Raw genomic sequence first — 72,089 nt, 5'->3', positions numbered from 1 at the left:
AGAACCGAAAGGACAGTCCCTGAAAAGGCCTTCTAGGGGGAGGGGCTGCAGATGGTAAGAAAGAAGATTTCCCCTCTGTGGCTTTTGAAATAATATTATCCAGTTCTGGACCAAACAACAACTCCCCCTGAAAAGGCAGTGACTCCACTTCCCTCTTGGATTCCCCATCCGCTTGCCACTGGCGTAACCAGAGAGCTCTGCAGGCCGAAATGGACAGGGAGGAGATGCAGGAAGCCAGTATACAAACATCGGAAGAAGCCTCTATAAAATAAGCAGCGGCTTCTTTAATGTGGTCCGCCAAAACGACTAACTCAGCTGCAGCTGGGTCTTTATCAAGATCTTCGGAAATCTAGGTTGCCCAGGCCTCCATCGCTTTGTTCACCCAGCATCCCACCTGTGCAGGTCGGTGTAACAATCCTGCAGCCATGAACAGTAGATGGTCTTTAGGGTGGCTTCCAGTTTCCTGTCAGATGTCTCCTTCATAGAGGAGGTTCCTGGAATAGGAAGAACTGTCTTCTTAAGGTCCATACACACTGGGCGACTATGTCCAGTGTGTATGGACAGCGATGATGACAATCACCGCTGCGGGGAAAGCCGCTCAGTGCATACACATTGAGTGGCATTCTCTCTGCCCGGCACCGATGAAGGGGGGGAGGACGGCGTTGCATGGCGCAGAGCTATGCAAAGCCGTCCTCAAAGCTGCTCATCTACTGGTCTTACTAGCAGATGAACAGCTTTCCCGGCGATGATGCGAGAGCGCACAGCAGTGCTCTCCGCTCATTGCTGGGGCATACACACTGGGCGGCTTTGAGCTGAAACCCGCTCAAACAGGCTGTTTTGAAAGACGAGAGACCAATTGGTCCACTGAAGATGGAGTCTCGCATAGTATGCAGTTAAAAATTTGCTAGGGGCTTGAAAACAGTGGTGTCACTAGAGCCCCGCAGCCCCCGTGGTGGCGGGGAGGTGCTTGGTAAGTGAGGGCGCCGGGGGGGGGCTGCAGGGCTATTGTTACCCGCTGCCTCAACTTAATGCCGCCGGTACCATGCCGCATCAGTCTGCGGTCCCGGCTCTCCCTGCTCTCCCGGCTCCTGCTAATGAAAAAAAACTGACAGGGGGAGCTTAAATAATAGTTACGCCACTGCTTGAAAACGTCTATCTGGATAAAGGCACGCATCCTTCAAATGTTGGTCTAATTCCCCTGACACTGGGAAGGCAGCCGTCTGCCTGCATCGCTTGCCAAACATTTTTAGATGAGCTGGGAGAGAAGCCTCATCATCCACCTTTAAGGTAGACTTAACCATAGTAATAAGGCCCTCTAACCCCTGAGAAACTGGCTCAGGAGCTGGTTGTACCTGTAACACATCAATAGGGTCAGCACACTCTCCCTCCTCTAAAGGTGGCATGTCGTCATCCGACCCGTATGTGTCCAATCTGTCAGGAAACAGATGGCTCGCATTAGACAAAATGGGCTGGGCTATAGGTTCCAGGTCCCCCAGGATAAGGGCCCTAGTTAAAGATTCCACAGCCGACTTTAATTCGGCTTGTTGAGACCTTGTCTTCTCTCTGTCCTTTTGTGAGGCAGATAGTTCAGCTGATAAATGCGAAATCATCTATGTTAATTGCGAAGCCCATACAGGGACATCTTGTTGGGGTGTTAACACAGGGGTGTCTGTACAGTCTGGACACAGCACAGCACCCTCCACCTGAGGTGTACATTTTGACTGACATTTTCTACATGTTTAGAAGAACCCCCAGCCATAATGAAAGTCTGCCACAACCCACTCTATGCAAACAGAAAAGGAGCAGTAAGAGTTAAAAGAATATAAGACCTAGGAGAGGTTTAGTAAAGAAAAAGGAGAGCCCAAAGTCAGTACTACGCTCTGGTCTATGACACTGCAGCGCTCTGACTATAATTTGAGCACAGCCTGTACTTCTAGAAAGACTTCTATCACCCCACTGTGGAACTCACAGACCCCTTGGGTGATGTTGAAGTCAGCTGTGTTTAGCAGAGACCTCTCTGTGGCAGGACGTGGCAGAGGAAGGACTCAGAGCTCTGGAGCACGCTACATGTAAAATGGTGCCGGCTATGAGGGGAAACGCAGGGAGACTGGGAGTCCCTCAGTAGCACTAAGCTCCGCCCACCGCTATGGTGCGCTTTTAAAAAAAGCAGTGAACCGCTAACTACTGCCTATTACCTGGACTCCCATGCTAGCGGGGAGCCGTGGCATACATACCCTGCCTTGCCGGCCAGCAGCGTTAAGGCTGGGGGTACTGTGACACAGGCTGAATGCAGTGGTCCAGTCACTCTGGGATGGCGGTCCCAGGAGCCGGGGAACCCCACGCAGACCGCAAGCAGTGGCGCTGGGGTCACCCCGGGAGCTCCCACGGTGCAGACAGTGCAGACAGGCAGTCGGCAAAAGCTGCCTGTCTGTCCTCATGAATAAGTTGAACAAATAAAACATAATCTAAAAATAAAATTTCTATATGCCCTTAGAGGGCAAAACATTGCACCCAGCACATTCTAAGACTGCCGGTTGAGGGGAAGTTAAGGGGAGGAAGTAGCCATACAGCTATAATTCTTAGGGCCAGATGTACTAAGCTTCAAAAGTGATAAAATAGAGAGTGATAAACAACCAACCAATCAGCTCCTGCCTGACATTTTTCAAACACAGTCTGTGACATGGCAGGTAGGAGCTGATTGGCTGGCTGTTTATCACTCTCCATTTTATCACTTTTGAAGCTTAGTACATCTGGCCCTTAAAGTGCCCAAGCTCCTAGTGGTCGCCCCCTCTACTCCCCACTGTAGATCTCCAGTGCCACCTAGTGGATGAAGGAGAAATTAGTTTGTTAAATAAAGGGTATTGGAACTTAAAAGGAAAGACATCTGAATTTAATCACATGCATGTGGAGGGAGGGGACATCATAGCATGGGCTTTCTATGGGATCAGTTTTGTCACTCCCTTTCTCAAAGAGGGCTTGTGCCTAAGGGCCTTATTCTTATTCTTTCTGACAAAATCCTTCTTAGATGGACAAAACCATGTGCACTGCAGGTGGGCATACCTCCCAACTGTCACGATTTTAGAGGGACAGTCCCGATTTTCGGGTCCTGTCCCGCTGTCCCACCCGTGGCAGGCATTGTCCCGCTGCGGGAGGTGGCAGTTGGGAGACCCCCCAATCTAGTAGAATAGACGCTGTGCGCATGCGCACAGCGTCTATTCTCGTATGAAAATGAGGTTGCGGCTAATTAGCATAAGCCGTGCCCTCATTTGCATACGCCCCGCCCCCTTTTCGGGCGCTCGCGCAGCTTCGCCGCGCGAGTGTCCCTATTTCTTCAGTCCATAAGTTGGGAGGTATGGGTGGGGCAGATGTTACTTGTGCAGAGAGAATCTAATTACAGCTGTGGTATTTATAAACAAACTATACTTACAAACACTGGTGACTTTGGGGTTTATGTACTAAGAGAGAGATAAAGTGGAAAGAGTATTAGGAGCCATTACAGATCATGCACTTCAGCTGGTCCCCGACTGTTAGGCAACCAGGCTGCTGCATTATGTTGCCACATTCTGGTTATGGGTGTGCTATGGGAGTGTCACAGATGTGTTGCTAAAGTAGTTTTTGGGTCAGATTTATAGATGGACGGTAATTGATGGCCTCTGAGTCCTAGTATGCAGCAGCTGTGTGATAATGTGCAAATACAACAGAAGGCGCCTTGGGTAATGATACACCGCTTATCTGCTGCTTGGGCCAAAGGAGCAGCATTGGATTATTTCTGTGGACATTGGTTACCTGTACTAGATACCGTGGTTCCAGTGATAGGCTCAGGAGTCGTGTCAGACAGAGTGGAGTCTGTTGAATACACAGGAGTCATGTCAGACGGAGTGGAGTCTGTGGTGTACACAGGAGTCGTGTCAGACGGAGTGGAATCTGTGGTATACACAGGAGTCGTATCAGACAGAGTGGAGTCTGTGGTGTACACAGGAGTCGTGTCAGATGGAGTGGTGTCTGTGGTATACACAGGAGTCGTGTCAGATGGAGTGGTGTCTGTGGTATACACAGGAGTTGTGTCAGACGGAGTGGAGTCTGTGGTATACACAGGAGTCGTATCAGACAGAGTGGAGTCTGTGGTGTACACAGGAGTCGTGTCAGATGGAGTGGTGTCTGTGGTATACACAGGAGTGGTGTCAGACGGAGTGGAATCTGTGGTATACACAGGAGTTGTGTCAGATGGAGTGGAGTCTGTGGTATACACAGGAGTCGTGTCAGACGGAGTGGAATCTGTGGTATACACAGGAGTCGTATCAGATGGAGTGGAATCTGTGGTATACACAGGAGTCGTATCAGATGGAGTGGAATCTGTGGTATACACAGGAGTCATTTCAGACGGAGTGGAATCTGTGGTATACACAGGAGTCGTATCAGATGGAGTGGAATCTGGGGTATCTGTAGGTGCTGTGTGTGTAGTATTTGTGTGAAATATGGTCTCTGTTGTTTCAGGCATAGTTGTAGTGCTGGATGCTGCGGCTGAGGAAGATGTATTGCTTGTAGATCTTGTAGGAGTTGGGTCTGTTGAAGAAAATTAGGTTTGAATTAATTAACACTAGACAATATGGCTGCACTTTGCAAATTCTGACAAATTGTGACTTACATCTTTGTATGTTATTACCCAGGTTTTTTTTCTTATTACTACTAATTTAAGCACTGTATGTTCCGAAGCTATCTATATTGGTATTTGTGTGCAAAAGAGGAAACTAGACAACATGCTGTACTAATTGTGATTCTGCTACTGCTGTTACAGATGTAGCTGCTCTCTTTAGAGTGGATCCCATCGAAAGGATCGCCGGCTACCAGTTGGCACCATGCGACAGAATGGGGTACACGCCTAGGAGCCATGCACGTGCCCCATTCTCGAGTGACCCTCTCACTTGTCCCCATCCACCTGCCCGCCCACCACCAGCACGTGCAAGCTAAGGGGATCTGGCGAGCACTTGGCAATACTGAGGGCGGCTTCATCTGTAATAGAAGACTGCCCCCTAGTGCTACAGGCAGTACCTAACATGCTAATGTATTTTCTGTTATATAGTACTATGGCTCTTTGAGGTTTTTGTGGATTCGGATTTGGATCTTAACAAAAACAGATCTAGTTAACCAAGTCGAAAACATGCCAGCTTTTATAGTTAATGCTCATGGACTATAGAAGAACTCTGACTAGTAACGGGCAGTTGAAGGAGACTCAGAGCAAGGCCACAGACCCTAACACCACTGGCGTAACTATGGCACCGCAGCCCCCGCCACCGCGGGGGGGGGCGCTGTGCATATGGGGGCGCCGGGGGCTGCGGTGCTATAGTTACACCTCCCCCCAATCCCCCGCAGGCTTACCTATTTCGCTGGTCCCGGCGGCTCCGTTCTTCTGCTGAGGACCACCACAAAATGGCCGCCCCCATATAGCACACAGTTATCTGAAACTGTCTGCTGTATGGGGGCGGCCATTTTGGGGTGGTCCTCAGCAGAAGAACGGAGCTGCCGGGACCAGCGCGAAAGGTAAGGCTGCGGGGGATTGGGGGGGTTTGAATGGGCGGCGGGGGGCGCCCCCCCTAATGGCGGGGGGGCGCCCAAAACGTAGCTACGCCGCTGCCTAACACACTGGCAGTTTTCAGCAGGGTTCGGCGCCCCCCCCCCCCACACACACACACCCCACACCCCACACCCCACACCTAGCCAGGTAAATACCTGGACGCTGTGATCTCCCTCACAGCAGTAGCCGAGCACAAGCGCAGTGAGGGGACCCCTGGGAAGAGGACTACATGCCCCATGAGCCTCCGGGAGCGGGGTAGAGGGGGAACGGAGAGCGCGAAAAAGGGAGGAGTGGAGGATCTGACCTGCCGCATCTGCGTCACTGTCCCGTCACTCGCTCCCGGCGCCGGCTCCTGCTGATAATGAAAAGTGACTCTTAGAAAATGGCTGCCAAAACTGTCTGCAATACGGGGGCAGCCATTTTCTAAGTGTCACTTTTCATTATCAGCAGGAGTCGGCGACGGGAGCGAGTGACGGGCAGTGACCGCAGATGCGGCCGGGCAGCAACGCAGCGGGTATCTATAGCACCGCAGCCCCCCAGGCGCCCATAGTTACTCTGCGCCTCCCCGCCATGGCGGGGGCTGCGGTAGCTTAGTTACGCCAGTGCTTCACAGGTATCCGCATGCCCTCGCGGGGCTCGCTGCGCTCGCCACACTATTCTATTCTCAACTCCACGTCAACGTGGATAGTGGGGGTATGAAAAGGTCGGAGGACGCGTACCGCCGCCCCTCGCAGGCTCGCTGCGCTCGCCACGCTTCGGGTTCGCGTTGATCGTGGGGTGGCGTAAACTACTTTTGGGGGGACATTTCACTGTTCAGGGGTGTTTTTGGGGGTTTCTGGCCCATTTACCATTGTTCCCTATGATGATTTGGGTAAATTGAGCCATTTAACATTGTTTCCTATGGGAAATCGGGGGCATCGCGGGTAAATTGAGGCATTTAACATTGTTCCCTATGGGAAATCGCGGGCATCGCGTCGGTACCATCACACCCGATTTTTTAGTGCATGCGATGGCCCCCGAATTTTACTCACGATGCCCACGATCATGATCGTTGTGGCCGTGCTAGGAAACAAGTACAGTACATTGCTTCGGCCACGGCTACTTTTATGATCACTGTCCTATCTGTGTGGAGTTTGTGTGTTCCCTCTACTTGCAAAGGATTGCTCCAGTTCTCCAGTATCTCCCACATTCATTCATACATTATTAATAATAATAATAATAATAATGTTAGTGATTTATACGCACCTGTCCTGTTGTTCGGTATTTCACACCGAGATCCTGTGAAGTCCGCTGTGCACATACACTTTATCCCATCATAAGTGCCGCCATTCAGACAGTAATCTATACACAGATACATTAAAGATCTTGATCAGCAACTAATAAATATGTCATTGCTTCATTTGCATGAGTAATTAAATGTATGATTGGGTTATAAATGGGCATCAAGTTGATCATTTGCTACTTGGCAAAAATGCAATATAAATTACAAAAAGCAATGTATTCATCTAATGTTCTGCCAAAACTGATCTGTTTCCCAGACTCTTACAAGATTTGGATTCTGAAATACGCACAGATGGAGTGCCTGTGGTTCTTGCAGGGGCTGGTGATCACCAACTGCTAGCCCCCGCCAGCCCCCTCCCAGAAGGGGACACGTGTGCGTCTCCTTACTACAGAGCTCCCTGCCGGTCTCCGCCGCTTCATCACCGGTCCCCGCCACCCGATCCCACCTTCCCACTCCCTCCCTAACCCTGCCCATTTCCCTGAAGCAGAGACGGGCAGGGTTCCCCCCCCGCCCCGAAACTGGGGCACGCATGCGTGTCAGAGAGTGCCATCTCACCAGTGGGGACAATCTGACGAGCCCCATCACTGGCTGAGAGGCGCTCCATCTGTATGCCCATTATCTTCTAACTACCCCTGTCTCCTTATCCTTCACTAATACCTATACAACATTCACGGACTTAGCCTGACAGCTCTTTGTTATTCATTCACAGTGTCCTTTATTAGATGATGACATACTTGGGCCTTTTGCTGGTTCATTCACTCCCCCAAGCATTTGCACGGGGAGTGATGTTTTACTGCTGCGCATGCACATTTCTGTGCATGTGTATACGCTTGGTGATTCGCACCTACCAGTGTGGAGCCCATGGACACGCCCAGTGTTTCATGGGTGTTAACATAAAAACGCTGTGCGGTCCAATGGAAGTTCGGCAGCTGACATCACCGAATGTCAGCTGCCCACCTTGTACTGGGAGCTTGCAAAGCTAAGACACCAGAGAGTGTCTTAGATTTGCTTGCTCCTTGCGAATCATTCGATGGTCGCCAACCATCTAATAATTTGTCCCCGTACCCAAGGCTGCAAAATGCAAAACATCCATTCACCGCCATGAAGGGAACTCACCAAGTGAAGGGGGCGGGCGGCTTAGTGAGCGGCGGCCAGCCTTAAATCCATGCGCAGCGCTGTGAAATTCAGTGTTGTGTGTGGACTAGAATAAGGTCCCCAACCTCATCGCCTGTGGCATTGCAGTCAGACAGGCTATTCATCACCTATCTGCCCTTGCACAGAAAGCTAGAGAATTCTAACTATTTGACGGTCACCTAGTTCTTCGTGAAAAAATTATCAGCATTGCAGTTGAGCAGATCTATGTAGTGCAGCATGTCTAGCTCCTTCCCTCTACTTCCCCTCACCCGGCAGTCTAAAGAATTGTGCCCGGAGGGGGCTGGGAGAAGCAACATACTTCCGAAAGGAGGTTAAAAATCGTCCAAATCATGCAAACATGAAAAAGCAGGCCAGATGAAAATAGAAATTGCCAAACAGTATCATCCACACAAATGTAACTGGCCAGAGGGTTCCAACCAACAACCGGAATCCCCATTATAAAACTGTAATGTATAAATAGTAACCTGAACTGAAGGAAGAGCAGCGCCGGGAGGGCGTCCAGTGCCACCTGTGGAATCGGAGAAAAGGATTTAATGGTAAGTACACAAATCCCATTTTCTCCTTCATCCACTAGGTGGCACTGGAGATCTACAGCGGGGACGTCCCAGAGCTCCCATTATGGGCGGGACGGCGCTGAGATCCTTCCTACACTGCACGGCCAAACTGTGAAGTCTGGGCCGCAAGTGTCAAATCGGTAAAACTTGATAAAGGTTCTTTGTCCGGACCAAGTGGCTGCCCTACACAATTGTTGAACCAAGACCCCTCGGGCGGCCACCTAAGAGGACCTACCGAACGCTGGAATGTACCGTAATATGCCAAGGAGGCACCTGCGTTGCCGCCACATATGCCTGTCTGATGGTGAGACAAAGCCATCTGGCTAATGTCTGTTTGGAGGCAGGCCAACCGAGTTTTGATATGTCATAAAGAACAAACAGAGAATCGGTCTTCCTCACAGAAGCTGTTCTGGAAACGTAGATTCTGAGAGCATGCACTACATCCAGATACTTAGAGTCACTGGAGTCCTCAGTAAACGCAGGTACCACAATTGGTTGGTTGATGTGGAATGAGGACACCACTTTAGGCAAGAAAGAAGCCTTTGTCCGCAATTCTGGTCTGTCCTCGTGAAAGACAAGGAATGGTGGGCGACATGACAAGGCACTTAGATCCAAAACCCAACTGGCTGAGGCTAAGGCAAAAAGTAGGACCGTCTTCCAAGTACTGTAAGATATTTTATGTCAACCAACTCTAAAGGCTCGAACAACGGAGACTGCAGAAAAGAAAGGAGTAGATTGAGATCCCACGAAGACGTGGGTGTCTGGAAGGGGGGTTGAAATCTCAACACCCCCTAAGAAAAGGTTTGTACCTGAGGCATCAAGGCTAATTTCCTCTGGAAAAAAACGGAAAGTGCACATACTTGTACTTTTAGGTATCCAAGGCGTAGGCCTACCGATAGACCCGCTTGGAGGAAGAGGAGATGAGCCAATTTGAAAAATTTTGGTAACACTTGACGACCTTCGCACCAGGAAATGTATGCCCTCCATATTCGATGGTAATGAACTGAGGTTGCTTCCTTCCTAGCACGTAACATAGTAGAAATCACTGCCGAAGGAATTCCCGCTCTCCTTAGGATTGTCCTCTCAGTAGCCAGGCCGTCAAATGAAGCCACTTTAAGTCTGGATGGACGAAGGGACCTTGTGACATCCCCACTGATGTACGAGTCTCTGGAAGACTTGTTGATGAAGCTTCCATTCTCCTTGGTGAATGTCCTGCCGACTAAGATAGTCAGCCTCCCAGTTTTCCACTCCTGGGATGAATACTGCTGAGATTTCTTCGAGGTGATCCTGAGCCCAGAGCAAGATCCGACTGACCTCCTTCATGGCGGCACGGCTATGTGTTCCTCCTTGTTTGTTTATGCATGCTACTGCTGTAGCATTGTCGGATTGTACCTGGACTGCTTTGCCCAGAAGAAAATCTGTGGCTTCTAGCAGAGCATTGTATATCGCTGGGAGTTCCAGAATGTTTATCGGAAGTAAGGGCTCCTGTGGAGACCACAGACCCTGGAATTGATGTTCAAGCTTGATTGCTCCCCAATCCCATAGGCTGGCATTCGTGGAATGGAATTGTCCATTCCCAGATTCCAAATCGCATTCCCTGAAGGAGGTTTCGGGAGATGAGCCACCAAGTCAGTAAGAGACGTGCCCGTGGAGATAGAGTGACTCTCTGATGGAGGGTGAGATGAGAACCTGACCACTGTTGGAGTAGACAGAGCTGGAACGGTCTTGAGCGAAACCGACCATACTGGACTGCTTTGAAAGCTGCTACCATTTTTCCTAACAAAAGGATACACAGGAATTCTGTGACTTGTCTGTGCTGCAGAACCAACCGAACCTAGAGTTGAAGAGAAGCAATTTTGTCCTCTTGCAAGAAAACCCTGCGTTGTACAGTGTCCATATGCATTCCTAGGAACAGTAATCTGAGAGGGCAGGAGTTGAGATCTCTGATAGTTGAGAATCCAGCCGTGCTGCATCAGTATCTCCTGAGTTCGACAGATGTTGGAGAGAAGGATGTCTGGAGATGGAGCCTTCAGAAGAAGGTTATCGAGGTATGGCGCTACCGTGATCCCTTGAGATCTGAGCAGTTGCACCATAACAGCCATAATCTTTGTGAAGATCCTTGGAGCCGATGAAAGACCAAACGGTAGTGCCTGGAATTGCAAATGGTCGTCTCTGATGGCGAATTTTAGAAACGCCTGATGAGGCAGCCAAATTGGTATTTGCAGGTAAGTGTCCTTAATGTCGAGTGACACCAAGAACTCCTCTGGCTCTAATCCTGCTATGACCGACTCTAAAGATTCCATCTTGAACTTTACCACTCTCAGGTAGTGGTTGAATTGTTTGAGGTTGAGAATGGGTAGTGTGGAGCCGTCCGGCTTTGGTGCGAGTTATATGGTAGAATAAAGCCTTGCATTCTTTGTTCCTGAGGTACAGGAATAACCACCCCCATCTGAAGACGTTTTTGAACTGCTTGCAAAAGAGCAGTACCTTTGTCAAGAGAAGCTGCCAAACCGGTTGTGAAGAACTGGTTTGGATGCTTCGGTACTTATATGTTAGATGGGCGCCCACTAAGCTATTTGCTTAGTTTTCCATGTCTGATCGCCACGCTTCGGGCTCGGTGGCTCGCTGTGCTCACCACACTATATAAAATCAACTCCATGCCGACATGGATAGTGGGGGTATGAGCGTACTAACTATAGTGGGCGCCAAACTAACATATAAGTACCGATGCTTCCTTTGAAAATCTATCCTGTAGCCATAGGTTACAGATTCTCTGACCCAAGCATCCTGGCTGGAGAAACACCAGACTTGATGATAGAGGCGCAGCTGGGCCCCCACCCTGGAATCCCCCAAGTGGGATTGAGGCATGTCATGAAGAGGGTTTAGCAGCAGGCTTGGCTTCCTGGTGTGCCGTAGAAGCGACACCCCTTCCCCGACCTCTGTATTTATGTCCACTGGAAAGACAGACTCTTGAGTGACCACGGTATCTTGCCGTTGGGCGAAAGAACCGAAAGGACAGTCCCTGAAAAGGCCTTCTAGGGGGAGGGGCTGCAGATCGTAAGAAAGAAGATTTCCCCTCTGTGGCCTTTGAAATAATATTATCCAGTTCTGGACCAAACAACAACTCCCCCTGAAAAGGCAGTGACTCCACTTCCCTCTTGGATTCCGCATCCGCTTGCCACTGGCGTAACTAGAGAGCTCTGCAGGCCGAAATGGACAGAGAGGAGATGCAGGAAGCCAGTATACAAACATCGGAAGAAGCCTCTATAAAATAAGCAGCGGCTTCTTTAATGTGGTCCGCCAAAACGACTAACTCAGCTGCAGCTAGGTCTTTACTAAGACCTTCGGAAATCTAGGTTGCCCAAGCCTCCATCGCTTTGTTCACCCAGCATCCCACCTGTGCAGGTCGGTGTAACAATCCTGCAGCCATGTAGATGGTCTTTAGGGTGGCTTCCAGTTTCCTGTCAGATGTCTCCTTCATAGAGGAGGTTCCTGGAATTTGGAAGAACTGTCTTCTTAAGGTGATCCTGCTGGGACAAATTTTCTGATGTAAAGGCCGGTACCACGATTTCCTGATTCAGGTGGAACCTGGAAACAACCTTAGGGAGGTGTGACGGTTTGGTTCTCAGGACCGCCCTATCCGCATGGAAGATAAGGAAGGGAGGTTTCCAGGACAGGGCAGAGAGATCAGAGACCCTCCTAGCAGATGAAATTGCCAGGAGGAAGACCGTTTTTACAGTAAGCCACTTAAGATCTACTGATTGTAAGGGTTCAAAAGGTGGCTTGGTCAATGCCTGTAATACTAGCGTAAGGTCCCAAGGCATGGTAGGAGGAGTATACGGTGGCTGTACATGTAGTACTCCTTGAAAGAAAGTGCGGACACATGGTAGAAGCGCAATTTTTCTTTGGAACCAGACCGACAGGGCTGAAACTTGGACTTTTAATGATGCCAGCCTCAGTCCCATATCTAGGCCTTTCTGCAGAAAGGCCAAAATCCTGGCTATTTTAAAGACTTTGGGATTGTTCTTTCTGGAAATACACCAAGAAAAGAACGTGTGCCAAATCCGGTAGTTGATTCTGGACGATGACGGTTTACGTGCCTGAATCATAGTCCTAGCCACTCTGGAGGAAAAACCTTTCTGCTTCAGCAAGGTAGTTTTAAGCGCCACGCCGTCAAAGACAGACGCTGAGGATCCGGGTGTAGGCAGGGACCCTGGGACAGTAGATCCTTCCGAGATGGCAACGGAATGTGTGGTAGGTGCGACATTTGCAGCAAGTCCACAAACCAAGGCCTGCGTGGCCAAAACGGGGCTATCAATATCAGATTCCCGCGTTCCACCTTGAATTTCCTGATAATTCTTGGGATCATACTGACTGGGGGAAATACGTACGGGAGATGAAATCTCCATGGAACTGTCAGAACGTCTGTGAAGTCGGCTAGAGGATCCCTTGTCCTGGATCCGAACCTTTCCACTTTGCGGTTGTGTATGGACGCCATGAAATCCACGTCCGGCACGCCCCAGCTGTCTGTCAGAGTGGCAAAGACTTCCGGGTGGAGAGACCACTCCCCCGGATGAATGTCCTGAGGGCTCAGGAAGTCTGCTTCCCAGTTCAGGACACCCGGGATGAAGACAGCTGAGAGTGCCAGAAGATTTTGTTCCGCCCACAAAAGAATTCTGGAAACTTCCTGTAGGGCTGCCGCGCTGCGGGTGCCCCCTTGGCGATTTATGTATGCCACCGTCGTGGCGTTGTCGGACCGGATTTGTACTGGTTTGCTGTGGAGCAGTTCCACTGCTCCGAGCAGAGCATTGTACGCTGCCCTCAATTCCAGGATGTTGATGGACAGCCTGGACTCCTGCACTGTCCATACGCCTTGCAAGGACTGGGATCTTACTACCGCTCCCCAGCCTCGCAAGCTGGCGTCGGTTGTGAGGACAAGCCATTCGGCGAACCAGAATGGTCGGCCTGTTGAGAGGTGCCGTGATTGTAGCCACCACTGGAGGGATTCCCGGACCTCCCGTGTCAGTTGGAAGGAGGTAGTCCTGATATGATGGGTCAGGCCATCCCACTTCTTCAATATGAGACTCTGAAGAGGGCGAGAGTCGAACTGGGCCCACTTGACCATGTCGAAAGTGGATACCATCCGACCTAGGATTTTCATCACCCAATGAACTGTAACCTTCGGACTGGAAAGGAATTTGCGAATGTGCTGGTGTAAGGCGGCACTTTTGTCCACTGGAAGAAAGAGCCGGAGGGCCCTGGTGTCTAGGAGAGCTCCCAGATGCAGCATGCGTTGCGATGGAAGCATGGTGGACTTTTCCCAGTTTAGGAGCCACCCGTGGCCCTGTAAAGTTGCAATCGTTGTCTGCAGGTGCAACATAAGGATTTCTGGTGATTTGGCCACCAGCAAGAGGTCGTCTAAGTAAGGGAATACCCGAATGCCCTGCTGGTGTAAGAGGGAGGCCATAACCGCCATGATCTTCGTAAAGATCCTTGGGGCAGTAGCCAGTCCAAAAGGCAGAGCCCTAAATTGAAAGTGCCTGTTTAGGATCGCGAATCTCAGGTACTGTTGGTGTGCCTGGAGGATGGGGACATGTAGGTATGCATCCCGGATGTCCAGGGATACCATGTAATCCCCAGCCTCCAGTGCCAGGATTATTGACCTCAACGTTTCCATTCTGAACTTGGACACTCTGACTGACTTGTTTAGCGCCTTTAAGTTCAGAATGGGTCTGAATGTCCCGTTTTGTTTTGGGACCAGAAAGAGTGTTGAGTAAAAACCCTGTCCCTTCTGGTGGGCAGGTACGGGGACAATAACCTGAGACCGTAATAGGGACTGCAAAATCCTTTGCAGGTGGTCTGCTTTTACAGGGTCGCGTGGAAGGCCTGTGCAAAATAACTTTTTGGGTGGTGTCCTTTTGAAGGATATGGAGTAGCCCCGAGACACCACTTACCTCACCCAGGCGTCCTTTGTTCTTTGTTGTGAACAGCCACCGTTGGGAGAATAGGAGAAGTCTGCCTCCCACCTGGGGCTCTCCCTGCGGGAGGCCCGTCCCGTCATGCGGAAGGCTTGTCAGGCTTGTTTGGGGCCTGTCTAGCAGCCCAAGCCTGCTTTGGTTTTGCCTTACCAGGTTTACGTAAGGGGGAAGGCTTTGTAAAAGGTTGACCTCTGGCCTTGCCCTGTGGGCGAAAGGACCGAAAGGCAGGTCTAGACTTTTGGGGAAGGACTGTTGGGAGACATGCAGTTTTAGCTGCAGCCAGAGAGGCTACTATTTTATTAAGTTCCTCCCCAAAGAGTGATTCACCTTTAAAAGGTAGTAACTCCAGGGTCTTTTTTGACTCTAAGTCCACTTTCCAAGGCCGGAGCCAGATGATGCGGCATGCTAGCACAGAACTAGCTGAAGCCTTAGCCGCTAGTGTGCCAGCATCCGACATGGCGTCCATTATATAGGAAGCTGCTTGCTTAATATGGAGGATACACAGTTTAGCATCCTCGGATGCGTCCTGTGTAAGCTCCTCCTCCAAGGTCTGAACCCACGGGAGGATAGCCTTAGCCGCCCAAGTAGCCGCTATAGTGGGCCTTTGAACTGCGCCAGTGTAGGAAAACGTGGCTTTAAGGGCCTGTTCCAGGCGCCTGTCAGTTTGGTCCCCAAGATTTGACCCAGATGAAACAGGTAGCACTGATGGTTTTACCAGTCTTGTAACATGGGGGTCCACTGAGGGAGGTATTTCCCATGGTTTGCAATCCTCCGGCGGGAGGGGATATTTATTTAAAACCCTCCGTGGAGTGCTGGCCTTCTTGCCTAACTCCTCCCACTGAGTTGTTCTAATTTCTGTTAGGTAATCAGAATGTGGGAACTGGGCCTTAAGGACCTTTTGCTTTTTAAAGACATCTTTTGTCTTTGCAACAGGTTCAGGCTCCTCAGGGTCATATAATAAAACCTCTTTAATTGCATGTATCAGGGCTGCCACGTCAGGAGTCTCCGCATGAGCGGCAGGAGTATCCATGGGCATGGGGTCATCCTGATCATCATCCAAATTGATGTAATCACCTGTATTATCGACATCATCCCCCCCATCGCCACCATCGTCAGTATCAGTGTCATCCCGTGTATCTGCCAGTAACGGAGCTAGCCGGGATCCACTGGGCTGTACGGTCTGGGGCAGCAGCTTTTGCATAGACACCGTAGTCTGTTGCAAGGTCTGCACTGTGGTCGACAGGGCATCCACCCAAGGTGGAGGGGGCTGGACTACAGGGGGAGCAATAGAGGCGGGCAAGCGATCCACAAGAGTACCCAGCAATTGTTGGAAGGCTGCCCATGGGGGTTGTTGTACTGTGGCAGTGGACTGCGCAGGGGATATGCAGTTGACACACAGGCCATCCTGAACAACATCCATATCAGACAGGCCTGCAGCACAGCCCTTGCAGGACAAGAGCTGAGGAGATTCTGTCTGCTGACGCCCTCTTTTAGACATGGTGTAAAACACACTGACAAGGAGAGCTGACAGTGCACAATAGGATAATTCACTAAGGAAAACCTAGAGTGATATCACTGAGTGTTGTGACCAATGAGGTATTGCCTCAATACTAGAGATGAAGGGACAGATCACTGGACAGAAGAAGTGAAAAACTAGCACAAGTCACATACACACTAGTCAGAAATAGACTACCTCACCCTGTGTCAACCGCATAACTCTATGGAGAAAAGTGGGAATAAGGGTGGCTGTGAAAGCAGCTACTGAACCTGTAGGCGATTTCACAGGGGAGAAGTGTGCCCGCTCTCTGGAAGTGCTGCTGCAGAAATGGCGCCTGTCCGAGAGAGGGGGGGCGGGCACAAAAGTCACGGCTAATGGGACGGCAGATCTCTAGTGAGATTGGCGCCAAAGCCGGGGGAGGGGTTTCAGACCTGACACCGCCTTCCCTATGCTGGACTTCCCCCACCGGGGATAATGTAGCCAATAATGGGGTCCCCTCTGCCCCGGTCTGCGCTATTCCCCCGGTGGTCTAGTGGGGTCCCGGGCCGAAGCCTGTACCCACGCCAGCTACCGCGTGCGTCTCCCACGCTAGCGCGGTACGGCAGCGGTTTGCGCTCCAGGTGGAGCCTTACCTGCCCTCGATTCCGGCCACGCTGCCCGGGGGAGACCGTCGGCGGTGCTAGGCGTCGCGGTCTTCCCCGCCGAGGTCCTCCGTGACAGACGTCATAGGATGGAGCCGGCGCCGGGAGGGTGAGGCGGCCGCTCGCTCTGCCGTCAGTGATTGACGGCGGTGAGCAGCCTCAGCCGCAAAGCGGCTTCTGCCGCCGAGGAGGCAGATTTAAAAATAAAAAGGAAAAAAATAAAAATAGCTTTCTGGGGTTACCTCAGTGAGGTAACCCCCGCTGATAGAAAATGTGCGTCTGCTTCCTGCAGGCACCAAACAAAAACTGACTAGATGAGCCTGGAGGCGGGGCTGGAGGGGAGAGGGCCCGGGCATCCTGGGAAATCTTTAAAAGCTTCGCTGATTGGTGCTTCGGACCCCTGGATCCACCTACAACCCCGATGTCCCCTGTGGGACCCATGGACCCTGAAAAGGAAATTATCTATGTTAATTGCGAAGCCCATACAGGGACATCTTGTTGGGGTGTTAACACAGGGGTGTCTGTACAGTCTGGACACAGCACAGCACCCTCCTCCTGAGGTGTACATTTTGACTGACATTTTCTACATGTTTAGAAGAACCCCCAGCTATAATGAAAGTCTGCCACAACCCACTCTATGCACACAGAAAAGAAGCAGTAAGGTTTAAAAGAATATAAGACCTAGGAGAGGTTTAGTAAAGAAAAAGGAGAGCCCACAAGTCAGTACTACGCTCTGGTCTATGACACTGCAGCGCTCTGACTATAATTTGAGCACAGCCTGTACTTCTAGAAAGACTTCTATCACCCTACTGTGGAACTCACAGACCCCTTGGGTGATGTTGAAGTCAGCGGTGTTTAGCAGAGACCTCTCTGTGGCAGGACGTGGCAGAGAAAGGACTCAGAGCTCTGGAGCACGCTACATGTAAAATGGTGCTGGCTATGAGGGGAAACGCAGGGAGACTGGGAGTCCCTCAGTAGCACTAAGCTCCGCCCACCGCTATGGTGCGCTTTTAAAAAAAGCAGTGAACCGCTAACTACTGCCTATTACCTGGACTCCCATGCTAGCGGGGAGCCGTGGCATACATACCCTGCCTTGCCGGCCAGCAGCGTTAAGGCTGGGGGTACTGTGACACAGGCTGAATGCAGTGGTCCAGTCACTCTGGGATGGCGGTCCCAGGAGCCGGGGAACCCCACGCAGACCGCAAGCAGTGGCGCTGGGGTCACCCCGGGAGCTCCCACGGTGCAGACAGTGCAGACAGGCAGTCGGCAAAAGCTGCCTGTCTGTCCTCATGAATAAGTTGAACAAATAAAACATAATCTAAAAATAAAATTTCTATATGCCCTTAGAGGGCAAAACATTGCACCCAGCACATTCTAAGACTGCCGGTTGAGGGGAAGTTAAGGGGAGGAAGTAGCCATACAGCTATAATTCTTAGGGCCAGATGTACTAAGCTTCAAAAGTGATAAAATAGAGAGTGATAAACAACCAACCAATCAGCTCCTGCCTGACATTTTTCAAACATAGTCTGTGACATGGCAGGTAGGAGCTGATTGGCTGGTTCTTTATCACTCTCCATTTTATCACTTTTAAAGCTTAGTACATCTGGCCCTTAAAGTGCCCAAGCTCCTAGTGGTCGCCCCCTCTACTCCCCACTGTAGATCTCCAGTGCCACCTAGTGGATGAAGGAGAAATTAGTTTGTTAAATAAAGGGTATTGGAACTTAAAAGGAAAGACATCTGAATTTAATTACATGCATGTGGAGGGAGGGGACATCATAGCATGGGCTTTCTATGGGATCAGTTTTGTCACTCCCTTTCTCAAAGAGGGCTTGTGCCTAAGGGCCTTATTCTTATTCTTTCTGACAAAATCCTTCTTAGATGGACAAAACCATGTGCACTGCAGGTGGGCATACCTCCCAACTGTCACGATTTTAGAGGGACAGTCCCGATTTTCGGGTCCTGTCCCGCTGTCCCACCCGCGGCAGGCATTGTCCTGCTGCGGGGGGTGGCAGTTGGGAGACCCCCCAATCTAGTAGAATAGACGCTGTGCGCATGCGCACAGCGTCTATTCTCGTATGAAAATGAGGTCGCGGCTAATTAGCATAAGCCGCACCCTCATTTGCATACGCCCCGCCCCCTTTTCGGGCGCTCGCGCAGCTTCGCCGCGCGAGTGTCCCTATTTCTTCAGTCCATAAATTGGGAGGTATGGGTGGGGCAGATGTTACTTGTGCAGAGAGAATCTAATTACAGCTGTGGTATTTATAAACAAACTATACTTACAAACACTGGTGACTTTGGGGTTTATGTACTAAGAGAGAGATAAAGTGGAAAGAGTATTAGGAGCCATTACAGATCATGCACTTCAGCTGGTCCCGACTGTTAGGCAACCAGGCTGCTGCATTATGTTGCCACATTCTGGTTATGGGTGTGCTATGGGAGTGTCACAGATGTGTTGCTAAAGTAGTTTTTGGGTCAGATTTATAGATGGACGGTAATTGATGGCCTCTGAGTCCTAGTATGCAGCAGCTGTGTGATAATGTGCAAATGCAACAGAAGGCGCCTTGGGTAATGATACACCGCTTATCTGCTGCTTGGGCCAAAGGAGCAGCATTGGATTATTTCTGTGGACATTGGTTACCTGTACTAGATACCGTGGTTCCAGTGATAGGCTCAGGAGTCGTGTCAGACAGAGTGGAGTCTGTTGAATACACAGGAGTCGTATCAGACAGAGTGGAGTCTGTGGTGTACACAGGAGTCGTGTCAGACAGAGTGGAGTCTGTTGAATACACAGGAGTCATGTCAGACGGAGTGGAGTCTGTGGTGTACACAGGAGTCGTGTCAGACGGAGTGGAATCTGTGGTATACACAGGAGTCGTATCAGACAGAGTGGAGTCTGTGGTGTACACAGGAGTCGTGTCAGACGGAGTGGAGTCTGTGGTATACACAGGAGTCGTATCAGACAGAGTGGAGTCTGTGGTGTACACAGGAGTCGTGTCAGATGGAGTGGTGTCTGTGGTATACACAGGAGTGGTGTCAGACGGAGTGGAATCTGTGGTATACACAGGAGTTGTGTCAGATGGAGTGGAGTCTGTGGTATACACAGGAGTCGTGTCAGACGGAGTGGAATCTGTGGTATACACAGGAGTCGTATCAGATGGAGTGGAATCTGTGGTATACACAGGAGTCGTATCAGATGGAGTGGAATCTGTGGTATACACAGGAGTCATTTCAGACGGAGTGGAATCTGTGGTATACACAGGAGTCGTATCAGATGGAGTGGAATCTGGGGTATCTGTAGGTGCTGTGTGTGTAGTATTTGTGTGAAATATGGTCTCTGTTGTTTCAGGCATAGTTGTAGTGCTGGATGCTGCGGCTGAGGAAGATGTATTGCTTGTAGATCTTGTAGGAGTTGGGTCTGTTGAAGAAAATTAGGTTTGAATTAATTAACACTAGACAATATGGCTGCACTTTGCAAATTCTGACAAATTGTGACTTACATCTTTGTATGTTATTACCCAGGTTTTTTTTCTTATTACTACTAATTTAAGCACTGTATGTTCCGAAGCTATCTATATTGGTATTTGTGTGCAAAAGAGGAAACTAGACAACATGCTGTACTAATTGTGATTCTGCTACTGCTGTTACAGATGTAGCTGCTCTCTTTAGAGTGGATCCCATCGAAAGGATCGCCGGCTACCAGTTGGCACCATGCGACAGAATGGGGTACACGCCTAGGAGCCATGCACGTGCCCCATTCTCGAGTGACCCTCTCACTTGTCCCCATCCACCTGCCCGCCCACCACCAGCACGTGCAAGCTAAGGGGATCTGGCGAGCACTTGGCAATACTGAGGGCGGCTTCATCTGTAATAGAAGACTGCCCCCTAGTGCTACAGGCAGTACCTAACATGCTAATGTATTTTCTGTTATATAGTACTATGGCTCTTTGAGGTTTTTGTGGATTCGGATTTGGATCTTAACAAAAACAGATCTAGTTAACCAAGTCGAAAACATGCCAGCTTTTATAGTTAATGCTCATGGACTATAGAAGAACTCTGACTAGTAACGGGCAGTTGAAGGAGACTCAGAGCAAGGCCACAGACCCTAACACCACTGGCGTAACTATGGCACCGCAGCCCCCGCCACCGCGGGGGGGGGGGGGGGCGCTGTGCATATGGGGGCGCCGGGGGCTGCGGTGCTATAGTTACACCTCCCCCCAATCCCCCGCAGGCTTACCTATTTCGCTGGTCCCGGCGGCTCCGTTCTTCTGCTGAGGACCACCACAAAATGGCCGCCCCCATATAGCACACAGTTATCTGAAACTGTCTGCTGTATGGGGGCGGCCATTTTGGGGTGGTCCTCAGCAGAAGAACGGAGCTGCCGGGACCAGCGCGAAAGGTAAGGCTGCGGGGGATTGGGGGGGTTTGAATGGGCGGCGGGGGGCGCCCCCCCTAATGGCGGGGGGGCGCCCAAAACGTAGCTACGCCGCTGCCTAACACACTGGCAGTTTTCAGCAGGGTTCGGCGCCCCCCCCCCCCCCACACACACACACCCCACACCCCACACCCCACACCCAGCCAGGTAAATACCTGGACGCTGTGATCTCCCTCACAGCAGTAGCCGAGCACAAGCGCAGTGAGGGGACCCCTGGGAAGAGGACTACATGCCCCATGAGCCTCCGGGAGCGGGGTAGAGGGGGAACGGAGAGCGCGAAAAAGGGAGGAGTGGAGGATCTGACCTGCCGCATCTGCGTCACTGTCCCGTCACTCGCTCCCGGCGCCGGCTCCTGCTGATAATGAAAAGTGACTCTTAGAAAATGGCTGCCAAAACTGTCTGCAATACGGGGGCAGCCATTTTCTAAGTGTCACTTTTCATTATCAGCAGGAGTCGGCGACGGGAGCGAGTGACGGGCAGTGACCGCAGATGCGGCCGGGCAGCAACGCAGCGGGTATCTATAGCACCGCAGCCCCCCAGGCGCCCATAGTTACTCTGCGCCTCCCCGCCATGGCGGGGGCTGCGGTAGCTTAGTTACGCCAGTGCTTCACAGGTATCCGCATGCCCTCGCGGGGCTCGCTGCGCTCGCCACACTATTCTATTCTCAACTCCACGTCAACGTGGATAGTGGGGGTATGAAAAGGTCGGAGGACGCGTACCGCCGCCCCTCGCAGGCTCGCTGCGCTCGCCACGCTTCGGGTTCGCGTTGATCGTGGGGTGGCGTAAACTACTTTTGGGGGGACATTTCACTGTTCAGGGGTGTTTTTGGGGGTTTCTGGCCCATTTACCATTGTTCCCTATGATGATTTGGGTAAATTGAGCCATTTAACATTGTTTCCTATGGGAAATCGGGGGCATCGCGGGTAAATTGAGGCATTTAACATTGTTCCCTATGGGAAATCGCGGGCATCGCGTCGGTACCATCACACCCGATTTTTTAGTGCATGCGATGGCCCCCGAATTTTACTCACGATGCCCACGATCATGATCGTTGTGGCCGTGCTAGGAAACAAGTACAGTACATTGCTTCGGCCACGGCTACTTTTATGATCACTGTCCTATCTGTGTGGAGTTTGTGTGTTCCCTCTACTTGCAAAGGATTGCTCCAGTTCTCCAGTATCTCCCACATTCATTCATACATTATTAATAATAATAATAATAATAATGTTAGTGATTTATACGCACCTGTCCTGTTGTTCGGTATTTCACACCGAGATCCTGTGAAGTCCGCTGTGCACATACACTTTATCCCATCATAAGTGCCGCCATTCAGACAGTAATCTATACACAGATACATTAAAGATCTTGATCAGCAACTAATAAATATGTCATTGCTTCATTTGCATGAGTAATTAAATGTATGATTGGGTTATAAATGGGCATCAAGTTGATCATTTGCTACTTGGCAAAAATGCAATATAAATTACAAAAAGCAATGTATTCATCTAATGTTCTGCCAAAACTGATCTGTTTCCCAGACTCTTACAAGATTTGGATTCTGAAATACGCACAGATGGAGTGCCTGTGGTTCTTGCAGGGGCTGGTGATCACCAACTGCTAGCCCCCGCCAGCCCCCTCCCAGAAGGGGACACGTGTGCGTCTCCTTACTACAGAGCTCCCTGCCGGTCTCCGCCGCTTCATCACCGGTCCCCGCCACCCGATCCCACCTTCCCACTCCCTCCCTAACCCTGCCCATTTCCCTGAAGCAGAGACGGGCAGGGTTCCCCCCCCGCCCCGAAACTGGGGCACGCATGCGTGTCAGAGAGTGCCATCTCACCAGTGGGGACAATCTGACGAGCCCCATCACTGGCTGAGAGGCGCTCCATCTGTATGCCCATTATCTTCTAACTACCCCTGTCTCCTTATCCTTCACTAATACCTATACAACATTCACGGACTTAGCCTGACAGCTCTTTGTTATTCATTCACAGTGTCCTTTATTAGATGATGACATACTTGGGCCTTTTGCTGGTTCATTCACTCCCCCAAGCATTTGCACGGGGAGTGATGTTTTACTGCTGCGCATGCACATTTCTGTGCATGTGTATACGCTTGGTGATTCGCACCTACCAGTGTGGAGCCCATGGACACGCCCAGTGTTTCATGGGTGTTAACATAAAAACGCTGTGCGGTCCAATGGAAGTTCGGCAGCTGACATCACCGAATGTCAGCTGCCCACCTTGTACTGGGAGCTTGCAAAGCTAAGACACCAGAGAGTGTCTTAGATTTGCTTGCTCCTTGCGAATCATTCGATGGTCGCCAACCATCTAATAATTTGTCCCCGTACCCAAGGCTGCAAAATGCAAAACATCCATTCACCGCCATGAAGGGAACTCACCAAGTGAAGGGGGCGGGCGGCTTAGTGAGCGGCGGCCAGCCTTAAATCCATGCGCAGCGCTGTGAAATTCAGTGTTGTGTGTGGACTAGAATAAGGTCCCCAACCTCATCGCCTGTGGCATTGCAGTCAGACAGGCTATTCATCACCTATCTGCCCTTGCACAGAAAGCTAGAGAATTCTAACTATTTGACGGTCACCTAGTTCTTCGTGAAAAAATTATCAGCATTGCAGTTGAGCAGATCTATGTAGTGCAGCATGTCTAGCTCCTTCCCTCTACTTCCCCTCACCCGGCAGTCTAAAGAATTGTGCCCGGAGGGGGCTGGGAGAAGCAACATACTTCCGAAAGGAGGTTAAAAATCGTCCAAATCATGCAAACATGAAAAAGCAGGCCAGATGAAAATAGAAATTGCCAAACAGTATCATCCACACAAATGTAACTGGCCAGAGGGTTCCAACCAACAACCGGAATCCCCATTATAAAACTGTAATGTATAAATAGTAACCTGAACTGAAGGAAGAGCAGCGCCGGGAGGGCGTCCAGTGCCACCTGTGGAATCGGAGAAAAGGATTTAATGGTAAGTACACAAATCCCATTTTCTCCTTCATCCACTAGGTGGCACTGGAGATCTACAGCGGGGACGTCCCAGAGCTCCCATTATGGGCGGGACGGCGCTGAGATCCTTCCTACACTGCACGGCCAAACTGTGAAGTCTGGGCCGCAAGTGTCAAATCGGTAAAACTTGATAAAGGTTCTTTGTCCGGACCAAGTGGCTGCCCTACACAATTGTTGAACCAAGACCCCTCGGGCGGCCACCTAAGAGGACCTACCGAACGCTGGAATGTACCGTAATATGCCAAGGAGGCACCTGCGTTGCCGCCACATATGCCTGTCTGATGGTGAGACAAAGCCATCTGGCTAATGTCTGTTTGGAGGCAGGCCAACCGAGTTTTGATATGTCATAAAGAACAGAGAATCGGTCTTCCTCACAGAAGCTGTTCTGGAAACGTAGATTCTGAGAGCATGCACTACATCCAGATACTTAGAGTCACTGGAGTCCTCAGTAAACGCAGGTACCACAATTGGTTGGTTGATGTGGAATGAGGACACCACTTTAGGCAAGAAAGAAGCCTTTGTCCGCAATTCTGGTCTGTCCTCGTGAAAGACAAGGAATGGTGGGCGACATGACAAGGCACTTAGATCCAAAACCCAACTGGCTGAGGCTAAGGCAAAAAGTAGGACCGTCTTCCAAGTACTGTAAGATATTTTATGTCAACCAACTCTAAAGGCTCGAACAACGGAGACTGCAGAAAAGAAAGGAGTAGATTGAGATCCCACGAAGACGTGGGTGTCTGGAAGGGGGGTTGAAATCTCAACACCCCCTAAGAAAAGGTTTGTACCTGAGGCATCAAGGCTAATTTCCTCTGGAAAAAAACGGAAAGTGCACATACTTGTACTTTTAGGTATCCAAGGCGTAGGCCTACCGATAGACCCGCTTGGAGGAAGAGGAGATGAGCCAATTTGAAAAATTTTGGTAACACTTGACGACCTTCGCACCAGGAAATGTATGCCCTCCATATTCGATGGTAATGAACTGAGGTTGCTTCCTTCCTAGCACGTAACATAGTAGAAATCACTGCCGAAGGAATTCCCGCTCTCCTTAGGATTGTCCTCTCAGTAGCCAGGCCGTCAAATGAAGCCACTTTAAGTCTGGATGGACGAAGGGACCTTGTGACATCCCCACTGATGTACGAGTCTCTGGAAGACTTGTTGATGAAGCTTCCATTCTCCTTGGTGAATGTCCTGCCGACTAAGATAGTCAGCCTCCCAGTTTTCCACTCCTGGGATGAATACTGCTGAGATTTCTTCGAGGTGATCCTGAGCCCAGAGCAAGATCCGACTGACCTCCTTCATGGCGGCACGGCTATGTGTTCCTCCTTGTTTGTTTATGCATGCTACTGCTGTAGCATTGTCGGATTGTACCTGGACTGCTTTGCCCAGAAGAAAATCTGTGGCTTCTAGCAGAGCATTGTATATCGCTGGGAGTTCCAGAATGTTTATCGGAAGTAAGGGCTCCTGTGGAGACCACAGACCCTGGAATTGATGTTCAAGCTTGATTGCTCCCCAATCCCATAGGCTGGCATTCGTGGAATGGAATTGTCCATTCCCAGATTCCAAATCGCATTCCCTGAAGGAGGTTTCGGGAGATGAGCCACCAAGTCAGTAAGAGACGTGCCCGTGGAGATAGAGTGACTCTCTGATGGAGGGTGAGATGAGAACCTGACCACTGTTGGAGTAGACAGAGCTGGAACGGTCTTGAGCGAAACCGACCATACTGGACTGCTTTGAAAGCTGCTACCATTTTTCCTAACAAAAGGATACACAGGAATTCTGTGACTTGTCTGTGCTGCAGAACCAACCGAACCTAGAGTTGAAGAGAAGCAATTTTGTCCTCTTGCAAGAAAACCCTGCGTTGTACAGTGTCCATATGCATTCCTAGGAACAGTAATCTGAGAGGGCAGGAGTTGAGATCTCTGATAGTTGAGAATCCAGCCGTGCTGCATCAGTATCTCCTGAGTTCGACAGATGTTGGAGAGAAGGATGTCTGGAGATGGAGCCTTCAGAAGAAGGTTATCGAGGTATGGCGCTACCGTGATCCCTTGAGATCTGAGCAGTTGCACCATAACAGCCATAATCTTTGTGAAGATCCTTGGAGCCGATGAAAGACCAAACGGTAGTGCCTGGAATTGCAAATGGTCGTCTCTGATGGCGAATTTTAGAAACGCCTGATGAGGCAGCCAAATTGGTATTTGCAGGTAAGTGTCCTTAATGTCGAGTGACACCAAGAACTCCTCTGGCTCTAATCCTGCTATGACCGACTCTAAAGATTCCATCTTGAACTTTACCACTCTCAGGTAGTGGTTGAATTGTTTGAGGTTGAGAATGGGTAGTGTGGAGCCGTCCGGCTTTGGTGCGAGTTATATGGTAGAATAAAGCCTTGCATTCTTTGTTCCTGAGGTACAGGAATAACCACCCCCATCTGAAGACGTTTTTGAACTGCTTGCAAAAGAGCAGTACCTTTGTCAAGAGAAGCTGCCAAACCGGTTGTGAAGAACTGGTTTGGATGCTTCGGTACTTATATGTTAGATGGGCGCCCACTAAGCTATTTGCTTAGTTTTCCATGTCTGATCGCCACGCTTCGGGCTCGGTGGCTCGCTGTGCTCACCACACTATATAAAATCAACTCCATGCCGACATGGATAGTGGGGGTATGAGCGTACTAACTATAGTGGGCGCCAAACTAACATATAAGTACCGATGCTTCCTTTGAAAATCTATCCTGTAGCCATAGGTTACAGATTCTCTGACCCAAGCATCCTGGCTGGAGAAACACCAGACTTGATGATAGAGGCGCAGCTGGGCCCCCACCCTGGAATCCCCCAAGTGGGATTGAGGCATGTCATGAAGAGGGTTTAGCAGCAGGCTTGGCTTCCTGGTGTGCCGTAGAAGCGACACCCCTTCCCCGACCTCTGTATTTACGTCCACTGGAAAGACAGACTCTTGAGTGACCACGGTATCTTGCCGTTGGGCGAAAGAACCGAAAGGACAGTCCCTGAAAAGGCCTTCTAGGGGGAGGGGCTGCAGATCGTAAGAAAGAAGATTTCCCCTCTGTGGCCTTTGAAATAATATTATCCAGTTCTGGACCAAACAACAACTCCCCCTGAAAAGGCAGTGACTCCACTTCCCTCTTGGATTCCGCATCCGCTTGCCACTGGCGTAACTAGAGAGCTCTGCAGGCCGAAATGGACAGAGAGGAGATGCAGGAAGCCAGTATACAAACATCGGAAGAAGCCTCTATAAAATAAGCAGCGGCTTCTTTAATGTGGTCCGCCAAAACGACTAACTCAGCTGCAGCTAGGTCTTTACCAAGACCTTCGGAAATCTAGGTTGCCCAAGCCTCCATCGCTTTGTTCACCCAGCATCCCACCTGTGCAGGTCGGTGTAACAATCCTGCAGCCATGTAGATGGTCTTTAGGGTGGCTTCCAGTTTCCTGTCAGATGTCTCCTTCATAGAGGAGGTTCCTGGAATTTGGAAGAACTGTCTTCTTAAGGTGATCCTGCTGGGACAAATTTTCTGATGTAAAGGCCGGTACCACGATTTCCTGATTCAGGTGGAACCTGGAAACAACCTTAGGGAGGTGTGACGGTTTGGTTCTCAGGACCGCCCTATCCACATGGAAGATAAGGAAGGGAGGTTTCCAGGACAGGGCTGAGAGATCAGAGACCCTCCTAGCAGATGAAATTGCCAGGAGGAAGACCGTTTTTACAGTAAGCCACTTAAGATCTACTGATTGTAAGGGTTCAAAAGGTGGCTTGGTCAATGCCTGTAATACTAGCGTAAGGTCCCAAGGCATGGTAGGAGGAGTATACGGTGGCTGTACATGTAGTACTCCTTGAAAGAAAGTGCGGACATCTGGTAGAAGCGCAATTTTTCTTTGGAACCAGACCGACAGGGCTGAAACTTGGACTTTTAATGATGCCAGCCTCAGTCCCATATCTAGGCCTTTCTGCAGAAAGGCCAAAATCCTGGCTATTTTAAAGACTTTGGGATTGTTCTTTCTGGAAATACACCAAGAAAAGAACGTGTGCCAAATCCGGTAGTTGATTCTGGACGATGACGGTTTACGTGCCTGAATCATAGTCCTAGCCACTCTGGAGGAAAAACCTTTCTGCTTCAGCAAGGTAGTTTTAAGCGCCACGCCGTCAAAGACAGACGCTGAGGATCCGGGTGTAGGCAGGGACCCTGGGACAGCAGATCCTTCCGAGATGGCAACGGAATGTGTGGTAGGTGCGACATTTGCAGCAAGTCCACAAACCAAGGCCTGCGTGGCCAAAACGGGGCTATCAATATCAGATTCCCGCGTTCCACCTTGAATTTCCTGATAATCCTTGGGATCATACTGACTGGGGGAAATACGTACGGGAGATGAAATCTCCATGGAACTGTCAGAACGTCTGTGAAGTCGGCTAGAGGATCCCTTGTCCTGGATCCGAACCTTTCCACTTTGCGGTTGTGTCTGGACGCCATGAAATCCACGACCGGCACGCCCCAGCTGTCTGTCAGAGTGGCAAAGACTTCCGGGTGGAGAGACCACTCCCCCGGATGAATGTCCTGAGGGCTCAGGAAGTCTGCTTCCCAGTTCAGGACACCCGGGATGAAGACAGCTGAGAGTGCCAGAAGATTTTGTTCCGCCCACAAAAGAATTCTGGAAACTTCCTGTAGAGCTGCCGCGCTGCGGGTGCCCCCTTGGCGGTTTATGTATGCCACCGTCGTGGCGTTGTCGGACCGGATTTGTACTGGTTTGCTGTGGAGCAGTTCCACTGCTCCGAGCAGAGCATTGTACGCTGCCCTCAATTCCAGGATGTTGATGGACAGCCTGGACTCCTGCACTGTCCATACGCCTTGCAAGGACTGGGATCTTACTACCGCTCCCCAGCCTCGCAAGCTGGCGTCGGTTGTGAGGACAAGCCATTCGGCGAACCAGAATGGTCGGCCTGTTGAGAGGTGCCGTGATTGTAGCCACCACTGGAGGGATTCCCGGACCTCCCGTGTCAGTTGGAAGGAGGTAGTCCTGATATGATGGGTCAGGCCGTCCCACTTCTTCAATATGAGACTCTGAAGAGGGCGAGAGTCGAACTGGGCCCACTTGACCATGTCGAAAGTGGATACCATGCGACCTAGGATTTTCATCACCCAATGAACTGTAACCTTCGGACTGGAAAGGAATTTGCGAATGTGCTGGTGTAAGGCGGCACTTTTGTCCACTGGAAGAAAGAGCCGGAGGGCCCTGGTGTCTAGGAGAGCTCCCAGATGCAGCATGCGTTGCGATGGAAGCATGGTGGACTTTTCCCAGTTTAGGAGCCACCCGTGGCCCTGTAAAGTTGCAATCGTTGTCTGCAGGTGCAACATAAGGATTTCTGGTGATTTGGCCACCAGCAAGAGGTCGTCTAAGTAAGGGAATACCCGAATGCCCTGCTGGTGTAAGAGGGAGGCCATAACCGCCATGATCTTCGTAAAGATCCTTGGGGCAGTAGCCAGTCCAAAAGGCAGAGCCCTAAATTGAAAGTGCCTGTTTAGGATCGCGAATCTCAGGTACTGTTGGTGTGCCTGGAGGATGGGGACATGTAGGTATGCATCCCGGATGTCCAGGGATACCATGTAATCCCCAGCCTCCAGTGCCAGGATTATTGACCTCAACGTTTCCATTCTGAACTTGGACACTCTGACTGACTTGTTTAGCGCCTTTAAGTTCAGAATGGGTCTGAATGTCCCGTTTTGTTTTGGGACCAGAAAGAGTGTTGAGTAAAAACCCTGTCCCTTCTGGTGGGCAGGTACGGGGACAATAACCTGAGACCGTAATAGGGACTGCAAAATCCTTTGCAGGTGGTCTGCTTTTACAGGGTCGCGTGGAAGGCCTGTGCAAAATAACTTTTTGGGTGGTGTCCTTTTGAAGGATATGGAGTAGCCCCGAGACACCACTTACCTCACCCAGGCGTCCTTTGTTGTGAACAGCCACCGTTGGGAGAATAGGAGAAGTCTGCCTCCCACCTGGGGCTCTCCCTGCGGGAGGCCCGTCCCGTCATGCGGAAGGCTTGTCAGGCTTGTTTGGGGCCTGTCTAGCAGCCCAAGCCTGCTTTGGTTTTGCCTTACCAGGTTTACGTGAGGGGGAAGGCTTTGTAAAAGGTTGACCTCTGGCCTTGCCCTGTGGGCGAAAGGACCGAAAGGCAGGTCTAGACTTTTGGGGAAGGACTGTTGGGAGACATGCAGTTTTAGCTGCAGCCAGAGAGGCTACTATTTTATTAAGTTCCTCCCCAAAGAGTGATTCACCTTTAAAAGGTAGTAACTCCAGGGTCTTTTTTGACTCTAAGTCCACTTTCCAAGGCCGGAGCCAGATGATGCGGCATGCTAGCACAGAACTAGCTGAAGCCTTTGCCGCTAGTGTGCCAGCATCCGACATGGCGTCCATTATATAGGAAGCTGCTTGCTTAATATGGAGGATACACAGTTTAGCATCCTCGGATGCGTCCTGTGTAAGCTCCTCCTCCAAGGTCTGAACCCACGGGAGGATAGCCTTAGCCGCCCAAGTAGCCGCTATAGTGGGCCTTTGAACTGCGCCAGTGTAGGAAAACGTGGCTTTAAGGGCCTGTTCCAGGCGCCTGTCAGTTTGGTCCCCAAGATTTGACCCAGATGAAACAGGTAGCACTGATGGTTTTACCAGTCTTGTAACATGGGGGTCCACTGAGGGTGGGATCTCCCATGGTTTGCAATCCTCCGGCGGGAGGGGGTATTTATTTAAAACCCTCTGTGGAATGCTGGCCTTCTTGCCTAACTCCTCCCACTGAGTTGTTCTAATTTCTGTTAGGTAATCAGAATGTGGGAACTGGGCCTTAAGGACCTTTTGCTTTTTAAAGACATCTTTTGTCTTTGCAACAGGTTCAGGCTCCTCAGGGTCATATAATAAAACCTCTTTAATTGCATGTATCAGGGCTGCCACGTCAGGAGTCTCCGCATGAGCGGCAGGAGTATCCATGGGCATGGGGTCATCCTGATCATTATCCAAATTGATGTCATCACCTGTATTATCGACATCATCCCCCCCATCGTCAGTATCAGTGTCATCCCGTGTATCTGCCAGTAACGGAGCTAGCCGGGATCCACTGGGCTGTACGGTCTGGGGCAGCAGCTTTTGCATAGCCACCGTAGTCTGTTGCAAGGTCTGCACAGTGGTCGACAGGGCATCCACCCAAGGTGGAGGGGGCTGGACTACAGGGGGAGCAATAGAGGCGGGCAAGCGATCCACAAGAGTACCCAGCAATTGTTGGAAGGCTGCCCATGGGGGTTGTTGTACTGTGGCAGTGGACTGCGCAGGGGATATGCAGTTGACACACAGGCCATCCTGAACAACATCCATATCAGACAGACCTGCAGCACAGCCCTTGCAGGACAAGAGCTGAGGAGATTCTGTCTGCTGACGCCCTCTTTTAGACATGGTGTAAAACACACTGACAAGGAGAGCTGACAGTGCACAATAGGATAATTCACTAAGGAAAACCTAGAGTGATATCACTGAGTGTTGTGACCAATGAGGTATTGCCTCAATACTAGAGATGAAGGGACAGATCACTGGACAGAAGAAGTGAAAAACTAGCACAAGTCACATACACACTAGTCAGAAATAGACTACCTCACCCTGTGTCAACCGCATAACTCTATGGAGAAAAGTGGGAATAAGGGTGGCTGTGACAGTAGCTACTGAACCTGTAGGCGATTTCACAGGGGAGAAGTGTGCCCGCTCTCTGGAAGTGCTGCTGCAGAAATGGAGCCTGTCCGAGAGAGGGGGGGCGGGCACAAAAGTCACGGCTAATGGGACGGCAGATCTCTAGTGAGATTGGCGCCAAAGCCGGGGGAGGGGTTTCAGACCTGACACCGCCTTCCCTATGCTGGACTTCCCCCACCGGGGATAATGTAGCCAATAATGGGGTCCCCTCTGCCCCGGTCTGCGCTATTCCGCCGGTGGTCTAGTGGGGTCCCGGGCCGAAGCCTGTACCCACGCCAGCTACCGCGTGCGTCTCCCACGCTAGCGCGGTACGGCAGCGGTTTGCGCTCCAGGTGGAGCCTTACCTGCCCTCGATTCCGGCCACGCTGCCCGGGGGAGACCGTCGGCGGTGCTAGGCGTCGCGGTCTTCCCCGCCGAGGTCCTCCGTGACAGACGTCATAGGATGGAGCCGGCGCCGGGAGGGTGAGGCGGCCGCTCGCTCCGCCGTCAGTGATTGACGGCGGTGAGCAGCCTCAGCCGCAAAGCGGCTTCTGCCGCCGAGGAGGCAGATTTAAAAATAAAAAGGAAAAAAATAAAAATAGCTTTCTGGGGTTACCTCAGTGAGGTAACCCCCGCTGATAGAAAAGGTGCGTCTGCTTCCTGCAGGCACCAAACAAAAACTGACTAGATGAGCCTGGAGGCGGGGCTGTAGGGGAGAGGGCCCGGGCATCCTGGGAAATCTTTAAAAGCTTCGCTGATTGGTGCCTCGGACCCCTGGATCCACCTACAACCCCGATGTCCCCTGTGGGACCCATGGACCCTGAAAAGGAAATTATCTATGTTAATTGCAAAGCCCATACAGGGACATCTTGTTGGGGTGTTAACACAGGGGTGTCTGTACAGTCTGGACACAGCACAGCACCCTCCTCCTGAGGTGTACATTTTGACTGACATTTTCTACATGTTTAGAAGAACCCCCAGCTATAATGAAAGTCTGCCACAACCCACTCTATGCACACAGAAAAGAAGCAGTAAGGTTTAAAAGAATATAAGACCTAGGAGAGGTTTAGTAAAGAAAAAGGAGAGCCCACAAGTCAGTACTACGCTCTGGTCTATGACACTGCAGCGCTCTGACTATAATTTGAGCACAGCCTGTACTTCTAGAAAGACTTCTATCACCCTACTGTGGAACTCATAGACCCCTTGGGTGATGTTGAAGTCAGCGGTGTTTAGCAGAGACCTCTCTGTGGCAGGACGTGGCAGAGGAAGGACTCGGAGCTCTGGAGCACGCTACATGTAAAATGGTGCCGGCTATGAGGGGAAACGCAGGGAGACTGGGAGTCCCTCAGTAGCACTAAGCTCCGCCCACCGCTATGGTGCGCTTTTAAAAAAAGCAGTGAACCGCTAACTACTGCCTATTACCTGGACTCCCATGCTAGCGGGAAGCCGTGGCATACATACCCTGCCTTGCCGGCCAGCAGTGTTAAGGCTGGGGGGACTGTGACACAGGCTGCATGCAGTGGTCCAGTCACTCTGGGATGGCGGTCCCAGGAGCCGGGGAACCCCACGCAGACCGCAAGCAGTGGCGCTGGGGTCACCCCGGGAGCTCCCACGGTGCAGACAGGCAGTCGGCAAAAGCTGCCTGTCTGTCCTCATGAATAAGTTGAACAAATAAAACATAATCTAAAAATAAAATTTCTATTTGCCCTTAGAGGGCAAAACATTGCACCCAGCTCCCACGGGCACATTCTAAGACTGCCGGTTGAGGGGAAGTAGAGGGGAGGAAGTAGCCATACAGCTATAATTCTTAGGGCCAGATGTACTAAGCTTCAAAAGTGATAAAATGGAGAGTGATAAACAACCAACCAATCAGCTCCTGCCTGACATTTTTCAAACACAGTCTGTGACATGGCAGGTAGGAGCTGATTGGCTGGCTGTTTATCACTCTCCATTTTATCACTTTTGAAGCTTAGTACATCTGGCCCTTAAAGTGCCCAAGCTCCTAGTGGTCACCCCCTCTACTCCCCACTGTAAATCTCCAGTGCCACCTAGTGGATGAAGGAGAAATTAGTTTGTTAAATAAAGGGTATTGGAACTGAAAAGGAAAGACATCTGAATTTAATTACATGCATGTGGTGGGAGGGGACATCATAGCATGGGCTTTCTCTGGGATCAGTTTTGTCACTCCCTTTCTCAAAGAGGGCTTGTGCCTTAGGGCCTTATTCTAGTTCACTCTTTCTGACAAAATCCTTCTTAGATGGACAAAACCATGTGCACTGCAGGTGGGGCAGCTGTTACTTGTGCAGAGAGAATCTAATTACAGCTGTGGTATTTATAAACAAACTATACTTACAAACACTGGTGACTTTGTGGTTTATGTACTAAGCTACAGAGAGAGATAAAGTGGAAAGAGTATTGGGAGCCATTACAGATCATGCACTTCAGCTGGTCCCGACTGTTAGGCAACCAGGCTGCTGCATTATGTTGCCACATTCTGGTTATGGGTGTGCTATGGGAGTGTCACAGGTGTGTTGCTAAAGTAGTTTTTGGGTCAGATTTATAGATGGATGGTAATTGATGGCCTCTGAGTCCTAGTATGCAGCAGCTGTGTGATAATGTGCAAATGCAACAGAAGGCGCCTTGGGTAACGATACACCGCTTATCTGCTGCTTGGGCCAAAGGAGCAGCATTAGATTATTTCTGTGGACATTGGTTACCTGTACTAGATACCGTGGTTCCAGTGATAGGCTCAGGAGTCGTGTCAGACAGAGTGGAGTCTGTGGTATACACAGGAGTCGTATCAGACAGAGTGGAGTCTGTGGTGTACACAGGAGTCGTGTCAGATGGAGTGGTGTCTGTGGTATACACAGGAGTTGTGTCAGATGGAGTGGTGTCTGTGGTATACACAGGAGTTGTGTCAGATGGAGTGGAGTCTGTGGTATACACAGGAGTCGTATCAGACAGAGTGGAGTTTGTGGTGTACACAGGAGTCGTGTCAGATGGAGTGGAGTCTGTGGTATACACAGGAGTCGTATCAGACAGAGTGGAGTCTGTGGTGTACACAGGAGTCGTGTCAGATGGAGTGGTGTCTGTGGTATACACAGGAGTCGTGTCAGATGGAGTGTTGTCTGTGGTATACACAGGAGTCGTGTCAGATGGAGTGGTGTCTGTGGTATACACAGGAGTTGTGTCAGATAGAATGGAGTCTGTGGTATACACAGGAGTTGTGTCAGATGGAGTGGAGTCTGTGGTATACACAGGAGTCGTGTCAGACGGAGTGGAATCTGTGATGTACACAGTAGTTGTGTCAGATGGAGTGGAGTATGTAGTATACTTAGGAGTTGTGTCAGATGGAGTGGAGTCAGTGGTATACTTAGTAGTAATGTCAGATGGAGTGGAGTCAGTTGTATACTCAGTAGTAATGTCAGATGGAGTGGAGTCAGTAGTATACTCAGTAGTAATGTCATATGTACTGGTGTCTGTAGGTTCTATGTATGTAGTATTTGTGTGAAATATGGTCTCTGTTGTTTCAGGCATAGTTGTAGTGCTGGATGTTGCGGTTGATGAAGGTGACTTGCTTGTAGATTTTGTAGTAGTTGGGGCTGTTGAAGAAAATTAGGTTTGAATTAATTAACACTAGACAATATGGCTGCACTTTGTAAATTCTGACAAATTGTGACTTACATCTTTGTATGTTATTACCCAGGTTTTTTTTCTTATTACTACTAATTTAAGCACTGTAAGTTCGGAAGCTATAGTGATCTATATTGGTATTTGTGTGCAAAAGAGGAAACTAGACAACATGCTGTACTAATTGTGATTCTGCTACAAATGTTACAGATGTAGCTGCTCTCTTTAGAGTGGATCCCATCGAAAGGATCGCCGGCTACCAGTTGGCACCATGCGACAGAATGGGGTACACGCCTAGGAGCCATGCACGTGCCCCATTCTCGAGTGACCTTCTCACTTGTCCCTATCCACCTGCCCGCCCACCACCAGCACGTGCAAGCTAAGGGGATCTGGCGAGCACTTGGCAATACTGAGGGCGGCTTCATCTGTAATAGAAGACTGCCCCCTAGTGCTACAGGCAGTACCTAACATGGTGATGTATTTTCTGTTATATCGTACTATGGCTCTTTGAGGTTTTTGTGGATTCGGCTATGGATCTTAACAAAAAAAAGATCTAGTTAACCAAGTCGAAAACATGCCAGCTTTTATAGTTAATGCTCATGGACTATAGAAGAACTCTGACTAGTAACGGGCAGTTGATGGAAACTCAAAGCAAGGCCACAGACCCTAACACCACTGGCGTAACTATAGCACCGCAGCCCCCGCCACCGTGGGGGGGCGCTGTGCATATGGGGGCGCCGGGGGCTGCGGTGCTATAGTTACACCTCCCCCCAATCCCCCGCAGGCTTACCTATTTCGCTGGTCCCGGCGGCTCCGTTCTTCTGCTGAGGACCACCACAAAATGGCCGCCCCCATATAGCACACAGTTCTCTGAAACTGTCTGCTGTATGGGGGCGGCCATTTTGTGGTGGTCCTCAGCAGAAGAACGGAGCTGCCGGGACCAGCGCGAAAGGTAAGGCTGCGGGGGATTGGGGGGGTTTGAATGGGCAGCGGGGGGCGCCCAAAACGTAGCTACGCCGCTGCCTAACACACTGGCAGTTTTCACCAGGGTTCCCCCGCAAGAAACGGACAGTAAATAAGATTAGGGCTAGGATACAGGTGTCAACCTGAAATAGTGAATTCTGATGTTAAACTGGGACTGCGGAATAATTTTGGACTGCAAGCAATGAGAACATACACAAGCTGGAGCTGATTGGAGCAAATATCAGCCATCAACTGATGGGAGTAATTATCAAGCTTGAACCAAAGGAGAATTTTTTGGAATGGAACTGATTGGAGCCCGATGATGCAGCAGGAAGAAAATCTGCCAAGGAGTCTCTGGATAGAAAATGATTCAGCGGGAGCTCACTGAAGGCATGCAGCTAGGCTGTGGACATCATTGCACTGGCAACTTTAGACTTCATGGGCTGAACCTTTTATACCTGCTGGGATGCAATGATTGGCTGCTGAAATCAGCTGAACAGCTGTCTTGTCTGGCTTGGGGGGTGATTCAGGTTGTTTTGCAAAAGCAATCTCCTTTGACCTCTTCACTGGTGTTTTTTTTAGGGAGTGCTCCCCACAGGGCAGGTTTTTTTTGGAGAGTGCTCCCAAAAAAAACCCCACTGTGCCTCCCTGGACTGGGCAGCGCTGCTGTGGACTATATCAGCCGCTGCACAGCCCTGCTGTGTACGGTGTAACGTTAGCAAATTTAAAAAAAGTCTCCTGTGCTTCCTGGTTGTGGCTGGTGCACAAAATACAGGGGACACCTACTCATTTTGTCCCCTGTACTTTGGGAACCAGGACCGGCCCTTGGACCTGGTGCTGGTTTTAAAAATACAGGGACCCCCTACTTGTTGGGTTCCCTGATTTTTTAAAACCAGGACCGGCTCTTTGTGCCTGGGGCTAGTTATGGCCATTTTTTATTTTTATTTTTCACTTTTTTTTACATTGAAACCTGCACGGATCTGACTGATCCATGCAGGCTTCTGCCAAATACGCCAGGAAAATGAAGCTGTACATTGCATAGGGCCGCTTAGTAAATTAGGAATCACCATTCGAATGATGATTTTACTCGTAAGTATTGTTCACATGTACCAGTGCCTGAAGCACCATCATCCTCATTCCATCAGCATAGTAATGCTGGCACACAATGGCAGCTCATTTACAGACAAGCTAAAATACTCTACATATCATTTCATTAAGTCATATACCAGTGTATTTTTGCTACAAAAATGTTGGAATATCCTACACAATGGCGTGAGTCAAGGTATACCCAGGGCTATTTTTGTGCCGGGAACGCCATTCCTGAAGCTGACCTGAAAAATGAGGTCGCCTGGAACGGTGTTCCGGAACCTCCTGGCCTAGCCCTCACAGCCCCCGAGGCGGTACGGCGTGCCGCCATAAGTAAAACCCTGAGCGCATCCACTGTGCATGTACCATGACGCTCATCACCGTAGCACGTCGGTGCGTCAGCGCGCTCAGTCTCCTCACTGAGTTGGCGCCGGTGGGAAGTGGGAAGAGGACACCATGCTGAGGAGCGAGTATTGGGAGGGGAGGCGACGGCTCGCAGGACGGACTCAGGAGGCGAAGGCAGGGCAGGCTGATTGAATGTGTAAGTGAGGGTCATTTGTGTATCTGCAAGGGGGGGGGGCATTTGTGTATCTGTACTGTGGGGGTCATTTGTGTATGTGCACTGTGGGGGGCATTTGTGTATCTGCACTGTGGGGGTCATTTGTGTATGTGCACTGTGGGGGTCATTTGTGTATCTGCACTGTGGGGATTATTTGTGTATCTGCACTATGTGGCAGAACATGTAATGGACATGACGGTGTGTGGCATCATGTATAATGGGCACTACTATGAGGAGTAAAAATTACATAATGTAATGGGCATGAATCAAGGTTTTTCTTGTGGTGGCCAATTCTCGGCATTGTTTTGATAATTAATCTCTTGGGGCATACACACGGGGGGATCTGTGCTTACTTTCTAGTCAGATTGCTTAGAAAATAGCACAAAATCGCTCCACGTGTATGCCCCTTCACAGTGTACCTATGGGAGAGGGAAAAAAGAATCAAACAAAGTTGATCTAGTGAGCTATTTCTCTAATAAGGCTGCTGCTGGTGGAGGGGATAGTCGGTCCCCACAAGAGAATATCGATAAAAATAAAAAAGCAGTACAATATATTTGAATGAATATTCAGAATAATCTGTTTCTATTATCTGGTGGCCGTTATTAACCATATAGGTGTGGTACTTTTTACATTGTTTTTTAATTGTTTATTTATTGTGTATATGTATTGTATAATCATGCAAATTATTCAGTAAAATATATTGCCCGCACACTTTCATGTCTTCCTCTTGTCTGACCTCCAAGATCATATACCATTCTTCCCACTAAAAATAATTGTCTGACCTCCAAGATCATATACCATTCTTCCCACTAAAAAGTAATCAGTTGATTTCGTTTGAATCCACACAATTATGGTGGGTTCAGATTTCTGAAGAACGAATCCACACATCCCTAATATCTAGTTCTAAAATCAAAAGGTTGACCACTAATGGCTAACAGGGTCAAAAGGTCAACATTCAAAAGGTCAACAGGTTAAAAAGGTCAATAGGAAAAACAAGATGGTGGCCCAAATCACTCTAGGTGAGATTGGGCCAAGGGCGCCCGACAGGAGTTGTTTTAACCAGCTGCTGCTCTACAGACAGGATAGTCAGTCCTGTACAATAAACAAGAAACACAAGAAAAAACTGAGCAGCGCTACTATTACTTTAAAAAAAAGAGATTGGTGGATCTAGTACAATAATGTATTAATGCATACTAAATAAACACTAAGCCAGCAATAAAAACATTGATGTTATAAAATAAAATGGAGATGAACTTTAAGTTTACTCAAAGTCCTCACCAACCATGGAATTTTGAGTGACCTGAAGAGTCCTGATTTCAAAGGTCCATTGGAAGCAAAATAAGTCCCCAAAGCAGTGGTCCAGAGGGAGAACTACAGTACTGTGATGTAGATTTTACAAGGAGTGGCTCATGATGGCACAAATCACCAACTCCTACCGCAGATCTTGGCAAAACAGGATAGTGTCCTCAATCTCCTGGTACCTAGGTAGATACAATACTTGTATTCCAATTGGAAATTAAGAAGGGGAATCCAAATGAAGATGATAGGGTCTACAATCCAGAAGCACTAGGTTGTGAGGATCAGCAATTTTCTTACGCGTTTCGCTACACCTGGTAGCTTTATCAAAGGATATTTAATGCATGAGTAGGTCTGGCTTTATATACCCAATATCTAGGGTATATAAAGTATAAAGGGTAAACTTTTAACAAGTATCAACTCCATTTTATTTTATAACATCGATGTTTTTATTGCTGGCTTAGTGTTTATTTAGTAGGCATTAATAAATTATTGTACTAGATCCACCAATCTGTTTTTTTTTTTTTTTTTAAGTAATAGTAGCACTGCTCAGTTTTTTCTTGTGTTTCTAAAGGTCAATAGTCAAAAGGTCGACATGGTCAAAAGGTCCTTGCACAATTCAGCACCCTACCTCCCTCAAGTGTCATCTCTAATACCCCTTTTACATTGCTATGCCGGGTCAGACCCAGGATCTTTATCCATGTCTGACCTGGAGCCATTGATTTCATATTAAATCTGAGTCGCCTATTATACAGAGGGAAAACTGGGTTTAACCCTTCTTATAAACCTGGGATGAATTGACGGGTTGGTCCACCCAGGTTATTATACGTATGGTGCTTGGACACCACACCTTGACCCAGGTTAACACGACGGCAACCCGGCAATTACTTGGGTTATTCTGTAAAAGGGGTATCAGGTAGCTTATCATATTCATGAACTCGCACATAACCTCCAGTAGCATTCATATCTAATTGCATCTCATCAGGACGGTCTTGCAATCTGGTGGGACTGCCATGCTATAGATTTCTATCATTATGAAACTGTAAATAAATAATGAGTATCAGGTGACACCATGCTGGGACGACCCCGGACTGTCTGGTATAACTCACTGTTGGACAATAATCAGTAAACAATGATCACTTCTGTTAAACAATAGTCTGGTCTACCGGACCTGATAATCTCGTTATCGATGTATGATTTTCACTAGAATATACATTGTCACAATCTGGGTATTACAACAGGTATATTTACCCTCTAGATCCCTGAGAAGACTTGTTCTGCGCTCCAGACATAGGTTCTATCAGCGCTGCCTCCACTCTGCCCGCACTGTGCTGCATCTGCAGCCTTCCATCACTGAGGCTGCAATCCGCTCCCTGCCTGTCATTCCCGCTGCCCAGCTTCAGAGGATGACACACTGCCACCAATATAGTAGGCCTCAGACCATGTTCCAAACAAACAAGGCTTCCTGCCTTTCCCAGACATGGGAGCAGCCATGTCTTTCCTGTCCCATGCTCCATTCACAGCCAATCCTTTCGATCCCTCAGTCTGTCTTATTACCCAACCAATCCTCTTCCACTCCCCCCTATATCTATGCTGAGTAAGTAAGGCCAGTTGCCAGTGCTACTGATCTCATCCTGAGTGTGTTACCTGATTGGTATATTACAGTGTTTCCGACCCTCCCGGAATTACCGGGAGTCTCCCGAAAATTGGGTCACCCTCCCGGAACCATTTAAATGCCGCAATCCGCAGGTCTCAGAGGAGGGGGCGGAGCTAAAATGTCACACTCGTGTCATTTTAGCCCCGCCCCCTCCATGGAGATCAGTGATTTTGTCTAGTTCCCGTAATGGGGGCAGGGCTTAATGACATCACAGTCAAGCCCCGCCCCCGAACGGGTAATGAAAGTCTCCTCTCCGGGCTTCTCCCGGAGAGGAGCATTTGAAAGTCGGCAACTCTGGTATATTATTGTGTCTAAGCTGCCTTTCAGGTTCCTGTCCCTGAGGAGTCCACTCCTTCCAGGTTTGGTCATCTCCTACAACCAGCTGCCTGGCTCCATCGGTGCTTTGCCATCGTTACTACTTAGCTTTGGTGCTCTGCCATCAAACTTCAACTTAATCGGTGTGTTATCCATCCACCCTCATCACCATCGATTCTCTACCATCACAACTAATTGCCTAGGTGCCTCCTACATCAATATTATTGATATTCACCACCATCGATGAACTACATTGATAATCATCATCATCATCTGTGCTGCATCAGCGATTCTCTACTCTCCTGGTGATTGTCTGGGCAATGCTCATTACCTTCGGTGCCTCCATATCATGACCCATCACCCCTGGTATTCAACTGCTCACAGTGGTCAGTACTCCATCTCCACCTGCATTAACCAATTATACTCTGGACTTCCTCTGTGGTTCCTACACAGCTCCTGTATTCTATTTCCACCATATATGCTCTGGACTCCATCAGTGCTATGTGCACTTCACCAGCCTAACCTCCGTCTATGCTATTTGATGCTGGACTTCATCAGTGTGCATACACTGCAGGTAATGTCATTACTAGCTATTGTTCAATAATGCATATTCTTTAGTGCCTGGGACCTTCTGTGATACCATACCATTCCGGTTGTTATTGTCTTCTGTGGCCAATAAAGACTAACATTTTTTTCCGCTGTCACATCTTGCTACTGTCTGAGGGTCTCTGGCATGCATAATACCTTTGTCAACGCTCCCAGGTTTCAGTACCAGCCAGCCCCTATGCCTATGGTTATTTCCAGCCAAGATCTAATCACAGGCATGACAGTTAGCACTGGCCAATGGATCTATCTGGTGAACAAACTCCGCCCACCAGCCCTGTCCAGCAACTTGATTCACCTGGATCAACAAGAGGATTCACATGGTCAAGTGATCTGGTACCTACAAGATCTCTCCAGCCATTGGATCATCTACAAACTTCCCTCCGGGGTCAGGGGCTGCTACTACTCCTCTAGTAGTTCCACCTCCTGTTGCTGCTGTGCCTTCACGTCTCCAGCTTCCAACACCTTCTGAATAGCAGCAGCACCTTCTCATGCCATTGATCAGTGTCCCAAGCACCAGGGAGACTCAAAATCCTAGCTCACCATGGAGAAGGTCAGTTAGGAGTGATAAGACACTATCCAAATGACTGTGACTGTAGCCTGTCAGTGTCCCTACAAGTTCCTCAGGGTATCCAGAGACTCTCTGCCCTTCTGGATTCCGGACCTGCCAGGAATTTCATTACTGCAGAATTAGTCAATACCCACTGAAAAATTTAACAATCCGGTATTTCTTACAGATATGCATGGCAGCAGAATATTGGATGCTTTTTCTTGCAGAAAGCTACCACTTTGTCTCAAGGTGGGGGTACTGCACTCTGAACTGTTATCTTTTCTAGTAATTCCTAGAGCCACTCATCCTCTGGTCATGGGTCTTCTGTAGCTTCACCTTCATAATCCCCAGATTTACTGGAGAACCTCTCAACTTTCTGCCTGGGGACCTTCCTTTCATGGTACCTGTCTTCAACGGGCCCTTCCTGCACGTAACTCAATGTCCAAGTCCTCTGAGACTCCACCTCCTTCTTACACTGCATTCTCTGATTTCTTCAGTAAATCTGGTGCCGATCTTCTACCACCACATCGGGATTGGGACTGTCCTATCGGCCTCATGGCTGGCAAATCACCACCTAGAGGTCATACTTATCTAGACCAAAGCTATGATGGCCTACATCAAGGAAAACCTTACCAAGGGGTTTATACTTCCTTCCTCTTCTCCTGCTGGTGCAAGGTTCTTCTTTGTAAAATAAGATGGTCCAGCCCTGCATTGACTATCGTGGTCTGAAAGACATAACCATAAAGAACCGGTACCTCTCACAACAGAATTTTTGATCACAACAGTGGTGTGATGATCTTCACGAAACTCAACTTAAGAGGTGCTTACATCCTCATCAGGATCTGAGAGGCTGATGAATGGAAAACCACCTTCAACACCAGAGACGATCACTACGCATACCCGGTCATGCTTTTCGGGCTCCAGTGGTATTTCAACATTTCATGAATGAAATTTTCAGAGACTGATTATATTATCATGTTGTGGTCTACTTAGATGACATCCTTCGCAAACAATATCAAAGATCATCGATTCTGGGTAAAAGAGGTGCCCTCCCGATTATGTGCAAATCATTTTTATTTTGCAAGCTTGAAAGTGTGTGTTTAAAGTAAAATCCATTCCTTTCCTGGGTTGGTTACATTATTTCAGGTTCCGATCTTAAGATGGACCCAGAAAAACTTCAAGCAATCTGCGATTGGCCAACTCCAACAACACTTAAAGGCTTTCAGCGATTCCTGAGCTTCACCAATTATTATCGCAAATTCAATCTGAACTTCTTCTCCATTGTTACTCCCATCGCGGCTCTAACCAGAAAAGGCACCAATCCATCCAAGTGGTCAAATGAAGAAATTTAAGCCTTCTGCATTCTGAAGCAAAAATTTGTATCAGCACCAGTGCTGAAGCAACCTGACACGTCGCTACCATTCATCCTGGAAGTTGATGCTTTTTCCATAAGAGTGGGTGCTGTTCTTTCTCAAAGAGGTTCTGATGGTCATCTCCTTCCCTGTGGGTATTTCTCTCGAAAATTCGTGCCAGCTGAAAACAGCTATGCCATCGATGATCAGGAGTTGCTAGCTATCAAACTAGCTCTTGAAGAATGGATATATCTGTTGGAAGGGGCTTCACATGAAATCACTATTCTAATGGATCACAAAAACCTTCTTTATTTAAAATCAGCACAATGCCCCAATCCACGTCAGGCCAGATGGGCATTATTCTTTTCCAGGTTCCGTTTCAAGTTGTCCTTTTTCCTGGGTCACAGAACCGTAAAGCTGATGCATTGTCTAATTCCTGGGAACAAGAAAAAGAGTCTGGTACTACAGCAAAATATTCCATCATTGATCCTGTTGCATTCTCCCCAGTCAGATTGGATCCCATCCCTCCAGTGGGAAAAACCTTTGTGAAACCCGCCCTTCGTAAAAAGCTTCTGCAATGGACTGATGCATCTCGTTTTGCAGGTCATCCCAGCGTCCAAAAGACTAGAATTTGGTTCCAGGTCCTATTGGTGGCCAACTCTTAAAAAGGACATTTAAGTCTTCATTGTGTCTCGTGCCAAGTGTGCCCAACACAAGTCTAGGCGTCAATCACCTACAGAACAGTTAATGCGTCTCTCAGTACCTCATCATCCTTGGACCTATCTGTCCATGGATTTCGTGACTGATCTTCCAGAGTCAAATAAATTCAACACCATCTGGTGATAGCGGACCGGTTCACCAAGATGGCTCACTTTGTTCCTTTAACCAGTCTTTTGTCAGCTTCCAAGTTGGCACAACTCTTCATAAAAGAGATCTTCAGACTTCATGGACTCCCTCTTGAAATAGGCTTTGACCGAGGAGAATTCAGTTGAAGTTTGTGCATGATTCTTCAAGTAAAGCTTATTTTCTTTACAGCATATCACCCTGGGCAAATGGAGAGGGTGAATCAAGATTTAGAGACTTTTCTACATATTTATGTAAATTATTCTCAAAATGATTGGTCTCAATTGCTTTCATGGGCCAAATTCAATCATAACAACCAGTGTCATACTTCTTGTACAGCCACTCCTTTCTATGCAAACTTTGGGCTCCATTCCAGAGTCTCAGTCTTCAGCAAACTCCCAACTTCTTCTCATCCTGCAGTAGATGCTACACTGCACCAATTCTCTCAAAATTGGAAAGATATCCGTTCAGCATTCCTGAAAGCATCACTACGTTACAAAAAGTTTGCCGAAAAGAAGCGCAGAGCTATTCCACTCCTAAAGTCTGGAGATTGAGCATGGCTGTTTACAAAGAGAGTACCCTCTATGAGTACCCTCTATGAAATTCGCTCCACAGTTTATTGGTCCCTTTGCAATCCTGTATCCTACAAACGAAAGCTTCCTCCATTCCTAAAAAGTCCCCAACACCTTCCACATCTCTGGTGCTTAACCAATTCCATTCCAGTCTTTCCAAGACTCCAAAAGTTCTAACTCAGTGTGGTGTTGAATATGAAGTGCCAAAAATCTTGGACTCTCATATCAGGTATGGTCATTTACAGAACTTGTTCGAGCATTCTTAGACAAATGCTTCTGATGTCCATGCTCCAGAACTCATTCAGAATTTCCATACCAAGTTTCCACTCAAGCCTAATAGGTCTTCTGCGATGCCATACCACTATTCAAGTTTCCGGGATTTTATTGTCTTCTGTGGTCAATAAAGACTTTAACTTTTATTTTGTGGTCACGTCTTGCTACTGTCTGAGGGTCTCTGGCATGCATAATATCCTCATCAAGGCTCCCAGGTTTAAGTACCAGCCAGCTCCTAAGCCTGTGGTTATTTTCAGCCAAGAGCTAACCACGGGCATGACACACATATACTTTTCCCCTTGGCATAAGTAAACTACAGGAAGCACTAATGCTAACAGGAATACCCCACATACAGTGTAATAGATAGCAAAACAATTTCATATATTACTAATATTAAATGCCCCCACACACTAGCGCATTGGATTGGAATTGGGATGGTACCTGTGCTGCTGCCTGCCAGTGAGTACCAGAGCTGGTAACTGTGGTACTGCCTGCCAGTGAGTGCCAGAGCTGGTAACTGTGGTACTGCCAATGAGTGCCAGGGCTGGTACCTGTGTTGCTGCCCTGCAAGTGATTGCCAGGGCTGGAACTGGTGATGCTGCCTGGCAGTGATTACCTGCTCTGGTACCTTTGCTGATACCTGCCAGTGAGTGCCTGGGCTGGTACCTGTGGTGCTGCCTGCCAGTAAGTACCTGCTCTGGTACCTTTGCTGCTGCCTGCCAATAAGTTTTCTAAACACCAGAAAAATGTGTCAAACTTTTGCTTTAATCAACCGTTTTCCAGTGTCATGTCGACCTTTTTTTGACCTATTGACTACCGACCTAGACCTTCAACCAAATATAATAGCCTCTTCTCCTGAGGAAGCTGGCATTTAATATTTAGCCAAGGCAATGCTTTGAGCTTATTCCAATACCACTGGAACTTTCAGAGCAACATCCACCACCTGAACCCCTTGAATTTAGGGGGATACATTGGACCATACTACTAAATAGGACCTCGCTCACATATTTGCAGCTTTTCATGTTTTATTTTGTCTCCTCCTGAGAAGCATTTTGTGCCCTTGCCTTGGGACTAGCCCTTGCCTTGGGACTACAGCATGTGCCTAAAGCACGAAAGGATCGGATCCAGGAACTGGTAAATAATTTCACTCTCCAACAAAACAAAGGAGGAAAAAAAGGAGACACAAAAAATGCATAAAAGAGGAAAATGGTTCTCTGCGCTTAATATTGCATATAAATAAACATATAAGTATAGATCAGCTGACATAAAAGAATAGCTAACCACAGCAGGTGTATAAATAAAAATATTGTATATAAGTTGTGATTATCCTCCTCAGGGCACCCCACCATGGTCATCAGTGGGTAATCACCCCAAAATTCCTAAATATAGCCCAGAGAGGCACTCTCTTACCTGAGATAACTGCGTTTTTCCGAATACAGTACACTGCCTGCAAAATCATGGGAGCCGTGCCTCACACACCAATGGAGCAATCCACAGGACTGTGTTCTATAGTGATAGGTTGTGACTTTATACCAGATGTATGCCTGCGGCAAGAAATAGTCCCTCATTTTTATAAGTGTTGCTCCTATCAGGGCATATACCCCTGAGCCTGATATGTGTCTGTCACAGTAATGTACTGTTTATTCCATGTGTGTAATGTCTTAATGTGGTGCTGTCCAGTGTGGGCTGTCCTGTGTGAGTGATGCATAGGAAGTCCAGGGCTGACCCCCCTCAGTCACAACCCCTCCTGCACAGGAAACAGCAGTCATCTGAGGGGGCTGTGACATCACAGGGGTTAACATGACTCATTTTACGATCCCAAAGTAATCAGCATAATTACCTGGCCTTTGTTCTAACCAGGGGCGGGCTGGGCCGGGGGGCAGGGTGCCATCTGCCCCCCAGGCCGCTCTGGCTGCTGTGCTGCGGGCCGCGCCGCCGCGGCCGTGTCCGCGGCCGCTTTGCTTTTTTTTTTTTTTTTCTGCCGGCGGCCATGTTCCTGTGGTTTTCTATATGATGTCAGCGGACTGCGGCCACAGGAACATGGCCGCCGGCCTCCACGGCTACGTGGAGGAGGGCTCCGGCCGGCAGCCTGTTCCCTCTTGTCCCCGGCGGGCGGCAGTGGCAGTCGGCAGACGCTGGGTGCGGTGGGGACGTCATGACGTTGACGCCTCCCACCCACGCGTCTGCTCTGCACTCTAGACTGGACTGGAGGAAGGCTGGGGCCGCACGCTGCTGAACTACTCGTGGCGTGGGGGACACTTCAGGAGGCCGCCGCCGCAGAGACGCAGAGAGGGGAACTGAAATTTGACAGAGTGACACAGTAGTAAGTTAACATAAAAAACTACATATCTGTTGTGCTGTGTCATGTATATTAATAATAATGCCATGACACCACAGGCTGCTCCACCTGTATAATAATTCGTGTCATGGCATTACTATTAATAATAGTAATGCCATGACACAAATTATTATACAGGGGGAGCAGCCTGTGGTGTCATGGCATTACTTTTATATTATACTGGGGGAGCAGCCTGTGGTGTCATTATTATTGTACAGGGGGAGCAGCCTGTGGTGTCATGGCATTATGCCATGACACCACAGGCTGCTCCCTCTGCATAATAATAATACCATGACACCACAGGCTGCTCCCCCTGTATAATATTAAAGTAATGCCATGACACCACAGGCTGCTCCCTCTGTATAATAATAATGCAATGACGCCACAGGCTGCTCCCCCTGTTTAATAATTTGTGTCATGGCATTACAATTGTTATATTATACAGCGGGAGCAGCCTGTGGTGTCTTTGCATTATTATTATACAGCGGGAGCAGCCTGTGTTGTCATTGCATTATTATTATACAGCGGGAGCAGCCTGTGGTGTCATTGCATTATTATTATACAGAGGGAGCAGCCAGTGGTGTCATTGCATTATTATTATACAGCGGGAGCAGCCTGTGGTGTCATTGCATTATGCCATGACACCACAGGCTGCTCCCTCTGTATAATAATAACGCCATGACACCACAGGCTGCTCCCCCTGTATAATATAAAAGTAATGCCATGACACCACAGGCTGCTCCCTCTGTATAATAATAATGCAATGACACCACAGGCTGATCCCCCCTGTATAATAATTTGTGTCATGGCATTACTATTATTATATTATACAGTGGGAGCAGCCTGTGGTGTCATTGCATTATTATTATACAGCGGGAGCAGCCTGTGGTGTCATTGCATTATTATTATACAGCGGGAGCAGCCTGTGGTGTCATGGCATTACTTTTATATTATACAGGGGGAGCAGCCTGTGGTGTCATGGCATTACTTTTATATTATACAGGGGGAGCAACCTGTGGTGTCATAATTATTATTGTACAGGGGGAGCAGCCTGTGGTGTCATGGCATTATGCCATGACACCACAGGCTGCTCCCTCTGCATAATAATAATGCCATGACACCACAGGCTGCTCCCTCTGTATAATAATAACGCCATGACACCACAGGCTGCTCCCCCTGTATAATATAAAAGTAATGCCATGACACCACAGGCTGCTCCCTCTGTATAATAATAATGCAATGACACCACAGGCTGATCCCCCTGTATAATAATTTGTGTCATGGCATTACAATTGTTATATTATACAGCGGGAGCAGCCTGTGGTGTCTTTGCATTATTATTATACAGCGGGAGCAGCCTGTGGTGTCATGGCATTACTTTTATATTATACAGGGGGAGCAGCCTGTGGTGTCATGGCATTATGCCATGACACCACAGGCTGCTCCCTCTGTATAATAATAATAATGGCATGACACCACAGACTGCTCCCCCTGTATAATATAAAAGTAATGCCATGGCACCACAGGCTGCTCCCCCTGTATAATAATTTGTGTCATGGCATGATTACTATTGTTATATTACAGTATACAGTGGGAGCAGCCTGTGGTATCATTGCATTATTATTATACAGGGGGAGCAGCATGTGGTGTCATGGCATTACTTTTATATTATACAGCGGGAGGAACCTGTGGTGTCATAATTATTATTGTACAGGGGGAGCAGCCTGTGGGGTCATGGCATTATGCCATGACCCCACAGGCTGCTCCCTCTGTATAATAATAATGGCATGACACCACAGGCTGCTCCCTCTGTATAATAATAATGCCATGACACCACAGGCTGCTCCCTCTGTATAATATAATAATAGTAATGCCATGACACAAATTATTATACAGGGGGAGCAGCCTGTGGCATCATGGCATTATTATTATACAGGGGGAGCAGCCTGTGGTGTCCTGTCTTTTACGCAGGGGTGCAGCCTGTGGTGTCCTGTCTTTTACGCAGGGGTGCAGCCTGTGGTGTCCTGTCTTTTACACAGGGGTGCAGCCTGTGGTGTCTTGTTCTTTATTTATGCAGGAGAGCAGCCTGTGGTGTCCTGTTATTTATTTATGCAGGAGAGCAGCCTGTGGTGTCCTGTTCTTTATATATGCAGGAGAGCAGCCTGTGGTGTCCTGTTCTTTATATATGCAGGAGAGCAGCCTGTGGTGTCCTGTTATTTATTTATGCAGGAGAGCAGCCTGTGGTGTCCTGTTCTTTATATATGCAGGAGAGCAGCCTGTGGTGTCCTGTTATTTATTTATGCAGGAGAGCAGCCTGTGGTGTCCTGTTCTTTATATATGCAGGAGAGCAGCCTGTGGTGTCCTGTTATTTATTTATGCAGGAGAGCAGCCTGTGGTGTCCTGTTCTTTATATATGCAGGAGAGCAGCCTGTGGTGTCCTGTTATTTATTTATGCAGGAGAGCAGCCTGTGGTGTCCAGATCGTTATTTATGCAGGAGAACAGCCAGTGGTGTCCTCTTCTATTTTTTATACAGGTGAGCAGCCTGTGGCAGGGGCGGAGTGGGATGGTGGGAAGCCAGGCAAATTTTCAGTGTGCCATGTCCCGAACCCCTCTCAGTGGCCATTCTCTTACAAAGCCGGGCTGATACATACAAAACATTAATTAATTAATTAAAAAATTAATACATATTTTTTTTAATTAAAAACCTGCATTTAACAATGCGCTACTTATGGGCCACTTATGCGCTACTTATGGGCCAGTGCTCTTGACTTGCCCCCCAGGCTAAAAGTTGCCAGCCAGCCCCTGGTTCTAACCAGGTTTTTTGTGACTCCAAAACCACAGAGGGTCACAAGGCTACTCTGAGCTACCTCCCAAAAGCAGAATTTGAATCCCACCAATTAGGATACTGCAATGTCACCAGGTGAGCATAGCATCCTGGGAGTTTGGAAGGTTTCAAAAAGTCTTGCACAAGGTTTTGGGAGGAAGTTGAGTTTAGGAGCCTGGAGAGAAGACAGGTGGCTGCCAGGAGAAGCCCTGTCCGCCTGAGGCCGGCAGGTGGGAATGCTGCCCAGCATATTGCTCCCACCAGAGCTATGGCAAGTACCCTGCTTGCATGCCAGCAGGAGCTGGGTGACTTTCCATTGTACCCCAGTAGCGCACGCAGGGGGGGTTTCTGGGTACCCAGAAACCCCCCTAAGGAGTCTAAGGGGCCTAGCCTGAAAGCTGAGGGTCCCCTCTTTCCATGGGTACAAGAATTTTAAAAATCGGCCCTTGGGAACCGGAGATATCTGACTTCAAAGCAGTGGTCCCCATCCAAGCCTGTTAATTGCTCTTCCAAGTCAGATATTTCAGGTTCTGTCTGACTCAGAGTTTCTCTGAGGGTATATTCCGAAAGCTGGGACTCTCCCCCATTGGTGGACACTAGTAGCTTGTCTCTACTTTGCCCAGAACCAGAGATATCAGCCTTCAAGCAGCTGGTTACTGCTCCAGCTCCACACACCTGGTATGTAGTATTATATACTCGTGGGCAGATTGCTCTGCCTCCTGAACTCTCATCCCCTAGTCCTCAGTACCATTTGGTAGGTGGGATTCTCTAGTTTTTAAACCCATTAAAATCTAATAAATTTATTTCTGGGAACTGGAGATATCTGCAGTCAAGCAAGCTGTCCTCCCACCAGAAAATTATGAATAATAAGCTCACTCCACTATACACCCCTCCTCTGTATATTAAACATCCTCTACCACCCTGGAAGTTATGTATCCGGGCCCCTTCATTCAGCCCAATGCCCCCTTCTCCCACCTCATCTCCCACCATCTGTGCAGTAAAGGGGTAATTAATGGAAATTACTGATCCAGGCCCTACATGCTGAGCGGTTGATATAATACCCCCTACCACCCGGGGGGACATCAAAGCTTCCCCCACCCCTACCGCTGGAGGATCAGTAGTGGCCCCAATACATTGCTATGCCCAGGGGTCTACACTGCTGTTGACGCCCCTGTATGTATATATATATATATATATATATATATATATATATATATATGTCTATCTATAATACTTTAACTGACCCGGCATATACTGGGTCACCTACGTGTCCATCTCTGTGCTTTGCTCCGCCCCTCTGGAAACCCCTTCCAAAAATCCTGCGTTTGCCACTGTACCCTACTCACAGGAGAGTAGTGAAATTCACCCAAGCCACATAACTGAGGTCAGCAAGACAGACATCAGCGCCCCTCCAGCGACCAACATTTGGCAGGAGTCGTCCAACGCAAGTATTCCCTAAGGTGGATATTGACTGTCCAGGAACAGGGGATATTTTGCTGTGTGGTTCTCTTTATACTAGTCTAGTCATAACTGTGTTCAATGTTAATGCTACCTGTATATATATGTACATTGTGTGGTTACAATTTATATGTTTGATTTAGTCTTTATGTAATAATGGTGCTGCTGTACCTTGCTATTGCGTGCTTACTGTGTGATCCAAGAATCGCGTGACCCTGGGGAGCCATGCACAGCTGTAACGCTGCCTTTCTCAAGGCGGAGACGAGCGCTAGGTGAAAATAATTACACTCACGAACCCGGGGTCCTCACATAAATTAATGGTGAACGGTCAATATAACAATTGCAGCAATATTCCTTATAAGCTAAACATATATTCCCAATGCATACTGTGGTAGAGGCAGCATATCTCCACATGAGAGTAATATGGAGGATCCAGACTAGGTTTTGGAGCAGTATCAGAAGCCAGGTGTAATCACCAACACCTGTGATTTCCTGATATAAGTGTTTCCAGGGCAGAGTGCAAATGCTCCTGATGTTGGATAAGCTGCACAAGCAATAGGCCGTTGTGGGCTATGGTAGGGACACTGGAGCATTTCCAATTGTCTGTTTATGCTTTGATCACCTGTATGCTGCTGTCTGTAACTATGCTTGTCTATGCACTATCTCCACCAGGAAATCCCTGAATAACACCAAGCTTTACAGACAGTACTCTGAAATATAGCTACTGTATTATGGAGGTTTCTCTCTGGATGATATGATAGCTAAGCCGTAGCAAGCAATGGTTATACCTGTGCACTGGCAACCTACAAGGAAGTGTTTCTGTACAAGCTGTGTATCAAAGTGATGCAATTATTGATTTTATGATCAGCATTGAATCTTTGCTTGTAGCCCTATGTTAGGATCATATTGTTAACCAGGCACGCTGTACACAATTCTCATACCCTTACTAACTAGTGACAAGGAATAACATACACTGGATAAGATGGAGTCTTGGTCTTTATTTTGTAGCAGGCAAACAGCGTAACAGGTAAGCAGCATAAGCAAGATGGTTACAGAATTACAGCATACAGGTGGCCAGGGCCGGACTGGCCATCTGGCACTTCTGGCAAATGCCAGAAGGGCCGATGGCCTTGTGGGATGATTTTTGCAGCCCACATGCTGTTGGACCAGCCCATCAGCACCCAGACATTGCCCCATCACAGCACGCACTGTCATCTGCGACAGTGCGCATACACGAGTGCACTGAGCTCCACTGCCTCGACAGCCCCCGGTGATGTAATCAACAGGGGAGGCCGGGAAGCTGCCGGGTGTGTGTAGAAGCTCCTTGGACCGCCTGCCAGAAGCGAATACCCAGAGTGCACGGAGCCCCAGTGACCTCATCACCCTGCGCGACAAGGAAGCCACCTGGGTCTGTGCAGGAGCTCCGGGGAGTGCTAGCTGCCAGCATCAAACTCCCCATAGAGGATGGCGCAGCATCCACCAGCTGCGAGGGACCGACCGATCAGCGTGGGAGGCTAGGAACAGACTTGCTTAAAGGTAAACCAGGGGCTTGTGCACTGCAGGGAGTATGGGCATAACTGTATGCAGCATGTTGTGTAATAATGGGCATAACTGTATGCAGCATGTTGTGTAATAATGGGCATAACTGTATGCAGCATGTTGTGTAATAATGGGCATAACTGTAGGCAGCATGTTGTGTAATAATGGGCATAACTGTATGCAGCATATTGTGTAATAATGGGCATAACTGTATGCAGCATATTGTGTAATAATGGGCATAACTGTATGCAGCATATTGTGTAATAATGGGCATAACTGTATGCAGCATATTGAGTATTGGGCATAACTGTATGCAACATGTTGTGTAATAATGGGCATAACTGTATGTAGCATATTGTGTAATAATGGGCATAACTGTATGCAGCATATTGTGTAATAATGGGCATAACTGTATGCAGCATATTGAGTATTGGGCATAACTGTATGCAACATGTTGTGTAATAATGGGCATAACTGTATGTAGCATATTGTGTAATAATGGGCATAACTGTATGCAGCATATTGAGTATTGGGCATCATGGTGTGCAGCATTTTGTTTTATGGGCATTACGGTGTGCTCTTAATGTGTAGTGGGCATTATGGTGAGCGGCATTAAGTGGAATGGGCATTACGGTGTGTGGCATAATTGGAATGGGCATAACGGAGTGTTCCATAATGTGTAATGGGCAGTGTAATGCCTCCTTTTTGTGATGCTATGCCTCCTTTCCATGAGGACACGCCCCCTTTTTGCCGCGCGGCTTCGCCGCACAAGGGTCCCGCCTACTGCAGGTGGGCCTGTATGCTCAAAATGCCAGGGCCACTTTCTGGTCCCAGTCCGGCCCTTCAGGTGTCACAGCATAGTACAAACTCTTCAGAAAGCTCCAGTGGTCTCTACCATAACCCACACCCCCGCCTATCACTTGGCCAGCTATTCCACCATCAAGAACAATGACCCTCTGCCCTGGAAACACTTATATCAGGAGAGCATAGGTGCTGTTTATCAGCCCAACCCTGATCACTCCAGTTTCCCTGCTGCTGCTCTAATACCTGGACCAGATCTTCCACATTATCCTCATGTGGTAGTATTCTGTCCATGCCACACTATCTATCTACTAGCTAACAGCCAGGCAAAAATACAGAACAATTGAACAGTAATGTCAGCATACAGTATGTGCCCACCTGGAAAGAGCAACAACAGAATTGCTCTGTCGAGCACCATCAAGTGACCGCATGGTGTGCAGAACATTTCATTCCCCCTATAGAGGAGAGGAGCAGTGACAGTCTTTTACTGTATAGGATTATTGGCCTGATTCAGCATTGTTAGCAAAGCAAAAAAGCACACAACTGGGCCAAACCTTGGGGCAGTGCAGGTGGGGCTGATGTACCGTGCAGGGATAATAAATATTGGGCATAATTCAGAAGAGAACTGTCATGTCTGAGGGGTGACTTGGAACTGGAGATGGAGTGTAACGGAAGCTGGGTTCTTTGATGAGCTTACACTGCATATGGGACTGCTAGGGATAGTAGAGGAACTCCGCAAAGGAGTTATGATGAAGTCTGAAGAGCTGGAGCCAGGGGATCACTGGTAAGTATGCACTGGCTCTGACTAATGCTGATCATCAATGGAGACTGATGGAGGAAGTCTCTGCAGGTAAGTATGCTCTGGTGCGTATCACTGGCACAGACAATGGAGAGGCTCGCTCCATTGATGATAATGGCAACAGCAGATATCTGCCGATGGTGGTAATATCGATGTTGTCTCTCTGAATGGTGACTGGCAACTGTAGTGATAATGAGGAATGAGCTGGACCCTATTGCAGGTAGACTGGATAATAGATTTTGTAGATGATTAGGTAGAAACAAGTAATACTGTAATGAAGGATGCAATATCCCAATCTGGACACTGGAGGGAGTCAGGCTGCAGCAGAGTGGTAAGCCGCAGATGCTTGTGAATAGCAGAAGTACTCAGAGAGCTTAGAATGCTGCATTTCCTAGTCCAGCCTCTGCATTTTTATAGGTGATTGGCTGCATTGGAATGATGTCAGAGATGGCTGACTAGGATTGGCTGAGAGAAGCATGTAGCCAGGTCCAATATGGCGGCACCCATGTCGAGGGCTGGCGTCCACGTGGGGAAGCCTGAGGCTTGTACTGTAGCGAGTACAGGTTAAGTTCTAAGAGTAACAGACACTCCCTGTATTTTTCTGCCGTCCACAACGGTAAGATATACAGGGTGCTTTAATGTCTCTGCGGGTAAAGACCAATGTCGGACTGTGTCTGTGGTGATAAAGTTTTCAGCAGCTCCTGAATCCAGAAGAGCAGTGAATTCTCTGAACTGCTGTTTAACTTATAGAAAAACTCGAATGATACAGTCTTTAGAGGATGGAGAGGAATTGATTATTCCTAGCCTGCCCTCTCCCTGGTGAGCTAGGATCTAGCTTTTCCCGGTTTCTTAGGGCAGGATTTCACTTCATGTGCTGGATCGGCACAATAGAGACATAAAAGCTCTGAACGTCGAAGCCTGCATTCCTCAGGAGTCAACTTGAACTGAATGATCTGCATAGGTTCGTCCTCTAGAGGGTGACGACTTGGGTGTAGGAACCGACATCGGTCTGCTTGACAAAGATCGGCCTCTCTCTTGAGCTCTTTCTCAAAACCGCAAATCAAATTTATTACACAAGGAAATCAAATCCTCTCATTTAGAGTGAAAGTCTCTGGTTGCCAACTCACCCTTGATCCGGTCGGACAGATCGTTCCTAAAGGCCGCATAGAGGGCCTTCTCATTCCAGGATAATTCTGAAGCCAAAATCTTAAATTGGATGAGGTACTGTCCCACAGTCTTAGTTCCCTGACGTACACAGAGGATGTCCGTAGCTGCTGAAGTGTTTCATCTGACTTCATTTCTGGTAGTCAGCCAATACAGGATCAGATTTCTGCTAAAATGGTGATGCCCAATTTAAGGCGGAGCCCGTTAATGGGGAGATGATGTAAGCGACCGTTGTACGATCTGATGGGAAATAATTAGAATAAAATTTGAAATGGATCTCACACTGCTTAATAAAACTGCAACAGTTCTTGGGGGATCCGTCAAACGTAACGAAGTACGGAGTTAGAGATGGGACGTAGAAGTGGTTACCAGAGGTGCTGAGGTCTCTGCATGCTGGGGAAATCCAGTTCTATGTACACCTTGCAAGGTGGCCCGAATAGTATTCAACTTTAACTACAGTTCTTGGAGTGTACCAATAACCTGTTCTTGAGCTGACTCTTGTTCAATGCGGGCTGCCAGATAGTGAACAGGTGCCGGTCCTTGATCTTATCATGAGGCCAGATCCATGCAGTCAGTGCAAACTGTCACGTCTGAGGGGTGACTTTGAACTGGAGCTGGAGTGTAACGGAAGCTGGGTTCTTTGATGAGCTTAGACTGCATATGAAACCACTAGGGATAGTAGAGGAACCCCACAAAGGACTTATAATGAAGTCTCTGAAGAGTTGGAGCCAGGGGATCACTGGTAAGTATGGACTGGCACTGACTAATGCTGATCATCAATGGAGACTGATGGAGGAAGTCTCTGCAGGTAAGTATGCTCTGGTGAGTATCACTAGTACAGACACTAAAGAGGCTCACCAATGATGATTATGGCAACAGCAGATATCTGTCGATGGTGGTAATATCAATGTTGTCTCTCTGAATGGTGACTAGCAACTGTAGTGATAATGAGGAATGAGCAGGAACCTACAGATGTAGCCCCTGTCATCTTGGCAGGGGCTGTCGATTCGATTGCCAGCTCCCACCAGGGGGCATGCGTGCCCGAGATGCTCACGCGCCCTGTGGCAATGGAGCACCCCGCCGATGTCCGCTGTCTCCCTCGCCACCGCCAACTGTCCCCCTTGCTGCCCCGACCCCCCTAACCCTGCCCGTCTCCCTGAAGCGGAGACAGGCAAGGTGCCGCTGCCCAGCCACCGAGAAACTGACACGAAGGTACGCGTAAGAGGCATGCGTGTCCCAGTCTGATGGAGTAAACATTGCATTGCACTGAATGAATTCCTAGTCCAGCCTCTGCATCTTTATAGATGTCAGAGATGACTGACTAGGATTAGCTGAGAGAAGCATGTAAGCAGGTCCAATATGGCGGCGACCATGCCGGAGGCTGGAGTCCACATGGGGAGGCCTGAGGCCTGTACTGTAGCGGGGAGTCAGTGCTAGGTCACACTGACCAGGCCGCAGACGCGATCCAGCCGCACGTGCCGGGATGACATTGCGGGAGGCACTGGTCACGTGCGCTCGGCGTTGTCCTATCTTCCCCACATTCAATCTGTCTCCAAATCATGTTACATGCATCTAAAAAACATATCCGAAATACGACCATATTTCACACAAGACACTACCAAATCTCTTATCCATGCAATCATTATTCATTATTGCAATAGTCTCCTAACTGGTCTTCCCAAGAACAGACTCTCATCACTGCAATCCATTCTAAATGCTGCTGCTAGGCTGATCTTCCTAGCTAGACGCTCATCGTCTGCTGATCCGCTCTGCCAGCCCCTCCATTGGTTGCCTGTATCTTAATGTATTCAATATAAAACACTTCTACTCTCATATAAAGCTATTAACGATACTGCACCAGCATATATCTCTTTATTTATCACACAATATCTCCCATCTCGACCACTCCGCTCTGAACAAGATCTGCGTCTATTTGCTGCACAGATCACTAGCTCCCATTTACTATTACAGGACTTTCATCAGGCTGCTCCCATCCTATGTAATGCCCTTCCACGCACAATAAGACTCTCCACTAGCCTCCAAACTTTCAAGCGTTCCCTGAAAACTCACCTCTTCAGGCAAGCCTATCATATTTAGGTACCACACGCATGAGGCACTTATGTATTATATAGCTCCCCTTCTGGACCTACAAGCTATGCTAATACTGGTGCCTGTCCTTGTGTTTCCCTCCTATATCCCTATAGATTGTAAGCTTGCAGCAGGGCCCTCCTACCTCCAAGTAGTTACCCAGTTTGTTTTATCACTGTCTACAATTGTAAAGCCCAACGGAATCTGCTGCGCTATATAAGAAACTGTAAATAAATAGGAACCGCAGCGCTGCATGATTATTCAAGGTGACAATCTATAAGCAAGCCTGGAGAAACATCTAGATAGTAAATAAGTCAAATTTTTCTATTGTATCGCGGGGCTGGACCCAGGATTTGGGGTGGCCTTCTCATGTGCTCTGCAGTCACCCGCATATTCCTAGGAAGATGCAAATTCTTTCAAAACTACAACTCAAGTAGAAGAAAGCCTATTATTATTATTCTTTTTTTGCTTTGCTAACAAAACTGAATCCAGCCCTACAGCGCGTGTTATAAAGGCCTGTGAACTTTAATATAATTATCTGCCTTTATGTACAGTATATATGTGCCTAAAACATAAGGCGACAGATGTGTCCAATTGTATTTAGCCTGACTGCTTGTTAAACAGTCCTTACAGTAACACCACACTGTCTCGCGCCTGACATTTTTTCGTGCAGCTTTTTCTGTTAAACTGGTTGCCTATAATCTGTGTCTGACAAAAGATAATTGTTACACTACACGTATATCTCCACCAGGAAATCCCTGAATAACACCAAGCTTTACAGTCAGTAATCTGAAATATAGCTACTGTATTATGGAGGTATCTCTCTAGATGATATGATAGCTAAGCCATAGCAAGTAATGATTATACCTGTGCACCGGCAACCTACAAGGAAGCGTTTCTGTACAAACTTCTGTGCAGTCATCTTACTAACAAGTGTAAACAATTTATGACAATAGCAATTATATATTTAGGGACAAATCTGATTATCTTTCGAAAATCATTAAGTTGGGTAAGATCCCTGACAATACTTGGCTAATTTCGATCTAGTGTACAGTATGTCAATTCCTTATATTTTTGTTGGAATTAGCTAGTCTTGTGCTTAACAATGGCAATATTTTTTTTTTCTTTAGAACACAGGTACTGCCATGGGTTCCAATCTTGCACCATTTTATGCCAATCATTATATGCATCAACATGAGAACAAATACATCATACTTTGGCTCACAGATTATGTGTTATAAAAGTTGCATTGATGACGTGATTTAGGTATGGAATGGCATTGAGGTGGAGTTTTTTTTAAATGGTTCAGAATCTCAATTCAGTAGATAGCCCTATACTGTTCACTCATAAAATTGATCATGACAGGATGAATTTTCTGGATGTCACCATCTTTTAAGAAGATCACCATCTGTGCTCCACACTATTCCATATAAGTACCAACCAGAATACATTACCATATGCCACAATCCACCACCAGAATACTTTAAAGCAGAGTCTACCTATATCCCAGGTTTTGCGAGTTTTTGAGGAACAATTACTGTTTGGAAGCAGCAGAGCAATTTCTGGCCCCGGTGGAATGCACCCAGTACTATATGTTGTTGTCTTCTGAAAGCTAGACACCAGTTTGCCCATACTAAAGTCACTGATAAGAAGACCTATGATCCAAGAAGATTTATCTACACTTTTACATTTGACACAAATGATGAAGTCCCTCTCCACCGGCTCCCACCAGCGGGGATAGTCTGGCGAGAGCCGGACAATAATGAGAGAGGCTCCATCTGTATTGCAGGTAGACTGGATAGTAGGTTTTGTAGATGATCAGGTAGAAACAAGTAATACTGTAATGAAGGATGCAATATCCCAATCTGGATACTAGAGGGAGGCTGCAGGCTGCAGCAGAGTGGCAAGCCGCAGATGCATGTGAATAGCAGAAGTACTCATTGAGCTAAGAATGCTGCCTCTTTAAGGACAACATTGCACTGACTGAATTCCTAGTCCAGCCTCTGCATCTTTATAGATGTCAGAGATGGCTGACTAGGATTAGCTGAGAAAAGCATAAAAGCAGGTCCAATATGGCGGCGCCCATGCAGGAGGCTGGAGTCCATGTGGGGAGGCCGGAGGCCTGTACTGTAGCAGGGAGCCAATGCTAGATGCCACACTGACCAGGACGCAGACGCGATCCAGCCGCACCTGCCGGGATGACATTGCGGTAGGCACTGGTCACGTGCGCTCAGCGTTGGTCAGGAACCGCAGCACTGCAGGATTATTGAAGGTGACAATTTATGAGCAAGCCTAGAGAAACATCTAGATGGTAAATAAGTATTTATCAAACCTTGAGTCATGACAAGAACTCAGAACCATTCAGATTCATTGCAAAAAGATGTGACTGCAGTCTTAGGTAAAGGGGGTGGTGATTTGGCATTATCGAGCAGTGTCAGTGTTCCAGGTGCACAGTCTCGACAACAGAGGAGTGGTTGGAATGTTGGGGGGTTACGTCTGCATGACATCACATCCAGCTGCTGTGACCCAAAATATGGCGGCCCTGCACCTGGCTCACAACTAGATTGTGCAGCCAGTGGGCTACCGGTGATATGCGAGTTTGTATAGAAGTGCTTACACAATTGCAATGCAATAGCCAAATTTTGCAATTGTATTGCGGGGCTGGACTTGGGATTTGGGGTGGCCTTTTCATGTGCTCTGCAGTCACCCGCATATTCCCAGAAAGATGCAAATTCTTTCAAGACTACAACTCAAGAAGAAGAAAGCCTATTATTATATTATATATGTTATAAAGACCTGTGAACTTTAATAGGATTATCTGCCTTTATGTACAGTTTATATGTGCCAAAACATAAGGCTACTGATATGTCCAATTGTATTTAGCCTGACTGCTTGTTAAACAGTCCTTACAGTAACACCTTACTGTCTCACGCCTGACATTTTTTCGTGCAGCCTTTTCTGTTAAAATGGTTGCCTATAATCTGTGTCTGACAAAAGATAATTGTCACACTACACGTATATCTCCACCAGGAAATCCCTGAATAACACCAAGCTTTACAGTCAGTAATCTGAAATATAGCTACTGTATTATGGAGGTATCTCTCTAGATGATATGATAGCTAAGCCGTAGCAAGCGATGATTATACCTGTGCACTGGCAACCTACAAGGAAGCGTTTCTGTACAAACTTCTGTGCAGTCATCTTTGTGACAAAGTAAAGCAATTAATGATTTTACTGTCATCATTACCTGCAACCCTGTTAGCTATTTTAAGAGCCTGTTATTTTACCAATCAGTCTATACTGAAAAGTCATACCCTTACTACTAACAAGTGTAAACAATTTATTACATTAGCAATTATATTTTTAGGTACAAACCTGATTATCTTTCGAAAATCATTAAGTTGGGTAAGATCCCTGACAATACTTGGCTAATTTCGATCTACTGTACAGTATGTCTATTCCTTATATAAGGTGATTCCCCATTGGGATGGTTTGGTTGCACTGCGATTGGCATTGGCACAGGATGATCCTCCTGTTTAATTTTTTTGGGAATTAGCTAGTCTTGTGCTTAAGAACAACCATTTTTGCTATGGTAAGATTTTTTTTTTCTTTAGAACATAGGTACTGCCATGGGTTCCAATCTTGCACCATCTTATGCCAATCACTATATGCATCAATATGAGATCATATAAATCGTCACATACTTTGGCTCACAGATTATGTGTAATAGAATTTGCATTGATGACGTGATTTAGGTATGGAATGGCACTGAGGTGGAATTTTTTTAAATGGTTCAGCATCTCAATTCAGTAGATAGCCCTATACTGTTCACTCACAAAATTTATCATGACATGATGACTTTTCCGGATATCACCATCTTTTAAGAAAATCACCATCTGTGTTCCATATAAGTGCCCAGCCAGAATACATTACCATATGCCACAATCCACCACTCAAATACTTTAAAGCAGAGTCTACCTATATCCCAGGTCTTGTGGATTTTTGAAGTAGCTGAGCACTTTCTGGACTGGTGGAATGCACCCGATACTATATGTTGTCTTCGGACAGCTAGACACCAGTTTGCCCATATTAAAGTCACTGATAAGAAGACCTATGATCCAAGAAGATTGATCTACACTTTTACATTTGACACAGTTTCACACCATCTTCAGAAGGTTGTTAAGCTCCACTGGCCGATTATTATATTTAATCCGAAGTTTGAAGGGCTAATCCAAACCCTCCTAGGCATTTTTATCACACCTTAAACAACTATTGATGCAACCAACAGCCACAGAAATAACTTCTTGGCTGCTTGCAACTAAAACAAGATGTACCGATTGCACCACATGCAATAAGAAAAAAATCAGTATTAGACACAGGTTGTCATGTTTGCCTAATATCATCTATAGTCTCTATATTTTTTATCCAGTCTAAAAGGCATGGTAATTGATCATGTCCCCTCACTATTTAGGGGTGGGGACAGAGAGAAAATATTATGACAGCAGGAGACTAAACAGATCCATAAGTTGGTAACCTTCACATAAGTGTGAGTACTTTCGGGGCCAATTGATGTGTTCCACGGCCAGGGGTTAAAGTGAGGGGGACAAGGAGGGAACGGAGTTCCACCACCTCTAATGGTAGGGGGAACTAGTTCCACCTCCAGCACAGCCCTGCACAGTAATTCCAACAGAAAAGACTGTCCCAGCAGCTTTCTACTCTGGCACAGTGTATGTGATTTCAAGCTTTCACAAGGTACTATTGGTGTGGGCATTATGTGTAAGGGGCTGTACTACTAGGGGCATTGTGTATAAGCAACAGCACTGTGCTGCATACATGTATACAGAGTACTACTGTGCAGCAGAACATGAAAAAGTGAGTAAGGGGCACTACATGTGGTATAATGTGAATGAGATTGTGCTACTATGTAACATAATTTAAATTGGGGGTACAATTGAATGACCACTGTCCCTTCATAAAGAATGGGAGGTATGGCATAAATTTATAGTTTGCAGGGGGGTGTCAAAAACCCTTGCATTGGCCCAAGTTTGTCTAATGGGGGGGGGGGGTGATCGATGGCAGGGGAAATGAGTACCACCACCTCTACATGACCACTTTAAGCCCTGTCCACGGCTGTGAAATGCTATTAAGTCCATTGATTACATTAGCGGTTATCAGAGGACTTCCGCTGTATACATGGCAGGGATTTATGTCATTTTTATTTACTTTCTACATGCTCCATAAGTGAATGGAGCTTATTATGAATATGGATGCTGTTTTAGTCAATTTTTGTGCTTGTTTATCTGGCTTTACTTCCATCTTGTGTGTTCCTCGCAGGTGGAATGCAGGGACCTTCTATTCCAGCAATCGTGTTTGAATACTCTTTGATAAAGTTCCCATCAGGAATGAAATGCATTAGCGCAGCGGTTCTCAAACTGTGGGTCCTGACCCCATAGTGGGTCCCGACCTTCTCAGCATGGTGTCGCAACTCCATGTTGCTGACCATCAGGCTGATGACTTCTCTAATGTCAGTCTGATTCAAGAAGTCTGAAAAATCTGCTAAATTGTCTGTAACTGGAGACTCCCCTCATAATTGTATGCCTCCACAATGCTGCCATGTATGTGCTGTCTGCTGACTACACATGTGACATGATTGATGACCTTCTGCAGTAACTTGCTGGGATCCTGTCATTTTTATTGCCTGATGGGGTCCCAGAGCAAAATAGTTTGAGGACCCCTGCATTAGCGGATCAAGGGATACCCGATTTTTGCTGACCACCAGATATTTGGCCATCCAAGCACTCTGCGGTGTCATCGCCCTCTCCCGGTCTGGCAATTCTTTTTGCTTATATCAATGCAGGTCACAGGAGGAAGTATTTAACACCTCACCCTTTTTAAATCCATCTTTCTTTTGAGACATATATTTATATTGTCTGTTGGTTTTATGTGTATGATTGTGAATATGGGCAGTATTCAATGAGAATTTTGACGATGTGCAGCGAATCCTGTTTAGGATTCGCTGCACATTCGCCACTGCCGGCCGCATTCCGGAGCCTCGCCGGCTCCAGTATTCAACGAGTCAGGGGCTCACTGCCCCTGACCGGCGAATTTTAACTCCTGCGGGGATGCCGCAGGAAGCCTGAGGACGGCAGCAGGCAGGGAGATGGAAGTCTCCCTGCCTGCCCCAGAACGTTTGTGGGGGGGAGGTGGGCTCCCCGGGAGCCAGGCAGCACAGGCTGCCCCCCGGGATAGCCAACAGGGGACCGGGTATTCACTGCACCCGATCGTGCATATGTAATGATCGGGTGCAGTGAATGTATGAATATCTAATGAGCGGCTCGGCTCCCGGCCCCCTGCTGGCTGCTCTGTGTATATATATATTATTTTTTTTTTTATTAAATATATATTCATGTGCTTACAGCACATGAATAAAAATAGCATGCCCCTCCTCAGAATAAAATTCCTGATTTTTTTGACACCAAATGTAAAAAACAAAACACTTTATTTTAAAAGTTCACATTCCACTTCACCATAAAAAGATAGCGATTGCTACTCTGTGAATCATGGCGATAAAAACCTTGAAATGTATTCGCCATCTGGTCATTGAATAGGGTGATTCACCGTTTCAGTCAAAAAAATCGCCTTACAGCACGAAAATAGCACAAAATCGCCATAAAACCTGGCGAATCAGTCTCATTGAATACTGCCCTATATGTTTAGGTTATAATGATTATCGCTGCAATGGTTATGTTGACCGGTCACCATTAAAAGATTTTTATTTATAAACCTGCTGTGGTTTGCTCTTCTTTTATGTCAGCTGATATAAACTTATACAGTATGTTTATTTATATGCAATATTAAGCATAGGGAACTATTTTCCTCTTTTAAACTATTTTGCGATGCCTAGCTTATTGGAAAATGTCAATGTCTGAGATCTATGCTCATTTGCCATCCAGTGGTTATCCTAGCCCTTTGTTTTTATTTATACAGTACATTACATTTTTATTATCAATTAGAATTTTATTAGTGTGTATCAATATTGTGTACTATATTTGAGAAAAACATTTCTTATATATTTTTTTAGCCTGCACTGTATAGATTTACTATTTTTAGAATAGCCTCCAAATTCGGCGACCTTGCGGCATGCCGTGGGAATTTTGAGGTTTTGTAAAAGGGGCAATCATTTACACGGCAAAGCCAAGCCTTGCAAATGATTGTGACTTTAAAAAAAACAAACCTCTAAGATCATTCGACATTCCGCAAGGTTGCCAAACTCGGAGGCTGTTATATTTGCCCACTTGTCTGTTAGCTATACACACCCACAGTAATCCCCTCCCCCAGATGAATGCTTTGACATAAGGTGCAAAGTTTAGTAAAATGTACAGAATCTCCTGATGTGTTTACAGTATGTGATACACGCAGCTCTGTGTCCTCCTGGACTGTATACCCACCTTAATGACTAATAACCTTTAGTACTAGGGTGTGACCGCTGTTTCTCTGACTGTAATTAGAACTGTTGTATGTCTTTGCTTCTAGTGATCAACTACTAATTACTTTACAACCTATAAAACACAAACGATGGCTGTTTATGTATAGCTTGTTGACGTATGTAGTTATCTCAGGTCTTCTAAACCATATTGACCTTGAAATCTAAAAAAATAATTTCAATAATTGTAAACTAGTCTCAGTTTTTGCAGTCCCTTAATGACTCAGTAGTCACTGTGATCCCAGGTAAGCAGCGGCATATAAAGGTTTGTATAGTGACATGGGGGAGACCTATCATAGATTGGAGCGATAAAGTACCAATCAAATGGCACCTAACAGACATTTTTTAAACTGTTGTGATAAATCTCCTCCATTATTACTGTCACCTCTATAAAGTTCTGGAGATATCTGGAGTAATGGGGTCCATACATCAGCAATCACAATTTATGGATTTCCAGATACAAGGATTTTTTGGACAGATAAATTGATTTTACAATCTATCTGACTTTGCCCACACATTACAGATTTATTTCAGTGATCAGCAGATTTTTCCATCTAAAGATTGCATCTTCATATCTGGAAATTGCCCCAATCGATTGTCATTTCAGCTGTTCATAATGTAAATAGATGAAGAAGACGAATTGGGAATGCCCACACATATAAAAAAGATCTGCAGATAATACCAGATTATTAAACATGTTTAAAAACCTGATTAAGCAATCGATTGGCAATTTTGATTGGAATTGCCAAAAGGGGGAGCCCACACATCTAAAATTAATTGTGGCAATCATCTCCATATCTGAAAATTGTTAAAATGTATTGCTGATGTATGGGGCCCTTAAGGATTCTATAATTCTATAACTGATGTTCCTTTTAGCATGTAGAGTATGGGCAGAATATTTTTGGTAATGTCACACCTTGCTGTCCCATATCAGAGTAACTCAGTGCTACAGTAGGGTGTAACATTCCATAACTGGTGATATTCTGTTAATTGAACAAAATGCGGCATGATAAGAACATAACATGACATAACATGTCATTTAAATATTAATGTTGGTTTTAAAATTGTTGTGGATATGTCTTCATCAGGCAATAGAGTGTATGTCTCATTGTGGTTACATTATTAAAAATACAAACCCTGGCATCCCCCGGCATCCATCCTGAGAGGAATACATGGTCCCATTGTTGCATTGTGCGGGTGACATCATGACTTCACCGACTCACCCCTAAATGCATTGCATCATTGGGACCAATAATGTCTCTGAAGATGGATGCCGGGGGACCAGTTGAGTATGAAAAATGGTACAGGGGGGGTAAAAAATGGGATATTTCGAAAAACCTACGAGGGAGTGTGGTACACTCATTCAAGGTCAATGTGCTCAAGTGTCGACATTGACCCAAGAAACATTTTCATGTTTCAACCTTTTCCATTGTATCATCCTTGTACATGTCAAACTTTTGGGGTTGACCTAGAACACTGATATTGTAAGATAATTACTGTCAAATCAGCCATGAATCAGCCATGTCTATGTTTATGATCACTGCCCTATCTGTGTAGAGTTTGTGTGTTCCCCGTGCTTGAATAGGCTTCCTCCTGTGCTACAGTTATCTCCTACACTTATACATAACTAATAATAATAATAATAATAATAATACAAATAAATATTCCAGGGGATGTTAGTGATTTATACGCACCTGTTCTGGTTACAGGTATTTCACACCGAGGTCCTATGAAGTCCCCTGGGCACTCACACTTTATACCATCATAAGTGGCACCATTTTGACAGTAAGCTATACACAAATACATTAAAGATCTTGATCAGCAACTAATAAATATGTCATTGCTTCATTTGCAGAAGTAATTAAATGTATGATTGGGCTATAAATGTGCATCAAGTTATTAATTTACTACTTGGCAAATAGGCCCCAAAAGTTACAAACAGCAATAAATCCAACTATTGAAAATAAAAAAAAAAACAATGCATACGCCTGTCATCTTCTAACTACCCCGGTCTCCTTACCCTTAGCTAATACCTATACAACATTCATGGACTGGAGATTTTTTTTTTTATAGTCACACTGTCCTTTATTAGATGCTGACATACCCGGGACTCAATCCCAACACCTATGGCATTGTAGTCAGACATGCTATTCATTAGATCTCTGCCCTTGCAAAGAAAGCTATAAGATGCTAACTATTTGACGCTAACCCTTAGAACTTTATGAAAAAATGATCAGCATTGGAGCTGAGTAGATCTATGCAGTGGGTGCTTGCAAGGTATTGTATGTGCCAGCAAGGATGGTGTAATGGTTATCATTACTGCCTCACAGTACTAAGGTTTTGGTTCAATTCCCACCATGTCCCCAACTGTTCTAATTTCAAAAATATACTGGTAGGTTCCCAACAGAATTAAACCTAGAATGAATGTGTAGGGAGTATAGATTGTAAGCTCAACTGGGGAAGAGACTGATGTGACTGTTCAAATATTGGGGCAGCTTTAACAAGAGATAAATGCAGGGGTGATAAGGAGAGATAAATGCCCAGCCAATCACCTGCTAAATGCCATGTTACAGGCTGTGTTTGAAAAAAGTCAGTAAGGAGCTGATTGGCTGGGCGTTTATCTCTCCTTATCACACTTGCATTTATCTCTTGATAAGGCTACACATACATCTGCCCCAATAACTGTTATGTGCTGCAGAATATGTGTGCACTATAGAAATAACTGGCTGCACACTACATAGATCTGCTCAATTAAAAAAAAAAGTACAAGTAGCTTCATATACAGGAGTTAGACATTTCTAGTTTTTATACATAGCTCAATCAATATGTAGGGTGTACATGCTGGAATACAAGTAATTAGTTTGTTTTCTGGGTATATTTTTTGAATAAAGAATATTGTAACTGAATAAGAAAGACATCTGAAATGAAGAACATGCATGTGGGAGAGGATCACGCACTTCAGTGGGTCTCAGCCATTGTTAGGCAACCAGGTTGCTGCATCATGTTGCCACTAAGGATTCTGGTTCTGAGTGTGCTATGGGAGTGTCACAGGTGTGTCGCTAAAGTAGTTTTTCCGGACAGATTTATAGATGGACGATAATTCGTGGCTGCTGAGTCCTAGTATGCAGCAGCTGTGTGATAATGTGCAAAAGCAACAGGAGGCACCTTGTACAACTATACACCGCTTATCTGCTGCTTGGTCCAAAAACGCAACATTGGATCATTTATGTGTACACTGGTTACCTGTTGTATCAGGCACAGTTCTAGTGCTGGATGCCATGGCTGATGAAGTTGGCTTGCTTGTAGCTTTTGTAGGTGGTGGGGCTGTTGAAGAAAATTAGTTTTGAATCAATTGACACTCAACAATATGACTGCACTTCGTAAAATTCAGACAAATATTGACTTGCATGTTTGTATGTTATTATCCAGGCTTTTTTCCCCCAAAGCTATAGTGATCTATATGATTATTTGTGTGCAAAATGAAATTAGACAATATCCCACATACCAGCCGCAGTGGTAGAACATTTTCAGGTTGTGCTAATTTGGATCCTGCTACTGCTGTTACATCATGTACTAGAAGAGTGCCCCCTCGTGTAACAGCCAATACCTAACATGGTAATGTATCTTCTGTAACAGCTTACTGTCGCTCTCTGAGGTTTTTATGGATTCGACTTTGGATCTTAACCAAAATGGATCCAGTTAATGATGTTGGAAACTTGCTGGAATCTATAATTGATGCTCATGAACTATGGAAGAACTCTGACTAGTAATAGGCAGGTGACGGAGACCCAGAGCAATGGCACAGAGTCTGACACACTGGCAGTTTTAACCTGGGTTCCTCCGCTAGGAAGTTTGCGCTTCATTCCAACGTATGACATGGAGGCCTCGGTCACATGACTGGACTGTTCCATCCTAGTGCTATTACATCACAAAGGGACAAAGAAGGAAACTAATTGAAGGGAATTACCCAAGGGACAGGAAATAAGATTTGGGCCGACCTGAAACTGTGAGCTCTGATGTCAAACTGAGGCTGAACAATAATTTTGGATGAGAACCAAAGAGAATATAGCCAAGCTTGAGCTGATTGGAGCAAATGTCAGCCTGGAACTGATAGAAAATGTATCCAAAAGAATGTAAGTAAAGCTTGGCTATAGTCTGCCCAGTACTGTACATGTTCCCAGCTCTAAATAAACTATTCCTCCCACTGAAAAGCTAAAAACAATAAAGCAATGTTTGGCATGCAATTATCTCCCACACTCAAACATACATATATACATACATAGCTAATAATACTATAATGAAATATTCCAGGGGATGTTAGTGATTTATACGCACCTGTCCTGTTGTGAGATATTTCACACTTCTCCCCTATGAACTCCTCCGGGCACTGACACTTTATACCATCATAAGTGCCGCCATTTAGACACGGGAGACCTATACACAGATACATTAAAGAGCTTGATCAGCAACTAACAAATATGATTCATTACTTAATTTGCATAACTAATTAAATGTATGGGTGGGCTTCAAATGTGCATCAAGCTAATTATTTGCTACTTGGCAAATATGCCCCAACATTACAAACATCAACAAGTGCAACTAATGTTTTGTTAAAACCAAGAGATGTTCTGTTTGGAGTCACCGGTGAGAACTGATTGATAGGGATGATTCGTAGATGGATGCTTATTCATGACTGCTGAGTCTTAAGGTGGCCATACAGTACATCAGAAAGATTGGTCTTAAGACCGGTCACAATAAGGATTGTGTACAATTTCCCTTCAACTCCCCGGAATTCTTTGCTATTGTTTGGTCACACAATCTACTCACAATCGATCATACAATCAGTCATACAATCCATCTGCTGCATGATTGTATAGATTGGAGATTAATTTCAATAGGGGGCTGGCCTACTAGGATCTAAAGGATAGGAGTACCAAATATGCATTTTTTATTTATTTTTTAATTTACCGGTTGCCAGCAACTACCTATCTGCTCACTACTGCTGTGTTATGACATGATTAAATATCCCTAATGCAGCAATCCTCTGAAAACTGCTTTCAGAGTAGTGACAGAATTGTGAAAAAGGACTTCCACCGCTCCCTTCAGCCGCCTGCCCGTCTGCCGCTTGGATACTTCTGCGGTTCCCAGCGTCTTCACTGCCATGGGCCATCCGGAAGCTGCACCTCTCTTCTCTGATAGTCAGGGAGGGAGTATCACATGACTCTGGTTGTATGAGCATCTAAAGACAGATTGCATGTGCAGATTGCATATGCAATCTGCCCCCAATCTCCATTGATCTTACGTGCAGCACTTCAGATCAGAAAACTAATCCTCCAATATCTTTCTGATGTATGGCCACCTTTAGGCTGTAGCAGCTGTGTGATGCAACGCCTTGTGTAACTATATGCCTCTTATGTGCTGATGGGTCTGAAGATGCAACCAGAGCCGGCCTTAGGCATAGGCAAACTAGGCAATTGCCTAGGGCATTTGGAATGCATGGGGCACCAACAGCTTCTGCTGATTAAAATGATATGCAGCATGCCTATATATTCTGTGTGTGAGTGAGGCTGTATCTGCATATAAAATAGTGTATTCATGGAAATCACTGTAACATAGCATTCCGTATGCAGGTACAGTCACAGTCGCTCACAGAATATAGGCATGCCGCATATCATTTTAATCATTGGAAGCTCCTTGTGTGTGCTGGTCATAACAATGCAAACAAGATGAATTTTCAACAAAAAAGGCACCCAACGTTAGCAGAACTGGCCAGGAGCTGCATGGCTTATTGAGTCAAGGTGTATGAGGAAACATCTGTATCCAAGCAGAGGCAGAGGTCACAGTATTAGCGGCTGTGCAAGTGCTGTCTGTGGGTGGGTTGGTTGTGCAATAGTGTTTGGCATATGTGTAAGGGGCATTATGTGTGTCATGTATAAATGCATTAATGTATGTATTGTTCCTTTATACGGTGCTGCGAAACACTTGTGGCGCCTTATAAATAAAATTATAATAATAATAATGGGCATTATGGTTATAAGGACATTAAAATTAATGTCCTCATTAAAAATG

At 47.2% G+C, this 72,089-nt stretch overlaps 1 protein-coding gene across 1 annotated transcript; it reads right to left on the bottom strand.

Moving 5' to 3' along the window:
* Window positions 1-14,620: 14,620 nt before the first annotated feature.
* On the bottom strand, window positions 14,621-71,107 carry LOC146073337 (uncharacterized). The gene is made up of 7 exons (XM_083180513.1): window positions 70,356-71,107; window positions 69,264-69,344; window positions 67,715-67,810; window positions 34,544-35,428; window positions 22,358-22,453; window positions 19,319-20,095; window positions 14,621-15,813 (listed from the first exon to the last, which is right to left on the bottom strand). The coding sequence occupies exons 1-7, from the start codon at window positions 70,468-70,470 to the stop codon at window positions 14,621-14,623; spliced, it is 3,243 nt and encodes a 1,080-aa protein (XP_083036639.1). The 5' UTR covers window positions 70,471-71,107.
* Between the last annotated feature and the right edge of the window lie 982 nt (window positions 71,108-72,089).

This window comes from Crinia signifera, chromosome 4 (assembly GCF_055691185.1).
Source record: "Crinia signifera chromosome 4, ASM5569118v1, whole genome shotgun sequence".
Classification (NCBI taxonomy): domain Eukaryota; kingdom Metazoa; phylum Chordata; class Amphibia; order Anura; family Myobatrachidae; genus Crinia; species Crinia signifera.
The sequence above is the reverse complement of the archived record's forward strand: the minus strand, read 5'-3'. Positions and strand labels throughout refer to the sequence as shown.

Bases quoted from the DNA above. Each gene is read 5' to 3' on its own strand.
- LOC146073337 (XM_083180513.1), bottom strand. From the start codon at position 70,470: ATGTATCTGTGTATAGGTCTCCCGTGTCTAAATGGCGGCACTTATGAT. The intron at 35,429-67,714 runs GTGCGTATAAAT...TTTCTTCAACAG, and splicing joins AATACCTGTAACCAGAACAG to CCCCAACTACTACAAAATCT. The intron at 22,454-34,543 runs GTAACCAATGTC...ATCTGTGTATAG, and splicing joins AACCACGGTATCTAGTACAG to ATTACTGTCTGAATGGCGGC.